Source organism: Balaenoptera acutorostrata, chromosome 6 (genome assembly GCF_949987535.1).
Source record: "Balaenoptera acutorostrata chromosome 6, mBalAcu1.1, whole genome shotgun sequence".
Lineage (NCBI taxonomy): Eukaryota > Metazoa > Chordata > Mammalia > Artiodactyla > Balaenopteridae > Balaenoptera > Balaenoptera acutorostrata.
In genome coordinates, this window is record NC_080069.1 from 30,462,989 (window position 1) to 30,535,077 (window position 72,089).

General features: G+C 42.5%; 1 protein-coding gene across 1 annotated transcript; it reads left to right on the plus strand.

Moving 5' to 3' along the window:
• Positions 1 to 29,056: 29,056 nt before the first annotated feature.
• On the plus strand, positions 29,057 to 35,999 carry LOC130708412 (NUT family member 2G-like; the record flags this gene model as incomplete). The annotated part of the gene is made up of 6 exons (XM_057548392.1): positions 29,057 to 29,129; positions 31,083 to 31,777; positions 32,728 to 32,879; positions 34,609 to 34,846; positions 35,246 to 35,362; positions 35,883 to 35,999. Coding segments are annotated over exons 1-6 (1,335 nt in total), but the record flags the coding sequence as incomplete, so codon positions are not given.
• Positions 36,000 to 72,089: the final 36,090 nt, after the last annotated feature.

Here is a 72,089-nt window from a genome sequence, read left to right on the forward strand (position 1 = left end):
AATCAAACAACAATGAAATAAAGCTACAGAGAAAGAGGACAAAACAGCGGCAAAACACACATAAGACAATTAACAAAATAGCAATAGTAAGTCCTTACTGATCGATAATTAGTTTAATATAAATGGATTAATCTTCCCAATCAAAAGGCATAGAGTGGCTGAATGGATAAAAAAACAATATCCAACCTTATGTTGTCTACAAGAGACTCATTTTAGATTAAAAGACACATACAGGCTCAAAGTGAAGGAATGGAAAAAGATACTCCATGCAAATGGCAACAAAAACAAAGTGAGAGTTCCTATATGCATAACAGACAAAATAGACACTAAGTCAAAAATTGTCTGTATAGACAAAGAAGGTTTCTATATGATAATAAAAGAGTCAACTCAACAGGAGGATATAACAATTATATATGCATCCAGCATCAGAGCACAAAAAGCTCTAAAGGAAATATCAAAATTAAATGGAGAACTTGATTGCAGTACACGAATAGTAAGGGACTTCAATAACCCAGTTACAATAATGGATAGAACACCCAGATGGAAAATCAATCAACAAACATGACTTGAACAACACTATGGACCATATGGTCCTTACAGACATATACAAAACATTTCATCTAACAGCAGTACATACACGATCATTTCAAGTACACACACACCATTCTCCAGAATAGATAATATGTTAGGCCACAATCAAGTCTTAACAAATTTAAAAAGTCTTAAATAATTTCAAGTATCTTTTCTGATCACAATGGTATGAAACTAGAAATCCCATCATAGTAACAAAACAGGAATATCTGGACGTCCCTGGTGGCACAGTGCTTAAGAATCTGCCTGCCAATGCAGGGGACATGGGTTCATTCCCTGGTAAGCAAAGATCTCACATTATGCAGAGCAACTAAGCCTATGCACCACAACTACTGAGCCTGCGCTCTAGGGCCCACGTGCCACAACTACTGAACCAGAGTGCTGCAACTACTGAAGCCTGCGCGCCTTAAAGCCTGTTCTCTGCAACAAGAAAAGCCACTGCAATCAGAAGCCCGTGCACCACAACAAAGAGTAGCCCCTGCTCACTGCAACTAGAGAAAGCCTGCATGCAGCGACAAAGACCCAACACAGCAAAAAATTAAAAACAAAATTTTTATAAAGAAAAGAAAACAAGAAAATTTACCAATATGTGGAAACTAAACAATATACTCTTTTCCCCGGTTCCACTTTTATTGAGATGTAACTGCCATAGAGCCCTGCATAAGTTTTAGGTGTGCAGCATAAAGATATGACTTAAGTACATCAAGAAATGATTACCACAGTAAATTTAGTGAACATCATCTCATATGGCCACAAAATAAAAGAAAAAGAAAAAAATGTTTTCCTTGTGATGAGAACTCTTAGGATTTACTCTCTTAACCTTCATGCATAACACACAGCAATGTTAATTATATTTATCATGTTGAATAATACAGTCTTGAGCAACCATTGGGTCAAAGAGAAAATCAAAAGGGAATTTTAAAAGAATCTTGACACAAACTAAAATGAAACACAACACACCAAGATTTATGGGATGCAGCAAAAGCAGTACTACAGGAGAAGTTTGTAGTGATAAATGCATGCATTAAAGGAGAAGTAAAACCTCAAGTAAACAATCTCACTTTATGCCTCAAGGAACTAGAAAAAGAAGAAAAAAGTAATCTCAAATTTGGCAGAAGGAAGGAAATAGTAAAGATTAGAGCAGAAATAAATCAAATAGAGAACAGAAAAACAATAGAAAATAGAAACAAAACTAAGTGGTGTTTTTTGGAAAGATAAATTTGAAAGACTCTTGACTACACGAATTAAGAAAAAAATACAAAAGACAACTCAATAAAATCAGAAATGAAAGAGGAGACAATACAAGTGATGCCTCAGAAATAAAGGAATCATAAGGGTCCATTATCAATTATGCCAACAAATGTGATAATCTAGAAGAAATAGATAAATTCCTACAAACATACAACCTACCAACACTGAATCAAGATAACACAGAAAGTCTGAACAGTCCAATAACAAATAAGGAGATCGAATCAATAATTTTAAAAAAAGCAAAATAGAAAATCCAGGACCAGATGGCTTCCCTGGTGAATTTTGCCAAATATTTGAAGAATTACTACCAATCCTTTTCAAACTCATCCAAAAAATTGGATAGGAGGGAACACTTCCAAACTAATTTTACAAGGCTAGCATTACCCCGATACCAAAGCCAGACACAGGCACTACAAGAAAAGAAAATTATAGTTAATATCTTTGATAGACATAGATGCAAAAATCCTCGACAAAGTATTAGCAAACCAATTTTAACAATAAATTTAACTTATCATACACCATGCTAAAGTCAGATTTATTCCTGGGATGCAAGGATGGTTCAACATACACAAATCAACCAATGTGATACACCACATTAACAAAATGAAGGAAAAATCATATGATCATCTCAATAGAGGCAGAAAAGGATTTGACAAAATTCAACATCCTTTCATGATAAAAACTCTAAACAAATTAGGTGTAGAAGGAAAGTACCTCAACACAATAAAGGCATATGAAAAAGAAAAGACCACAGCAAACATCTTACTCAACAGTGAAAAACTAAAAGCTGTCCCTCTAATATCAGGAAGAACGCAAGAATGTCCACACTTACCACTTCTATTCAACATAGCACTGGAAGATGGAGGAATTAGGCAAGAAAAAGAAATAAAATGCATCCAAATCAGAAAGGAAGAAGTAAAATTACCTGTTTGCAGATCACACGATCATACATGTAGAAAATCCTAAAGATTCAACAACAGCAATAAAAACTGTTAGAGGGGCTTCCCTGGTGGCGCAGTGGCCAATGCAGGGGACACGGGTTCGAGCCCTGGTCTGGGAAGATCACACATGCCACGGAGCAAATGGGACCGTGAGCCACAGCTACTGAGCCTGCACGTCTGGAGCCTGTGCTCCACAACAAGAGGCCGCGATAGTGAGAGGCCCGCGCACCGTGATGAAGAGTGGCCCCTGCTCGCCGCAACTAGAGAAAGCCCTCGCACAGAAACAAAGAGCCAACGCACCCAAAAGTAGTGAGTAAGTAAGTAAATAAATAAATAAAAACCAAAAAACTGTTAGAACTCATAAGTGAGTTTAGTAAAGTTGCAGGATATAAAATCAGCATATAGAAGTCATTATACAAAAGGAATGACCTACCCAAAAAAGGAAATTAAGAAAACAACCCCATTCTTAATTTCATTACAAAGAATAAAATACTTCGGAATAAATTTAGCCAAAGGGGTGAAAGATCTCTACATTGAAAAGTATAAAAAATGGATGAGGAAAATTAAAGATGACACTGATAATATGGAAAGACATCCCATGTTCATGAACTGGAGGATTTACTATCATTAAAATATCCATACTACCCAAAGTGATCCACAGATTCAATGCAATCCCTATTAAAATCCCAATGGGGGACTTCCCTGGTGGTGCAGTGGTTAAGAATCCGCCTGCCAATGCAGGGGACACGGGTTTGTGCCCTCGTCTGGGAAGATCCCACATGCCGTGGAGCAACTAAGTCCACACGCCACAACTCCTGAAGCCCGCACACCTAGAGATCGTGCTCTGCAATGAGAGAAGCAACTGCAATGAGAAGCCCGTGCACCACAACAGAGTAGCCCCCACTCGCCTCAACCAAAGAAAGCCCACGCTCAGCAACAAAGACCCAACGCAGCCAAAAATAAATTAATTAATTAAATTAATTTATTTTTAAAAATGGGCAAAGGACTTGAATAGACATTTCTCCAAAGGAGGCATATAAATGGCCAACAGATGTATGAAAAGGTGCTCAACATCACTAACTGTCAGAGAAATGCAAGTCAAACCACAATGAGATATCACCTATTACAATGGTGATTATCAAAAAGACAAAAGATAACAAGTGTTGATGAGGATGTGGAGAAAAGGGAACCCTCGTGCATTTTTGTTGGGTATGTAAATTGATACAGCCACTAAGGAAAACAGTATTGAAGTTCCTCAAAACATTAAAAATACAACTACCTTATGACTCAGCAATCCCACTTCTGGGTATACAGCAAAAGGAAATGAAATCGGTATCGTGAAGAGACATATGCATTTCCATGTTTACTTTTCACAGTAGCCAAGATATTGGATCAACTGAAGTGTCTGTAGATTCATGAATGGATAAATAGAGTATGGTATATAAACAGGCATATCTCGTTTTATTGTGCTTTGCAGATACTACGTTGTCTACAGGTTGAAGGTTTGTGGCAATCCTGCATTGAGTAAGGCCATTGGTGCCATTTTCCCAATTAGCATTACTTTAAAATTAAGGTAAGTACATTGGTTTTTTAGACACAATGCTATCGCACATTAACACACTATAATATAGTATACACATAAGTTTTATATGCACGGGTAAACCAAAAAATTCATGTGGCTTGTTTTGTTGCAATATTTGCTTTATTTTGGTGGTCTGGAACCAAACCTGCAGTATCTCCAAGGTATGCCTGTATACGATGGAATATTATTCAGCCTATAAAATGAAGGAAATGCTGCTATTTGTGACAACATGGATGAACCTGAAAGAGATTATGCTAAGTGAAATAAGCCAGATACAGAAAGACAGCTACAAACACTTCATGATGCTGCTTTTATGTGGAATCTGAAATAGTCATAGATGTGGGATGCAGAACAGTGGTTGAGAGTAGATGAGGGGATGGGAAAATTGGCAGGTACTGATCACGAGGTACAAAGTTTCAGTTATGCAAGGTGAATAATTTCTGGAAATCTAGTGTACAACAATGTGCATATAGTTAACAATGCTGTATTGTGTACTTGTAATTTGCTAAGAGGGTAGATCTGAAGTGTTCTCACCATAAAGAAAGAAAAAAGAAAATGGTAATTATATGAGGTGATGGATATGTGAATTGGCTTGATTGTGGCAATTATTTCAAAAATGTATATGTATATCAAAACATCAAGTTGTATATCTTAAATATATATTTTTATTTCTCTATTATACCTCATTAAAGATGGGAAGAAGAAAGAAATGAGGTAATGATACATACTACAATATGGGTGAACCTTGAAAATTATGCTATGTGAAAGAAGGCAGACATAAATGGTCACATACTGTATAATTTACACTTATATGAAATATCCAAATAGATGTCTCTATAGAGACAGAAAGCAGATTGGTGACTGCCCAGGGGTTAGGTAGAAGAAAGCATGGGTAGGTCTTCCCTTTAAAGCGATAAAAATATTTTTGAACCACATAGAAGTAAGGGTTGCACAACATGGTGACTGTACTAAATGCTATTGAATCGTGCGAGTTAAAACGGTTAATTTTATCTCAGTAAAAAGTAAAACTTCTCCCCAAGTTACGTTTAGTTAATTTACTGTGTCCTGACAAGTTTTAATATGAATCATATCGTTAAGAAGAAACAGCCTCAATTCACACCAAATAAACATTCAGTTTAGCGAGGTATCTGTTTTCTAATGGTTTTTTTAATGTCCTAACTTTAGCATACTACCCCATCCCTATTATTGTGGTAGAGAAAATGGCATGAACCAGAGGTGGAAACCTAAATCAGACCTTAGAACTCTAACTGAATTTTTGAGACCATGCAACGGCGGGGTTTACGTGTTTTTGCTTCAACATGTTTGTACCTACAATTTCTTATCTTGTTCTACCTGACTTTTTTAAATCTTTAATTCATTTACCTTAAAATATGTAAATGGTTTATAACAAGCAAGTAAATATCTATGTATTGCTAGAAAAGAGATAATTTAATGATGAGCTTTCTTTATTCGTCATATTTTATACTGTTAGAAGAATGAGGCTATCAACTGAATTCTGTCCCCCCAAAATTCATATATTCAAGCTCTAACAAAGTGATGGTATTTGGAGATGAGGCCTTTGGCAGGTAATTAGATTAAATGATGGCATGAGGATTAGGCTCTATTAGTGCCCCTGTAAGAGGAAACCAGAGAGTTTTTTCTGTCTCTCTCCACCATGTGAGGACACAGTGAAAAGACAGTTGTCTGCAAGCCAGGAAGAGAGCCCTCACCAGGCACTGAATTGGCCAGCACCGTGATCTTAGACTCCCAAGCCTCTAGAACTGTGAGTTGTTAAAGTCACCAAGCCTATAGTATTCTGTTATGGCAGCTTGAGCTATAAGAGTACTAAATGGAAAAGACATGGAGGAACCCTAAACACATATTGTTAAATGAAAGAGGCCAAACTGAAATGGATACATACTGTATGATTTCAGCTATATGACATCCTGGAAAAGGTAGGGCACTTAAACTATTCTGTATGATACTATAATGGTCAATGCTTGTCATACATTCATCAAAACCCATAGGATATGCAACAGAGTAAACTGTAATGTAAACTATGGATATTAGTTAATAGGAATGTATGAACTTTGGCTCATCAATTGTAAAAAATGCCCCACACTAATGCAAGACGTTAATAATAGGGGAAACTTTGGTTTGGGGAATAGATGTGAGGGGGTGTATGGGAACTCTATACTCTGCTCAAATTCTCTTTAAACTTAAAACTACTCTAAATATAGGCTACCAATTTATTTAAACAAAATAAATCTAAGTTGCCTCATCACATTGTGAGGTTATTACCATCTTACAGTTTTTCTATTTGACCTACTTCTTTAATGTTCATTTCTATCTTCTTTTATCCTTGTAAAAAATATATCAAATGTTTTGTACTATTTCACCTCCCAGCCTATTATCTTTTTAGTTATATGTCTTTCACAAACTTTCATTGGAAACTACATTAGATCTCCTTGACTTATTACACTCTATGCCCATTACTATTTTCACCACCTCCCTAGTAATGCTTGAACCTTGGCTATGACCCATTGTCACCTCTGGACAAATAGTGTCTGCTCTATTATCTGTCTTCTGTCCTTCTGGGCCACTTCTATCTACCATCATTACCCAAAGAACTGACTTTACAGATTCTATATGCCAGTGTGTAAGACTTGCAGTGTTTTAAGAAGTATCCCAACTTCATGATGATGTTTTGGGGTCATTACCAAAGCACTCGGGATCATACATACTATTTTAAGGTAGTTTTATAGGACAACGCACATTGGTATTTCCCTCCTATTAACAGAGTAGGAAACTGTGGGTTGATCTGCAGCTATTTTGATTAAGAAAGCAGGATATGAACTCTGCTTCTTTGCTGGGGTACTTGGCACTGCTCCTTCTCTTGCTGGGACATATTTTGCGCCTTTACAGCCTGGCATCTAGGCGTCCTGATCAGACTAATGTTTGGCTTTATTGGATACGTTGACCAGTCTGATTGATATTCTGGTACATACAGGGTACTTGGTCATGGTTGCTCACCTCTGAACCTCAGCTTCATCACCTGCAAAGTGCAACTAATAGCACATCCGCTTTGTGGGGTTTTTATGGATTTGGCAAGTGTCATAGTGCCTGGCACGTGCTAGAGACTCAGGTGATGCAGTAATTACTCAAATTTGCATTTTCAGTGGATCCTTCCCACCTGGAGAAGGTGACTCACGGCCTTGGGGGAGGAAGAGCAGGACAAACAGCAAGGGCAGCATGGGCCAAGGCAAGGAGGTGAGAACTGACATGCAAGGGGGCCTCATGCTGGTATCACCAGAGGGCCCAGAGTGAGCCAGGATGTGGGGAGAGACTGGCCGGTCAGTAAGACCAGGCCAAGAAGGGCCGTGTGAGGGGGCTTAGCTTTTACCTTATGGTAGAGGCCATCCAAAGGAGAAAGTGGAAGATGGGTAGGTATAGACTTCTCCCTTAGGAATTGTCCTCGGGGTCTGTTTATCTCCTGGCAGGGTCCGTTCAATGAGTTGGCCCCTCCAGCACATTCTAGAGAGGACTGGCCATGTCTGACCCTCTGGAGATACAGCCCTGACCTCCTGGCCACCTCACTGAGGAGAGGGCTCCTGGGGGAATCAGCCTCACTCTGCATCTATCCACCAGTCCTGCACCCTGGACTCCAGGACCACTCACTTGCAAGAGACACATCCAGCTGCCAGAGGAAGTGACATTTCCTGACTCATCTGGCTAAGAATGAGCAGAGTATTGCTGACCATTCCAGGGGAGTAGCTGCCACCGAAGATCAGGATGGGTACAAGCCATAGGAGGTCAGAAGGAACAAAGGTCAGTCCACGTGGGAGTTCACATGGGCGCCTCACAGTCACCAACATGCCCTCGAGTTTCCCTTCCAGCCCAACACACACTCCACCTGCCCACAGTCGCCTGTGCCACCATCACACAGCCCCACAGAGCTCCAAACATCCTCAAACACACACACTCCCTACCTATAAGCAGATGCCTGTGTGCCCAGAACCCGCCTGCTCCAATATACATGCACTACAAACCCCAATAAAATCACAGCCACAGTCTTGAATACAAAAACACACCCCCAACGGCCCCCGATAATCAAACACCTAAATCCTCATATCCCACAAAAATCCACCCAACCCCATATAACCCCCCAATGCAAACACACAAACCCTTCAACAATAGCCAAATACATTCAAACCAAACTCACATACTTCTTAATATAAGACACAACCCCCAAAATCCAAATATAACACATACAGTCCCCCCACAGCTGTGAACATCCACGTATGTACAATGCCTCAGAAGCTGAGAGTAAGACAAAATACCATCAGAGAGACACAATGTTTCCAACCTTCTCCTAAATACTCCCCCCACAACACATGATGAACTCACACCCCCAATACAAACATACACCCATCTCCCTCCTGAGATACTATAAACAGCCTCTGTCACATCCCCTGATTATACACACACAGCTAGCAACCCCAATTTACACTGACAACCCCAGTCTCTGCAAATTCCTCCACACCAAAAATACACTCCCTAAACTCTTACCCTACAGGATGAGCATATGTATAACCCCTATACTCTGAATACACACAGATCCAACACACAAAACATTAAAATGCATACCCCTACCTCTTCTCAAATGCCTGCACACAGAGCCTCAAAACACCCAGAACCAGCCCCACCACCCAGCCGCACCATGCTACACCAACCGTACACTCATTAAGGCACTCAGGCCCCTCATCTGTCCCCAGATCACACATACACAGTCTCTACACAGCTTTACTATTACCCCAAACCGTCTTATACCCCAAACATACATCCATGAGTTCCCCACACAGCCCTAACCCATGACAGAGGCAGCTCTACCAGGGGCATCATGGCACCCCGAGCGGGCAAATGCCGCTGAGGTAAGTGCCTCCTATGTTGCTGCAATTCTTGCTGCTGTTGCAAATCATCCCTTGATCCCACCGAGGCTGACTGGGACACCCTAAACAGGAAGTGGCAGCATATGAGTCAGGGAAGAGGAAAACTCCCTTCCAGGTATTCCCTGTCACCATCCACTGCACCAAAACATCGGATGACCAGCATGAACAAGAAACAGAGACATGTAACTATACCATGATAGAAGTGCAAATTTTTCTAGAAAAAATTTCTCCAAGGGAAGGGGGAGAACTGTGTTCCCCCTAATTATAAAGCCATGCTGTTACAATTCAAAGAAATGTCAGATACAGTACAACAGGCATTGGACTGCATCCATGTTGTAGCTAGATATGAGAAAGATAATTTTTCTGAAGCCCCAAATCTCGCTTGCCACTAAAGGCACATGGGCCCCACTGCCCCATCGGCCAGGAACCCAAAAGAGGACCCTTAAGGGATAGAGGGACTTCTGGGACCCTTATTGGTCTCCACCAAGGGGTGGTGCTTCACACAGCTGCATCCTTCATGGGATGACTAACAGACCTCCCTGTATTGGCAGCTCTGGAGATCGGGGTCCCTAATGACGTAACCTTGGGACAGCCCAAGAACAAGGTAGAAATTTTTGCTCAGGCATTACAGACTCTTCAGCAGACTGGAGTGATGGGCAGCTGTCACCTCTCCGAATCCTGTACCCTGACCTCTGCCAAAGCCTCTGCCTTAGGGACCTGGCAGATCCCTGGAGCGTGGCCCTCCTCTGGGACAACTGCCCATATACTTCTCTAATTATCCTTGGGACACACATAAACAACTTTTCTTATGGCTCTCATTGACAACTGGAGCTCAAATTACAGTGCTTCCTGGGAAACCCTTCAATTATAAGCAAGGGCCACACGTTAGATTACAACGCATAATAGTCAGGGGGAGTAGAAAGCATTCAGCTTCCATTGAATGTCACTACTGAAACAATCTTTATTAAAAATCTTTTAGTGGTGGTAGCCCCTTTGGCCCTACCCTTTCCCGTTACAGCTATGGATGCCTTGATGTACTGCAATGCCATTTGGAACAAACCCAAATCCCTGGTCTTCCTGGTGGAAGCCGAATACTGGGAGCCCATAAGACTGCCACCTAAGACAGCAAATATCCCCCAATAACATGTATGACAGGGGGCTGTGGGATTGCAGCCCAAAATTCAAAATTTATGACAAGAAGAAGTCATTAAACACACCATTTCTCCTTTTCAATTCCCCCATTTGGCTGCTATTAAAGCCTGCTATTAATGAGTGGCGCCTTAGAAGCAACTACTGAAATATCAATGCTGATCCCCACTAGTAAGGCTCCCATTTCCAACACTGTCCAGTTAATTAAGGATAACCAAAGGGCTCCAGGGAATTACTTTGCTGTGACAATCTAGCTATTATGTTCTATTCAGTACCAGTTATTGAGGAGTCCCAGCTGCAGTCTACTTTTACTGCAGAAGGCACCCAGTGTGTTTTAACCTGTCTGCCTACTGGCTATCTTAACAGCCCAGCTATTGCCCACAGTCTTTGCTGGCAAGACCTGGTGTCCCCTTGCACTGTCTGGCACTATACTGATGTTCTAATCCAGAACCCCTCAGGAGATTGGTGCACGAGGCCCTAACATGGTTGGTGACCCATCTATAACATCCAGGTGGGCTACTGCTCCACAGAAAATTCAAGGGCTGTCCACAACTATTACATTTCTGGGCATTAACTGATCCTCTAAAAGCCAGGAAATTCCTCTTGCAGCTAAACCTCAGCTGTTAACTATTCAGCCCCCCAACACACTATAGCAAGCCCAACTCGTCTTACTTAGGTCTCTTCACACTTTGGAGGCAACAAATACCACACTTGTCCATCATTCGTAGACCCATTTATGCAGCCACGTACAAACCCTCCATATTTTACTGGCGAAGAGCTAAACAATAAGCTTTATAGCAGGCACAAAGGTCAATTAGTCAAGCCCTCCCACTGGTTCCCCCTGGCTGCTCCTTCTGGGCTGAGAATGGACTATGTGTCCCGGAGCCTTTGCACTAACACAGCTCCTCCTAGCTGCCTGTGGGCTTCTGGACCAGACGGCTGCTCTCTACACCACTACACCCCCTCAGAACCGATTTGGGAACTGGTTCGTTGGTTTTGGTCTTGGTTTGGTGTGCACTGATGCCAGAGTTTGCTTGCGTCTTTTGAGTTTTGGTGTACACAATGGGAAATACTCCATCTACCCTGAAGGAGAGCCCTTTGGGGCCTATATTAGATAAATGGGTGAAACATAGCCCTGAGCCTATGACTAAGAAACACATGATATACTATTGTAATAGGGTGTGGACCCAAAATATAGGATCAGAAGGGCGGTAGCCCCTGAATGGCTCACTCAACTTTTATAGGATCTCGCAGTTACAAGTGTTTTGCAAAACAGCAAGCTGCACCGGCAGTTGTTCCAGCTGCCCACCCTCCCCCCATGCCGCCATCATATTCACCACCTCCTGTTTCCCCTACCCACGGGGGTCAAATAGAAGTTTCTGTGTTAACCCCCAGAGCACAGGAGCCGGATTTAGTACCACCATCTAAGACTCCACAGGCCACCCAATTTGGACCGGGAGCCACTTCCACAGCAGGGCAATTTCCCTTGTGCTGACAACCTATAAGAGGCCAGGCGACGCCCTTGGACTTGAGGCGCCCCATTCCAATTTCCCCACAGGAGCCCCAGGGAACTTTGACAGTGGGGAACGAGTTGATTGACTCTCCAATAGATACCACTCCCCAAACCCTCCCTGTTTATCTTAAGAGGCTTGTAAATATTAAACAAAGGGGAAACAAAGTCATCCTAGGAAAAACTTGCCTGTATCTTTGAGATGCAAACGTCCTTTCTGGTCTTCTCAGGAACCCTCATCTCTGCCATCTTTTTAAAATGCATCTTTTTAAAAGAGGGTAAAGTAATTTAGAAATTGACTTATCAAGGATAAATAAAAAACCTAAGTGTCTTTTCTGTAAAAATTCAGCCATCTAGACAAGTGAGTTAGATTTTTTCCATCTCTCAGAAACCTAATTTGAATCCAACCTCTTTTTGTAAACTGATGGGTTTCACGTGGCTGTACCTGACTCCCTGCTGAAATTTGGAAATGACAACTATGACGTCTCTGTATGTTTGTGTCCTCGTATGTGTCTTTGTCTTTGGATAACATTGCTGAGGTTGATTTGTGGATGAGCTGTATTGAATTGGCTTAAAGAAAAGTGAGCACTTACAAACCAAACTATTCTAAATACAAGAGAAATTGAGCTAAATGAGCTTCAGGCTCATGTGAACTGGGAAATAGTCAGTATTAATTAAGACCTGGTACTAACGTTCGTTTGTTGATCTAATTAATATAGACATGCTGTCAGAGTCATCAACATTAAGTATAATACTTTTATTGTGCCTAGGTTTCATATAAGCTAAATAAAATCTTGTTATATCTATTGCAAATTTGTCAGCAAGGAAATAACCTGATGTGAAGAAACTTTTAAGGAAAGAAAATGCAAATGAAATAAGAGCTTTAGGTGAACTTTTTAAAATACTTATCTTTTAGGAAGGTCTATCTAAAATTAGTCTCTCCAGATATTTGACCACTTGAAAGTCAGAATTGTGCTAAAATAAGTGACAGAAGGTTTATGGAAAGTGGACCCTGAAAAAAAGAGTTCTGTACGTGGTCAGGATTGACTAAGTTTAAAATAAGTTTAATTGAGTCAATAAATTTTAAAAGTAAGCTGGTGCAAAACTTGAATTTCACTTTTCTCTCTGTTAAGAAGACAAGGTTTCTTAAGATTTTGGACTGCCTTTGATACCAGATTTTAAGTTTTTCTACCTTTTAAGAGATCTGTTCTGTACTTGCCTTTGAAATCTTTTATTGTTACTTTGGCTAACTGAATAACTATTGTTTCACAGTGACATGTGATCCTATCTGACTGTTTGAAACCCTTTTCTTATTTTTCGGACAAAACTTCCCAAATCAAATTATAATGAAGTTCCTTTGAGCTCTAGCTAACTTTGGGGTGCTTCAAAGGGCCCCTGAAACATCCCAAAGAGAGATATTAACTAATTCGGTTGACTTGGTATGTTGAATTACACGGGAAGTGTTGTCAAATAAGCAATAAATCTTCTTAGGTTACATTGTATGCCAAATGATACAGGTATTCTACAGATTATATGGAGTTCCTAAAATTTGGTATGTCCTGGTAAAATGTTACCAGTCAGAATTCTCTTTATTATCGGAAAGTGTTGCATGTCACCGCAGTAACCACGTTACTTTGTCAATTGCATCGTAATCAGATTTAAACGTGCCTTCTCTTTGTTTCTTTTCAAGTAGCCAAATGTATGTCTCAGCCCACTCATCTTTGTAAAAATAGACATAGAAGTCTTTCAAATGCTGTTTTAGCAGGAAGTTACTGATGTGTATGTGCCGTTTACGGTGATTCTGTATATACTCCCCAGCTTCAAAAACACTTAGAACTGCTGCTGTGGTTTCTGGAAGAGTCAGTTGTTGGTTCCTCAATTACACCTGTGCAGCTCGGGTCTGAGTTTTTAAAGAATAGTTAACTTTTAAAGAAGTTTCTTTATCAAAAGAGCAGTTTGAGTTATAGCCATGGTTTTTGCTAGGTTAACATTGGCTTCAGTTAAATCGTTTCAATTATAAAGTAAGTATAACTATGGTGAAGAAGCTTGTCTCATTTTTAAATGCTGAATCACATTTTATTTCTTGAATTAATGCGATAGAAACGTCAAAATTCCGGACCACTGGAATATGCCAACTTTTTTGTTTTGGGGTTGTGTGTATAGATTTTGTTGTGCTGATTTGTTTGCTTGTTTTTTAAAGAAACTGAAACTGCTATGTCTGCTAGTGGAAGAAAATGCTTTATTTTGCTCTGAAGATTCTGAAATTATTCAGGCATATCGTGGTTCATAGATTACAAGGAATAATGCTAGTTAAATGCCAATGAACTATTTTTACTCTTTTTATACGAAATGTACAAATTTCGGGGGGGGGATGATGGTGGCAGCGGTGCCGCTTAACTACCTTATGTAAAACACTTGAACATTTTCATCAATATTGCCATCATCTGTTTAATACTCCCAGTATATTTTCTCAACGTGTTTACCTAAAGTTGTATGGAATGACATAATAAGCAATAAAATCTGAATTACACCCCCCCCCCAAAAAAAGTGCCTTTTAAGTCTTTCGTCATTGTACACAGTTATGGTTTCACTCTGATGCCTTTGCAAAAATGCTTCCTCTTCAAGAAGATTTATAGAAGGGACCTTCGGATAAATACAAGTTTCTGGCTTTCAGACCATAAAGGTGAACTGCGTAAGATCTTGAAGAATTCTAATGGGAAAACTGATGGCTTCATAAAGCTGTTAACAAAAACGATTAGTTGCACATAACTGGGTAAACTGGTGACTATGGTTATAATTTGTATAGTTTCTATCTGAAAAATGACTGTTTTAAATCTGTGTTTTCCAGGTGTAAGCAAAACCCTCCCCTTAAACTAATTATGACTTACAGTAATTTGTTAAATTATACCCTTGTAAGCAGAATTGAAACATTTATCTTTTTCTCTCTACCTGGTTGATCCTGCCAGTAGCGTATGCCTGTCTCAAAGATTAAGCCATGCATGTCTAAGTATGCACTGCTGGTACACTGAAACAGCGGATGGCTCACTAAATCAGTTATTGTACCTCTGGTCGCTCGCCATTGCAACTGGATTACAAGTAGTTATACTGATCATTGTTCTTTGTTTCCAGATTGTTTGCTCTTTGTGTCTCCCTGCTGCACTGTGTCTTTGTTAACGTTACTAGCTGCATTACTTATATCCTGTCTATTTTATAAGATTGGTGTCTCTTACCGTACCCAGTATGTAACCAGGCCTCCAACAATACTTCTATGGCTAAACATCTTGAGGAAATAGATCACATTTATAACATAAAATAATTGTAATAGTGTGATTCTAGGTATGGGAGGAAGCAACAAGGGAAAATGTCTCCTGGGTCATAATTAGATAGAGGATCCAGAGGATCTTTAATTATCAATAGGGCCTAGTCCAAAAACTAGCACCTGGAGTGGCATATCAAGCATTCTCCCCTGACCTGGGATGAGCCTCCCAGCACCGTGGGACAAAATTTGATCCTGAAATGTCTCCCAAATATTGGTCAAAATCCTGACCAAGAGGAGAGGATCTGAGAAATGGAATATTGCCTGACACATCAGTCATTAGCGATTGCAGCCCTCCAACGTGAGCCGGTGAGCCCTGACGAAACTCAGGATATGAGAATATAGGATACAGGCCCCGGGTAGCTGAGGTACATATCAAATGAATGATTTCAGTGAGCCCAGACTCTTGCATCTTCCCATACATAGAAAACTGCCAAATTCCTTAACTTGAGATGCTGCTTCCCAGGCTTGGAGCTCTCAAAATTCCCGTCAAATAGATCATAACTCTCAACTTTTAGGCTGAGAATATTTTTTTAAGGCTACAGGTGTAAAGGAGACACTTTCCAGAGAGGAACAAAAAAAAAAAAAAAAAACAACGTTTGGAACACTGGCACCGATGGTGGACACTCCCGGAAAGTTCCATCTGACGAAGCAATTAGAAGGGCCGTCACCCCTTTTTCCACAAGACTGTGGAATGGACATTGACAGTAGGGAATTGTAACAGGGAGGAGCCAAATCTGACTACACGTTGGATCTGTTTCTTTGACTTTAACCTTTGCCTTCTGCTGCTTTTGTTCACTAAAAGGATACTGTCTGTACATAATGGCCTGCCTCGGGGAACCCTGTTCCTCTGCCTGAATGTTAAACCAAAGTGCCTTTGTTCAGGGAAACATACGGACTCTGTCCACCTGTGGATGGCTGCAATTAAGAAGAAATTAACACATCCCCTCCCTGAGGCTGGCCATTCCAGGGGATATTCGCAAAACTTATGGCCCTTTTACTTTACCTCCTCATCTCCTCCCCATCTCTATGCTATAAAACAAACTGGCATCCAAACCCCGATAAGACGGTTATTTTGAGACTTTAGTCCGCCATCTTCTCGGTCTGCTGGCTTTCCGAATAAAGTCATATTCCTTGCCTCAACACCTCATCTCCGATTTATTGGCCTGTCGTGCGGCAAGCACAGCAAGCTTGGACTTGGTAACATCTTTACTCAGGACACGGTGTCACAAAATGGGACATTGTTTTCTGTTTGTTTGTTTTCTTTTTGTGTTTTGTGTTTGTTTTTGTTTTGGGCTGCGCCACGTGGCTTGTGGGATCTTAGTTCCTCGACCAGAGATCGAACCCGCGCTCCCTGCAGTGGAAGCTCGCAGTCCTAAGCAATGGCCTACCAGGGAATTCCCATGGGACACTGTTACCTTGCAGTCATGGTCCTCACCTTTGTGAGACAGAGGTAGTAGTGTAGCAGGATTGAGAACGTTGTAAAGTTTAAGATAAAGATTAGGTGGTGAAAGCAGGATTTCACAGGAAGTGAATCTAGTGACACTTGCAGTGAAACGTTGTCAATTCAGAGTTAAGAAGACTGTGGACAATCTGTGGAGTTTGCAAATAAACTTCATTTTCTAGAGTCAAATCTGCCAAGGCTTCCACTAAATTTGCAGTTGTGGCTATAACCTTAAGACAACTGAGATAGGCATAAGCAACTGACTCAAGTTGCATGCTATAAGAGGCAAAAGGCCTATGTTTACTACCATGCTCACATAGTTCCGCGGGGCCTGATTATGCCATTCATGCACAAATCAAGTAAAAGGTTTTGAATAACCTAAAGTTAATCTATTAGGTAGAGATCTCTTTGCTAACTTAAAAGGGCTAATATATTTTGCCTCCAGTGGAGATCTCACCTTAAAGTTTCCGGATCAACCTGAACCTGATCATTTGGGTAACCCTAAGGCAGGCAGCTCTTGCAGTGCTTGTTTTAGCCTTGTAAAAGCCTGCTTATGTTTATCTTCCCAAGCAAAGGATTCAGGGACTAAATCTTTAATAAGTTCATAGAGTGGAAGAGGTAACAGAGAAAAATTTGGAACCCAGAGCTTGCAATAACCAGCTAAACCTAGAAATCCACAATGCTAGCACTTAGTTGTGAGTCTAGGAAGTTCCTGTATCAGCCTAATTCTCTCTGGAGATAGCTGAATTCCTTCAGTGCTTAGATTATGTCCTAGGTAATGAACAGTGTCTAGAGATAATTGTAATTTTTCCTTTGTGTTCTTTCTCAGCTAACTGTTGCAGCAAATCAATGGAATCTTTTATGCATGCCTTATGGAATCTTTACAGTAGCTGAGTACAGCAGGAGGTTATCTCCATATGGTAAAAAGGTTGATTTCTCAGGGAACTAGAGGGTACTTAAATCTTGGTGAAGTACTTGGGAGAAAAAAGAAGGGGTCCCAGTGAACCCTTGAGGCATAAAAGTGCAGGTATATTGTTGATTGTTCCAAGTAAAGGCATATAGATATTGGCTGTTGGGTCTCCGGGATGCTGAAGAAAGGTGAACAAAGGTCTCCAACAGTAAACCATTCCAAGTCAGTTGAAACTTGTGGCAGAAGGGTGGCTAGGTTTGGAACAACAGGAAAACAGGGAAGAACTATTTTTATTAACAGCTCCCAAGTCCTGGACAAATCGCCATCCTGCCAGGTTTCCAACCAGGCAAGATTGGCATGCTGCAGGGACGAGTACAGGAATGACTACCTCCCGGGAAATTAAGTCTTCTACAATAGGTGTGAGACCTTGTATGACCACAGGCTTTAATAGTTGTTGAGGAAACCTAGGGAGAGGTTTAGCTACACCTATCTGAATCTTTATAGGTTTGCATTTTTTTATTCTTCTGATGTTAACACTGTCAGAAGTAGCCCCCAAATTTGCAGGCATCTCCACCAAATTAGAGAACTTGTGCTGAACTTCCTCTTTTATGTCCAGGACAGATTGTAAGGAACATAAATAATCAGGTTCAGGTTGATCAGGAAACTTTAAGGTGAGATCTCCACTGGAGGCAAAATGTACTGACCCTTTTAAGTTAGAAAAGAGATTTCTACCGAATAGATTAACTGGAGCTATATTGCATAGCAAAAAGGAATCTTGGTTGAGATAAAAATTCTCTCTGAACTTTATTAGGTACTCCCACTATGGAAACATCCTCTTGACTCAGAGGGACCTGTTGTTCTTTGAGGGTGGGATTTAGAGTAGAAAGCACAGCTCTGGTTAGGGCTAGGGCTAGGGTGTTAAAGGGTTAGGTAATTATGTTTACAGTTAGGGTTAGGGTTTAATGTAGATTTCAAAGTAAAACATGAGAGTGGGGTTTAAAGTAGAAAGCATAGCTCCAGTATCAACTAAAATTTGGCAGTTTTTCATCAATTTTTATTCTATTTTCCTCTGGGCTGTTTAAGGTAATTGCTGGTAATAGTTTACCAGAGAACCTCTGGAGTTCTGCCAACTAGGGGAGAGGGTCATGGGGGGGCCCTCCCTTTGAGACAGATATGAGAGCATTTGTGAAGAGTTTGCATAGCACCTTTGAGGACACCTTTTTGTCCAGTGTCCTCACTGATTACAAATGAAACATCAACTTTGGGTCATCGAATTGATCATGGACCCCTAGGAGGTTGTAATGGGGGAGGCCTAGGTGTTATTTTGTGTCTCTTGCCTTAGAGCTGTTGTAACTGTAAGGCTATGAGCTTGGTGGATTGCTGTTTGTGATCTTGCTCCAAGGTCCTTTCAAAATGCTCAGCTATAGTCAGGAGTTCAGTCAGGCCTACAGCCTCCCAGCCTATTTTCTGCCCTTTTATCAATCCACTAATCTCAGAAGATAATCCATTCACAAAGAGGGCAGTTAAAGTAGGCTGAGTGGCCTTTTTATTGCTTGCAACCCCAAATGCTGTAAAAAGAGAGCCTACAAACTGGCTCGAAAGTCTTCCACAGATTCACCCCTCTTTGGTTTGTATGAGTGAATAACAGGCCAATCATTATTAGGCCAATTAATAATAGACCAAGTGTGAGCAGGGAAGATTTTAGGAATAGCTTATAAAAGGTTAGTTGTTATTCTGCAAGCCTTTTGAGGTTGAGGATCTTGAATATCATCCTAGGGATTATGTCATTTTGCTTCCCGCGTCCATTCTGGGGCTTCCCCCAGTCCTACCAACATGTGTACAAGTGGATAAAGATCTAGCAGTTTGGGGACATAGGCCGTGACAGTGACTCTAAATTCTTCAAAAAATGTTGGGAGTTCCTCCCTAGGTTTAGAGAATTCTTTGACTATAGCTCTCAGTTCAGTCTTTGACCAAGGGGTAAAGGACACCTGAGGGGGCTCACCTGCAACCTCAGCTAGTTTTACTTTAAATGGCAATTGTTAAATATTCTCTTGGGAATAGAAAAGTATTTCAGACAGAAAATGAGTAAACAAGAGTACTCAGGTGAAAAAGGAAAGGGGGGGACAGTAGGAGTTAAATCTGCAGTCACATCCGTCCTATGGTCTTTTGTTTCAGGTACCTTTTGTCTCTTTAATTTTTCATTAGCTTTTTGTTCTAAGTCTCTAAACGAAGCTATTTTGGAATCTTGAAACCTTCTGTAAACTTTTACATACCAATTAAAGCAGGCATCTCATTCTCCCTGTCCAATTTGGGAACCCTTGCTCTCTAGTGTTTTCCTTAAATGAACAATCTTGTCTAACTGGAACATTCCCCACAATGACCACTGTAATTCTAGATCAATATTAGTATAATTTTGCCATCTTTCTAAATATCTACAGCCTCCAGGACCATAGTTCTCAAATATAAAATAAGCAGGTGTGCCAAAAGCTGGCATTCTCAACTCTTTGGTGATAAAGGATCTCATTTCCTTAGCTAGCCTTTGTCAACCCAAAAGAACACACAAAAGAACTGCGCCTTAATATATCAGCAGTAACAAAGAGATGTTACTATGTCCTGGCCAAAACAAGGCCTGGTATGCACCACCACCAATTCCCAGGGATCCCTGGACTGAGGAAAAAGATCCAACCAGCAAATCCTAAGGAGTGGGGACTGCAAACTGATGCCTAACAAAATGGAGAACTATAGCTGCCACCAACAGTTCCAAGCATGGAAACTGAGGGCTGATGCCAAACAGATGGGGACGTGCAGACTACACTGCCAGCAGTGCCCAATGTGGAATCGAGGGAACAAAATTAGGGGCTAGGGTTTACCACTCAAAAATATACTGGCAATAACCAAGAGATGTTACTGTGTCCTGGGAATTTCCCTCTGAAAGGCTAGGGGTTTGGCCTCAGGGAGAATCCTCTACCAGCCAAACTGACCTGCCCTGTAAAGGAAAGCCAGTTAGATTGCGAGCAGAAACTCAATCAAAGAGAATGGAGCTCAAACCAAGAGGAGCTTACCAACAACCTTCAGGAATGGCAAGAAAGACAGTGAACTCAAAGGAGTTGTGGGCACCACACCTGTTTCTCCTTGTCCCAAATGTTATCAGAAATTTGCTTCAGATCCCATCACTGCCACCAATATATTTATCTCTTTCTTTTTAAAAAGATAAGCAATTAATCATAAAATCATCCTGGTAGCAGGAGGAATCATAAGAGTGGATTTTAGAAAAGTGCACATACATATTTTTATACAGAACATTTCTGGAGGGATACATATTCAACTGTTAGTGGCCACCTCTGAATGCCACCAATGTATTAAAAAACAAGATTTAACTGAGTAAATTTGAAGATTTACTTTGAATTTTGAATAAATTGGCTTTATTAAATGATTCATGAATCAGGCAGCATCTCATCTGACAGAAAGGGAGATACTTCAACGGGTTACACAACATGGAAGGCTTTTTGTTTTTTGGCCACGCCACATGGCATGTGGAAATCTTAGTTCCCCGACCAGGGATCGAACCCATGCCCCGTGCATTGGAGGAGCAGAGTCTTAGCCCCTGGACCACCAGGGAAGTCCCAGAAGGCTTTTAAAGTAAAGAGGGTGGGACAAGGAAAGAAAGTCATCATCAAGGGAAAAAATGAAAGTTCACTGGAGGAAAGTGAAACTTCAGGTGACAATGGCTTCTCATTGGCTGAACTGTGGAATTTTCTATTAGCTCTTTCTATTTTCTATTTCTTGTTGCTGGCCAGGAAAGAAGTCTTCCCTCCTCCAGCTGGGGTAGTAAAGTGGTTGCACTTCCTGTTTGGGGTCAGTAAATAACCTCTTCCTCTTGGGGTAATTGATGATGAGTGACACGGCATGAGAGCTCCCTCTGCGGGCCTTCCAGACTCCAATTCTAGTTGAGGTTTCCTTTTGTTAACATTCACAGCATGTTTTATTGGCAGGAGGATTCACAATGAGGGAGAAAAGGCCACAAGACTCACCATAAAGAAGGCTCAGAAATTCCTGGGTGGGTCCAAGGGAGGCAGAAGGTGGCTGTGGGGTCAGCTGGCGGCCACAATGATCACATGGTTCCATCTGATGGGTTTGCAGCTCGATGTGGAATAGTGAATAAAAGGGTCAGTTCATCCTATCAGAGAAACATGAAACTGAGATAGGCTTCCCACTGCTGGAAGCATCATGAGCCTTCAGAAAAGAACAGAGAACATGTCTAAAGGGTTTGGGAACATCAGAGTCATATCTCCTCAGAGTGGGACTCCCCAGGCTCTCCAGGTCTCAGTCCCCAACTCTCCCTCAGGGACAAAGCCTCCCCACCTCTGTCCTTGTCAGCTCACTGATCCCTAGAGGTCCTGCCTATCCCTGAGGACTTAGATTTCCACGGAGACAGGTTGGTTGAGACCTAGTGATACAGTTGACCAGCCTGAAACGCAACAGTTCCCACCACCCTGGGGCAGTTGGGCTCAGGGACACGTGGCTCTGGACCCCATGTGGAGGGTGTCCTTGCACGTCAGCTGTGCCCCAGAAGAGCCAGTAACCCCTGTAGCTGTCCAACTGATTCTCAGGGTATTTTCCTGGGAGAGCCCTTGGTCATCTGACCTCCTATCCAGGAAGCCCCGTGACTTTCTGACTGCTGCCTGTCACGCCAACAACACACCTGTGAAGGTTCTGCTCTGCATGGCCATCTGTCCACCAGGCCCCCCCTTCTAGGGACCCAGATGCTAGGACCACACAAATGCTGAAGGAGTGTCCACCTGCCTAAGGTACAGACACCCTTGTATCCATCTGCATGATTTCTACTGGGAATCAACAACATTTATGGGGATTCTTTGGCCCTAAAGAACAGACCAACCTGATAGGAGCAATGCAATGATTCACAATTACCAGGGTCAATGCACATATACAGGGGCCCATAGCCCCAGATGCCCCACTCACAATTCACATGGGTGTCCCATACGTACCCACCGATGCCCAAATATTCTTGCTTCATACATACATACATCCAAACACGCACAACAGTGGTGTGCTGGTAAGTGCTAAAAAACTCTCTGAGAAAGGTGGGAAAGACTTCACTTATGCTATCTACATGGTATAAATATTCCCAGCATGACCAATTGCAAGCTACCCACTTGCCATCACTGAACACAGAGCTGGGAAGAGATATGCACCATTGACTATCCCAAGATAGTATGAACCAGTTCCAGCACATCCCATACCTTTTCCTATGAATTTGTGCACACAATCCACTTACACCCCAAGTAGAACCCTCAACCCCCACCACAGATATATAACCAAAAGGATACCACATATACATATGTGTTTGTACATATACATATATATATATATCCTGAACACACACGTACATTTCTACCCTCACCCTGAATAAATACACAAACAGACCACCTCTTACTACCTAAATTTTTACAGACAAAACCTTACTCACCCTGAATATTCACATTCCACTCTCACAACTATATATACACACACAACATGGGCCTGAAAACAAACATGTGCAACCAATATGCCATCCAGATGTACACACTGAGTACCTAAACACACAGGCTCACCAAGTACACAACTGTCTCATGGGCAACCCAAAAAAGACCCATATGCAGTTCCACAGCCCTAAAATACATATACTCCAGGATTCCTGCATACACACATAACCTACACCGTCTACTGGTTTCCAAACATACAAACCAAACTCTCACATCCCCCAGAATACATACCCCAGAAGCCCCAGGAACTCAAAAACACACACAGCCACAAATAACCTATACTTATTAAATACAGCTGACCCTTGAACAGCTTGGGGGTTAGGGCGCCAACCCTCCATGCAGTGGTTCTGCATCCATGGATCGTGTAGTAGTCCTGTAGTATGTACTGGAAAAAAAATCCACTGTAAGTGGACCCGTGTGGTTCAAACGTGTGTTGTTCAAGGGTCAACTGTACATGTAAGTCCACCTCACTAATACTGAGAACACACATACAAGCAACACCACTAAATTCTTCAGGCATTACATTTTGAAATAGACACATAGAGGACTCTAAGCCTCCTGATATACTCACAAATCAAAAACACACACACCCACAAACTACTCATGACTATACACCCCAAATGCTCAGACACACTCAAAACAGAAAAACACCGACAACCTCTGCAGTCTTACTAATATACATACACAATTCTCACACACCTATGGACACACACATGCAAATATTCCCAAGCCCTGAACATACAGATCCCCTCCCAAACACTATACATTATGCTACCTCTCCAGAATACAAGCTCCCCACCACTACCCCAACATATAAACTGTATATGTGTGTGGGGGGGTTTATATATATATATATTTCTACCCTCACCCGGAATATATAGACAGACCACCTCTTACTCCTACCAAACACATGTATAAACACCCTAGCATTCTCCAAAGAAATACACTTTGAATACTCCTAACAACTCCATACCTTATGAACAAACTTTGATAATGCATGAACCTGATGACGGACACACACACAGATTAGAATACACAAGTAAGATACATGCAAGTATCTCCAGCAAACCATTTATGAAACAACTTCCGTATATCAAATTATCCCTAGCTATTAGGAGCCAGCTCACACATATGCAAATACTAACAAATACCCGTATCACATATTTCTAATATATAGAAATGCAATTGTCCAACTTCCCTGTAGAAACATAGAACCCCACCTCTTTATCAGATACACATATACTCACTTCCCAAAATACATACGCTTAAGAGGCTCCTACTGAAAATTACAAATGCACAGCCTCAGCAAATATTCCTCCAAGTGGCCATGCCCCTTGAATACACACACAAACTCATTTAACACATAACTCTCCACAAGTCCCAAATAGAACCACAATTACCCAGAACACTACAAATATGCAATAATATCACCCTATATGCCCTTTGTTCCAAATACACATACAGTACCACACTACTGGCATATACATAACCCCACATTCCCAACCTCTCACACAGAATTAACTCTGCCATCTTGCAGAATACAGAATCATACAAACACAACATACCTACATATACAACATCCACCAGTCCCAGAAAATAGTCACAGACTTGCCCTCTACACATCCAAATATACATAGACAGCTCCTGAAAATGCACACACACAAACACCCCATAACCATACAACATGCCCTGAATACACAAATGATCATCCTACATTCCCCAAATATACAAAATAAACAGACTGGACACCCAAAGTAATATACACCACTACTTACCCCCCACCGTAGGCCCCGCAATCACTGAACCCTTCATGCAGCCGGCTCCCCAGTGGTGCCAATAACCCTGGGGTAAACCCCTCACGGGACTCCAGCTCTATGGGGGCGTGAATCCACATTGTGGGGAGTCTCCTTACATGGACAAGGGCACAAATAACCCACAGGGTGAACAACAGCGCAGAGCGGTGACATCTGAGGGGTGAAAAGTCCCCGTACCCCTTACCTCAGGGTTCCTGGAATTGACTCCAGAGGCGGCCATGACAGGCCCCGCCCCCGCCGGACGGCCGTTGGGGCCCCAACCTCCGCGCTCGCGCATGCGCTCCTGTCTTCTGGAGCCGAGCCAACTGCCCCAACAGCCGCCAGGAGCTGTTGGAGGACGGCGGTCCGCGTGCCTGAGAGCCCCGCCCCAGTGGGCGTGCGCAGGCGTGCGCAGGCGTGCAGGCGCTGGGCACGCGGGGATCTGTTCCAGGAGGTCTCTGCAGGAGAGGAGAGAAATGCAGGGTCGGGCATGCTACGCAGCATCTCTGGCGACGCTCCTCGCCGGGAACCTTCGTGACAGTGTCTTCTTAAAACCAGCTCTTGTGAGATGTGCACTCGTGATTTTTCTATTGCACACGTGAAACCCATGCACTTAGCTACAAAGAGTTCTGGAGAGCTCCGCTCTAAGCACAGTAGCCTCAAATTGGGGCAAGTGCTTTCATGCCCTTTGGACTGCAGTTCCTTGGTTCTTGTTTATGCCTTTCAAAAAACAGTAGGTTCTTTTTCCTAGCAAGCCTGAAGTTTCCGCTAAAGAACAATTCTAGCAAAGAATTCAGACCTGGGAAACACTCTTAAGATACTGTCTCCTGACTCCGTTCCTAGAGTTTTTCCAAACGCATTTACTCTACTAGAATATTTTTTCTCAGTGTATTTAATACATGGAGGTTTTTCAATAAATGTTGATTCACAGGTGTTTCCTTTGTATGTTTTTTTTTTTTTTTAAATAACTTTGAGAGAGAGTGGACAATCTGGGCCAATTTCAACACAGCAGGTAGTATGGGAACAATTTTCCTTTCCCTCCCTCCTTTTTTGTAATATCTTGCAGACTTTCAGTTGGCATTAAAAACAACAACAACAAAAATAGTAGCAGGATCAACTTACTGACCTGACTTTGTAATACTTCCCAAAGAAACTTCAATCATCAGATCCTCTTTCTGGTCAATTGCAAGATTAGAGCATTTCTCACTCAACAGGATGCCTCTGAAGACCCCTCACGTCTAACAGTACTAAGCGCCTCCAAGTGCACAGACTTGAAAACTCCACAAGACACAAACATGGTATCTCTTCGTTTCTTTAACGTTTCGTGATTGAGTGGAAGATGAAATGTCTTCTGAGGCTTGTGATGCATGTCCAGAATTATTTTTTCTCAGTAGTCAATGCCTGCCCGCAGCCTCTGTGCAGGAATAGTCAGAGATCATGATCCAAAGGACTTTTAGATACTCCCTTCTGTGACTGGTCTTCCCAATTACATTTGGGCTAATTTGATTATCTCTGTCTCTGGGGTGTAGGATTTTGAAGTATTACAAAAGTGATTGCAGAATTGGGACTGGCTAATTTTTGCACAGTGCAATTTTTGGATCAGTGGCCTTGAGAAGAGTCCTTCAAATACTGTATCAGAATTATGAGTGAGAATCTTGTAAATAATTGGTTGAATGACTGAACCAAGGGAGGAAGCAACAAGGAAGCCTGCCTTTCTCGAGTGCCTGGGTACAATATTTTGCCTCACCGTCCCTCTAGTATGAAGTTATTGGTTGAAAATCTTATGAGTTTTCCTTCATTGTAAAAGCTCCAGTACTGAGCGATATTCCCAAACTGTTTATTTTTTTTTCAGTCCCCGACAGGAGTTTCTTTAGATATAAAGTTCACCATGCTGTTGCTTGAAATATTCTCACCTTATCTTCTCATCTTCTTCTGAGTCAATTATTCCTGACAAGGGGCAAGGAGCTTCTTAAGCACCAACAGGAGTCTTTTTCACACTGTGGAACAGTCCTTCTAAACCTCTGTTTCCTTCCCCAACACCCCACAATCAGTTGGAGTTCTACTGCAGCTACAGCAGTGAGAGAATCTCGTCTCGCAAGAGATTTGGTTGCCATCCTCTGAGGTTTTCAGCCTTCATCTCCCTTGACAAGTTTCCTAACAGTCCTCTCTTCTCACAACACAAACCACGAATACTCTTTCATATCCTTTTGATAGTGGTAAACTGACTGACATGGATTCTCAATATGAAAATAATAATCAGACAAGTTTTGTAAAAGGAATGCTACCATCATTCCCATGCAGATGGGGCCATATGCAATGATGAGCCTAGATTCTAAAGAGCAAGTGTATGTAATGCAGACAGGAAATTAACAAACTTGTAAGCAGGGCTTGCAGGCTAGGATTTAGATGGAAGTGGGCTTGTCTGAATGGGGATTGGACACTGGTGGATAAACTCTTGGCATTGTGTCAAGGTGCACATCCATCTCATGGGTAGTGGACTTTTAACACCTAGAAGAACCAGGGCTCTAGGATGTTTAGTCCCTTTCACATAAGGAAAGAGAAGAAGATTTTCTGCCTTCTTGTTCCTTACTTCTGTCCTTACCCCAACTAAGCCAAGATGTTCAGTGCTATATGATGGCTCTTCCAAATCCATTTCATCCAAAGAGCCTGCAGATTTTGTGTATGTTTACAGTTGTGTTTTCTGTTGGAGCCAAGGTGCACACTTGAGTCTCGTCACTCCAAGTTCTCTTTCTCATAAGGATGAGTAACTGATAATAGCTTAGTATGTTCTAATTTTTTGGTAGTGTTGCCAGATAAAATACAGATTTCGAGTTAAACATAAATTTCAGATAAACAGGGAAAGAATTTGCAGTAAAACTATGTCCAAAATGTTGCATGGGACAAAGTTGTACTAAAAATGAATTCATTGTTTATGTGAAATTCAAAAGTCAAATTCAGTTAGGCATTTGTTACTTTTCTTTACTAGATCGAGCCACCCTATTCTTTCAGGTGCTTTGAAATGTAAGAGACTAGAAATTGTTGTTCTAGGAATCTAGTGCAGAAACAGAGGAGCCACGATACCCGTACAAAGACAATCATTGGAAATATCCTCAGATATATAGGAACATATATGAATTTTCAACTAGAAAAAAAAGGAAGGCATTTTAAAAAATGAAAGCAGATTGCCTTCGTTTTTAGTTGCATGACGTATCTCTGGGAAGATTTTAATGAAAGAGATAACACTGGTTTCCTCCGGGAAAGAGGATTGGGTTGACAGGGGAAAGAGGTGGGAGGAGGACTCGCCACTGCATATTCCATTTTGCACAATTTAATTTTGAACCATGAGAAGGTGTTACTCGCTTAAACTATTACACTAAAATCATTTAAAAGGTAAAAAACTAAATCTTTTACAACCATGGAATACTATGAGAAAGACACTTAGTGAATTCTGGTCTTGGACATGGGGGCTGCATGACGGTTTTTTGATGGACGGGGGCTTTCCAGCACAAAGGATCATTAGTAAGGCTGGTCCTGCTGGATGTTGGTTGGAGCACAAGGACCACTCCCTTAGGAGTGATGTACATACAGCAGTCAAAGACACTGGATCTGCTGAGACAATCCTAATTTCAAATACTCAGTTCCATGTGGCCATAAATACCCAAGTGTTTTTCAGACTAACAGTTCTGAATTTTGTTCAGAAAGTCTAGTCTCTGTTGAAGTAAGTCAAGAGCCAGGTAGGAAGCAGAGTGTGTTGAGGGACACAAAACTAGGTTGATGGAAAAAGAAGTGAAAGGAAGGGACCGTCAAGTCCAACCTCGGTGCCGTGAATCAAAAAAACAGTTTATAAACTGCGTAAAGAGGCACACGCCAATTGTGTTGCCACTGTGTGAGGTGGAAGGAACTTCCGGTTCTTGCCTACCTGCCAGAGCCCTCGTGGAATGTCTCCCCACCCCCACCCTACGCAGACCCACGTGCCCTCTGCCCCTCCCCTACTGCAGAATGTTTAGATTCAAACCTGTCCCTCCTTCACTTGGATCCTGAGCGTCTGTTGAAGCAGGTCCCTCTCTGGGTCCTGGTCTTGACTTTTCTCATTGAGGCTACCAGGCAGCAGTAGTCCGTGCCCAAGCCTGCAGGATGGCTTCAGAAGGAGGTAAGCCTATAGGCTGGGGGTGTGTTCTCAGAGACCCTGCCATCCCTCACATCTTTCGGGTTCAGACGTGACACTTCAGTGTGGGCACATAGTTGGACTGAAGTAGAGGGAGAAGAGAGCACTGGACACACGAAGACATTTCACTTGGGGAGGCTGGGGAGCCTGAAGAAACCTGAGACTGCACTGGGGAGGAGGGGTCATTGGAGGTGGATCAAGAGGAATTGCCCTGGCTATGGAGAAAGGATGGCAGCAGGCAGGTTGATTCTTTCTAGAAGGGAGACAAGCCACTTTGAAACGTGTGTGTTAGGATGTGTGTGATGTCCTGGTGGTGACACAGGGAGGGTCATGAGGAAAGCCTAGACCTGTCTTGTGTTCCTGAGGCACCTGAAGCTTGCCTCACCATATCTTTCTAAGGGATTTGAACAGGAGCATACTGTATCTAAGGGGACCGTGGGGAGAGATGGTCTTGGTGAGAAAACTATTCAGTGGGGCTGTGTGTGGCCACACCTGCAGTGAAGTGTCCTCTCCGAGAGCTAGGCAGGAGGTTACTCTAACTGCCGCAGCCCACACCTCGTCCACTCCTCCCAGCCCAGAGCTCACTTCTCAGTTCAGGTAACTGTTGCTTTGGATTCAACAGGGGATGGGCAACCGTGTAACTTCAGCCAAGAGAGGGCTCAGGTTCCTGAGTTGCTCTGAATTGTTCTTCCTTTTGTGGAATCGCAGTACTTCAGACCTACTTCATCTCGTCCAGTATCTCATGGTGGACTTTCAGGCTGCCTTGAGAGGAAGAGTTTGTTCATATTTCATGTCACTCCTTCATGGACAGGGAACAGATGTGGAGTGGGGTTGCTTCGGGTGGATTGTCTGTGAAGGCTGCTTCCTCTTTTAAAGGGGGAAGGAGTGTAGCCCAGGAGCAGGAAGACGATCTTCTGTGTTATTATTAAACGTCCTATGACACCTGTTCTGATTAATTAGGTGCACCGTGGTGTGTACCTTGTTCTCCTGAACAGGGATGTGTTCCAGACAACTTGATCGCCGTGGCACCTGGCTTATGCCTGCTTCTTAGATTGTCTTTTCATTATTGGGAGCTGGAAGGGGAAGGACCACAGGCGGTCTGTACTCCCACGACCAATGTAACATGACAATTCTTTGGCCCTTGTTTAATCCTCTGCAGCCATCACTGGCTGTGAAATGACAGAAGCTAAGGGACACGCACCTACTTCTCAGACCCCCCCAACCCGCGCCGCCTCCTAGGAACAGAACTCCTGAGTGATGACAGTGACTCTGGGCACTGGGGAGGGGGTGGCAGGACCTGGCCCATGTTACATGTCTGCTGTGGGTTGTTCTGAGATGCAGGTGCATTCTGGGCCAGTGTTATGGGTTTGTATCAAGATTCCATTAGAGAGATATTTTCCAGCATTTTGTTTTGTATTCTGAGGCTAGGAAAGAAAGAGGGGATTTCTACTGAGCATCAGGAAAAGGAGGACTGAGGAGGAGGTGGGGCCCCAATATTTTACACAGTGCCTGTCCACAAAGGGCCTTTGGGGGCCTAGAGCTTACCTTGGAGAAGGTCCCTACCTGCTAGTACGTCGGCTGAGGGGCATTTCTCACAGAGCGGATGTCCACCCAGTTCCAGGTCTTGGGAGACAGCCTGTGAGGCTTAGGTGCCAGGGGGTGCCTTAGGGAGGCTCTCCAAGTCAGTGCTTGCTGAGGAGATTTCTTCTCGGCAGACAGGGGTCAGGGACCTTGGTGGATGGGCACGGGGTCACCAGTGGAATAGTTCTCAACTGGAGGTCAGGGCATGAAAATCACTTGAAGACATTTGCACGCTGCACAGTTTCCCTTGTCCAAGTGTCCCTCACCTGTGGAGATTTACACTCCGATGCCACAGAAAGCCTCAGTCCCACTTGCCCATTCTCCTCCTCCATTCACTCCTTTCCTTTGCCTCAACAGCATCTCCAGTGCTGGGAACGGATGTGACCATGAACCCCGGTGCCTCCTTGTCTACTTTCACGGCAGTGCCCTTCCCTCCACCCATTCCTGGCGCCCAGCACCGGCCACCCTGGCAGCAGCACTTGCCACCTCCCATCACCCCAGCATTCCCTCCTGGCAGCAGCCTGCTGCTGCCAGCTTTCCCCAGGACGCCTTTGGTGGCTAATGGTGGCCATGGCCCCAGTGCCCCTGGGGCTTGCAACCTCACTGTCCAAGTCAGGTCACAAGGGAGGCCAGTGGAGGCCCCCCAGACTCAGACCTTTGTCGTTGCTCAGGCCCCCCTCAACTGGAGCGCTCCAGGGGCCCTCAGCAGGAGTGCTGCATGTCCTGCACCCGTATTCATAGCAACCCCTGTGATGGGGACTGTTGCGACTGCTCCAGCTGTTGGAGTTAGTCAGGCTGGCAAGGGAGGCTGGACCCCAGGCTTTCCTCCTCAAGCTCCACCACCAGCTGCCCAGCTGGCCCCTATCATTCGCCCAGTGAACCCTGGGCCATGGCCACATGGCACTTCCAGGGAGGGCCGCCTGGCCACCAACCAGTCCAACGCCTCGCAGGACGGCTCCTCTAACACCCAGAGCGTGTACAGTAACTTCCGACGTTGGCAGCACCTCAAGCCCCTGGCCCGGAGACACTTTCACCGGAGTCCTGATGCAGAAGCTTTTTCCTGCTTTCTCATGTGAGTGAACGCTCAGGGGGTCCTGCGCTTCTGGGAGCTTTTAGATAAAGAGGAACTAGGGATGGACTCGCACGTTAGGTTTCTAGGGATACTGGAAGGAAGGTGTGAGGGCGATGTCCATGCTATGAGAAGGCACACTGTCGGTCACATGGGTGGGCCTGCCAGTCCGTGACATCATGACCGAAATGTGCCCCATCTCAACTGGCCCCACCACCCTGTGAGTCTGGCCAGCTTGCTCTTCCATGATTCTCATGGTAATATGGACTGAAGACTTGCAGTCAGAGAGGGTCGTGGTGTAAGGTGAGGAGCCAAGGAGTGGATGCCGCCCTCTCCTGTGGTGCCGTGTCCTTCATACAGGGCGTGAGCGCACATGGCCAGGGGAGGTCACTTCAGAGGAGGCGGAGGAGCGCGGGGCCCAGGAGAGCGCTTTATGCATGCCTCCACTTCGTTGTGGAGAATTCCACTAGGAACAGGGTGATGGTAGAGCTCTCCTAAGGGCGTGGGCTCTCTCCCACTAGAGTTGTGAGCCTGGCAGGCATTTCCATCCTAAACCTCCGGTCCCTCGTAAAAAGGGGACAGTTACACTTCACTCAGAGGACTGTGCAGAAGACGCCTTGGGCTAATCTATGAAGTGTTAGCAGATTGCTTGGCACATGCCATGCCTCATTGATGATGATGATTTTTATTATGAAAATGCAGCCTTGAGGAGGAAAAGAGCTCCCCACGGCACAATGTCCCAGCTCTAGCCTGGGAGTGGGTGGTCATCCTTGAGTGAGTGTGAGGCGGTGACAGCAGTGGCCGGGAAGGCTTGTCTTTGCCCTCCCAGACACCCGCCTCTCACCCTCCTGTCGCTCAGTCATGCTGTGTTGAGTGATGTGTGGTCCACATTGTCGGGTGGGGTCAGGCAGGTGGGGGCTGGGCTGTGCCCAGATACTGACCCCGAGGGCTTACAGCCCAGTGCTTCGATCCCTGGCCCGCCTGAATCCCAACATGCCGCTGGAGGAGGGACTGCGGAGGGCCGTGCAGGAATGGCGGCGCATAAGCAACCTTGACCGGATGATCTACTACAAGATGGCGGAAAAGTGAGTCAGCGTCCTGGGCCCAGGGGCTGCGTGGAGGGTGAGGCGAGTGGGTGAGGGCAGGGTCTGGCCGTGTGGGTGCTCATCAGAGAGGACAGAGGAGAAGGGCTGTCACCCAGCACAGGGTCCCCGCAGCCCAGGGGCCTACTGTCCCCCAGAAACCCCTCCCTCACCTTGAGAGTTTGAGACTTCTGTCCTTCCTCCACCAGGAGCTCTGCCTTCCCCTGATTTTGACCTACCCTTGCCTTGATATGAAGGTCTCAGGACGGGGCAGGGTGAAGCTGTGAGTCCAGTAGGGGTCCAACTCTGGCCATATGGGCTGGGCCGGGAAGAGAGCTCCACCCGCCAGCCTGCTGCTTCCTTAGTGGTGGGTGGCTGGCGGCCACTGACATAGATTTGGGACCCCCTCTCCTTATGAAAAGTGGCCTAAGTGGGTACCCTGGAATCCCTGAAGAAGCTGGGGAAGCCAGCTGTCGTCGGCCCAAGGGTCTCCGGCCCTTCCAGTGTTTGCTCCATGGTAATCCCCTTGGTTTAAGAAACAAAACCAAACAAACGAGCGCCTCTCAGAGGAAAGGAAGGCCTCTCCTCTAAGCTCAGCATCCACATCGTCCAGCCTCTCCTGGGCCCTGTCTCCAGGTCTATGTTCCAGGAGGCTCAGTCCTAGCCCAGGGTCCTGAATTCGGGCAAGGACCCCTGTGCGGAACACATGCCTGTTCCAGCCTCTGGCTGTCAGCCCTTCATGTGGTTCTGGATGGGGACGGGGGCATGAGGAGGGTGCCCCCTGGGTCAGCCATGTGTCCCGTTGACCTGGTTCAATTCAGCGACCTGGGTCTATGCTGTTGAATGCCCTCCAGTGCTGGTGAGGCAGGAAGGGTCCCAGATCTTGTTATCGCTTCCAGGAGCAGCTCTCTGCTGTGGACAGCACCTCACAGGGCCTTGACGGCCCCAAGGCACGTCCTCTCCCACTGCCTCAGTCTTGGCTGCCTTTGTGGGGCTCCAGAACCCAGGCCTTTTTCTCAGGGTGGCCTGTGCCTCCGTCACCCCCCAGGTTCATGGAATTTGCGGCCGAGGAGGAGATGCACATTCAGCATTTGCAGTGGATGCAGTGCGCGCAGGACCTGGCTCCTCCAGCCCCACTGAAGCTGGATCCTCGGGGGCCCCCAGCCCCGAAAGTGGGCCTTCAGCCAGGCACCCAGGTTCCCACTGGAGCTGAAGGCACAGGTAACAGGGACCTAGGGTTGGCCACTGTCCCCATGTGGATCCTTTTCCTTCAAGACAGGGGCATTGGTCTTTCAACCAAAACAGCCACCGAGGCGGGGGGTGGGGGGGTGGGGTCTCAGCTGCCCCTTGTCACTACGGGGTATTGACTTGGTCAGTTTTGTAACTCCTCTCACACCTCCCTGTCAAAGGACCCCACACGAAGTCTGCCTAAGTAGTGGGCTTGAAGGGGAGACCCCTAGAAAATTGGAGGTTCCCCACTTCCTTACTTGTGACTCTCTTAGATGACCCCCTTACCTCCCCTCTCCAACTGTGCATGAGGCTTCAGATGGTCCTGACCCCTCCCACACCCACATCAATGTCCCCCAAACAATGCCCTCACCAACGTGCGCTCGGTGGTCAGGAGGTGGACTGGGAATCCCTCACCTTCCTTCCCTTCCTCCTGCTCTGCCTCAGCCTGTGCTCCCAGGATGTGCGGCCCCAGGGCCCAGCCCTCGCACCCGAAGCCACACAGATCCCAGCGGACCCCGGAGCCCAAGGCACCCAAGGAGATTCCCCCTGAGGCTGTGAGGGAGTATGTGGACATCATGGAGGCGCTGGTGGGGCCCGTCCACTCAGCCACTGGCGAGTCAGTTGCAGAATGTGGAGAGGATGGAAATGAGCTGAAGCAGGAAGAGGACAGCACCTACTTGGACCCGGGTCTCTTGAGCTACATTGACAAGCTGTGTTCCCAGGAAGACTTTGTCACCATGGTAGGCAGGCTGGGCTTGGAACCTGGGGTCTACAAGATGCCAGGGCATGGAACTCTCAGCACCCAAGATCTGGGTTCTGCTCAGGCCGATGGGACTTAAGCTCAGCTCCTTGTTCCTGAGCCTGGTGTTAGGGGAGGTTTACGCAGGTGTATGTGTGTATATGTTTGTGTCTGTGTGTATGCCTTTGTGTGTCTGTGTATGTGCATCTGTATATGTGCTCTTTTGTGTGTGACTGTGTATGTGCATGTGTGTGTGTGTGTGTGTGTGTGTGTGCTGACCATCCCCGCCTTGTGGAGGAGAGTGGGGGTGGGTCTCTGCTTTTCACTTTCCCTCCTGGTCTTCTTGTGTCACAGGCCACTCCTGGCCAAGGATGCTCACAGCCTCTTCTTTCTGTCCAAGGTGGAGGCAGTCATTCACCCTCGATTCCTGGCAGAATTGCTTTCCCCAGACCCACAGCTGGATCTCTTGGCCCTTGCTGAAGAGCTGGAGCAGGAGGAAGGACTCACCCCTGAAGAAGTGAGCCAGGGGAGGGAGAGGGACACTTCGGGAGCCAGGGGACTCCAGGGGAGGGGGGACCCCAGGTGATCCAGGGGACAGGGGAAACCAGGTGGCCCAGGGGAGCCAGAGGAGGGAGGGATCGCAGGTAGAACAGGGGAGACAAGGGACACCCAGGAAGACCAAGGCACGGAGGGACCCCAGTGAGCAGGGGAGAGGTAGGGCCCCAGAGCAGGAGGCCCACATGGCTCTGTCCGTCCCTTCCCTACCTCGGAGACCTGGCATGGGGAAGGGCCCTCTCTGGGGTGGGTGCAGCGCAGGGTGATAGGAAGGAGAGGATGGGGAGCCGGGAGCGGAGGGAAGGACACACAGCTGGGAATAAGGTGCAGGAGGATGGCAGGAATGCCACCGTGTCTGTATTTGGAGTCTAGTCCTGGGGTCACCGTCCCCTCCTCCCCCCCAGGGCCATTGTCCCACTGCCCAGTGCTCCTCCTCTCACACGTGCGTGTGGAGCCGTCACTGTCCTCCTCCCTCCTACCAGCTGGTGCAGAAACGACTCCTGGACTTGAAAGAGGACGAGGGTGGGCCGGCAGCCCCGAGCCACAGTGCACCCGGAATGGGCTCAAGTCCATCTGAGTCCCACGCCGGCCAAGGTGCCCAGAGGCACGACCAAGACCGCCATCGAGGGGTCAGTGATGAAGCCTGCCCACCAGAGATTGATTTTGAGGCTCTTCATAGGCCCATCCAAACAGACACTGGCCCGTTCGGGCCCAAAGTCTTTGTTTCCTCTCGAGGACGTCAGGAGGTCTCTCCATTCCGGGCCGGACGGCCCTCCCCTCCCCAGGGTCAAAGGCGCACTGGCCCTCTACTGGGACCCAGGGATGCGTCTGTTCTCAGAGAAGCGTCTCCTGTTCGGGAGGCCCGAGGGCCCAGGGACACGTCCAGTGAGGACGAGGAGGAGCTCCCCAGCCTGGCCTTCCTCTTGGCCTCTCCGCAGAGCCTGCTGCCTTGCTGGCTGTCCCAGAGTCCTGCCCCTGCCTCAGGCCTGGCCTCCCCTGGAGGTTGGGGGGCCCAGAGTGCTCCCCAGGCCCCCTCCCCTCGGAGAAGAGGCCCCAGCCCAGCTCCACCAGCCGCTCCCAAGTCGAGGAAGCGGGCTCTGTGTGGGCGCCCAGCCGCTGCTGAGAAGCTGCCCATCCCCGGGCCTGGCCACGGGGTCTCTGCGAGGCCAGCCTTGGCTCTGGGCCTGGCTCGCCCCTCACAGCCGAGAAAGAGAAAGCGTGACCCTTTTGTCACAGGGAAAAGGAGGAAGAAGCAGAGGAAGCACTGTAGCCAGTAGGGAACAGCCAGGCCGGCCCTCCAGGGCGAGCGCCCCAGGGCGGCCCCCAGGGGAGCCTAGGGGCTCCTCCTCACCCCAGTGCTGATCCTGGAGGATGTGGGGGGAAGGGAGAGAGGGCAGGACCAGCAGGGCGGGGAGGGGAAGTGCGATTGTGGGGGGTTAGGGAGGTGGGGGAGGTGGGTGTGGGCAGGACCTTTGGAGTGATGTATGAAAATTGTGAATAAAGATAGTTTTGGTGGGAAATGCTCTCAGGCCACTGTCATCTTCTTCGTGTGGAGCTGCTCCACAGAGAGCGATCCTGAGAGGAAGGAAGGGTGAGGGAGGTCACAGGAGCTATGGATCTACAGGTGGCCAAACCTTTCCTCCACATAGACAAGGACTCCTCAGGCTGCCCCTGGGAACGCACAGCTCTCACTTTCCCCAGGGACCCCCTCATCATCCGCTTCTCTAAAGCCTGCTTGGCTAGGGGCCTTCTGGGGCATCTGTAGCATCTTCTGCATCCCTGAACCGTCTGGGGAGGGAGAGCTGCTTTTGTGCCTCTCAGCCCTCTGGACACTAACCAGTTTCTAGGACGGAGCCTGGAGACGGCCCTTGTCTTTATGGAGCTGCTCTCTGCTTCCCTGAAGTGGCCAGGCGATGGCGCTGGGGTGACCCTCCGCTCATCCAGGGTTTCCTGTGTGGGTGGCCTGACCAGACAGGAAAAGTCTTGGCCATGGGGACAGGACTGTCTGCCTCGTCATAGCGGGAGCGTTCTCTAGTCCCACTGGGATTATTGCAATGTGGAGAGTGGTTGAGGCAGCTACCTCTTAATCCCAGTGAGGATGCAACGAGGGGAATGGGCGCGGGGAAATTCATGGGGCACCTGTTACAGGTGTGTCTAAGGGAAACGACAGTTGGGCCCCTTTGTGGAACTTGTGGGATTTCTGTGCAGCAGCATCTCGTTCAACTGAGGGAGGAGGACCCATCTGGCTGTGGCTGTGGGGACTGGCCTTAGGGGCCTAGGGGTGTGCAAAGACACCCCAGAACTACTGTCCCTTCCCTTTCCACCCATGGCTGGACGTGTGTGTGTATTGGTATCAACACTGATTTGTATTCCCATAGAAAACAGTTCCTCCTGACAAACTATGACCGTGTTTCACAAGAACAGCTTGCTCACAGGGGCAGCAGGGGTGGGGGAGAGGTGTCTGTGGCCCCAGATCTGGGTGGGAGCTGGGATCCATGCTGAGGAGTGTGGAGGCCTCAGTCACCGTCCTGTGGGTGCCGGCAGAGACTTCGAATCATCAGAGCAGGGGAAATGACCCGTTCATAAGGGTGAGACGCGCAAACAATGAGGGCAGGGAGCAGACCCCTGCTATCTCCCCGAACTGCCCCCCCCTCCCAGTCTGCTTAGCTTCCGTCACAGCCTGTGCTGGCCCACCTCTGAAGCCCCTTCCTCCTAAAGCACTCAGATGCTCTGATCTTTAGTAGACCTGCCCCGGGCCTCACCCCCCTTCCCTGCTGGCCAAAGGCTCTTCTCCAGGTTCTGAGTTCTGATTCCTTCCCCAGGACCCAGGCAGGGGTTAGGACAACAGGGACTCCCTGAACATGACCCCTACACCATCAGCATGCAAAACTGGGGCCGCAGGCTTCCGCAGGTGGCATGGCTCTCTGCTGGACCCTGCAAAGAGCTTGGAGAAGAAAGGGGCTCATGTCTCTCCACCTCCACTAATCTGTAGGTCAGCCTCACAGGTCCTCCTCTGTCCAGGTGGGCAGCACATATGTGCTCCCAGCCCTCCTTGACCCTTTGTGAAAGAAAGTTTTTGCAGCTCAGTAGTCTATTAGTCAAGGTGTCTCCGGGCTTGTTCCTTTTGAAGCCCTACAGGAGAATCTGTTTCCTTTCCCTTTCTGTCTTCTAGAGGCTGCCTGCATTCCTTGGAATTAGTCCCTTCTTCCATCTTCAAAGTGCATCACTTTAATCTCCGCTTCCCTCATCACATGGTCTCTCCAACTCTGACTCTTCCTGTGTCCCTCCTATACAAATCTTTGTGTTTATATATAGCCCACCCAGAACATTTATGATAATCTCTTCATCTCAAGATTTTTTACTTGGTCACAGCTGCAAAGTCCTTTTTTCCATACAAGGTGACATTCACATATTGTCAGAGGAGGGGTTAAACACGGACCTTTTTGGGGAACCGTAATTTACCCTACTAGAAGAAATCCACAAGAATACCTACCATCAGAATCCACATGAATAACAGACTATGACCAAGTGGAATTTATTCCAGGGATGCAAGCCTGGTTCAATGGTAAAAAATCATCAATGTAATCTACCATATTGAGTCTAAAGGAACACATACTGTCACACCAATTAATACAGAAAAGGCATTTAACGAAATTCAACACCCATTCATATTAAAAATGCTCAGAAAACTAGGAATAGAAGGTCACTACCTCAACCTAATAAAGAACATCTACAAAAAACCTACTTCTAACATCACATGAAATGGTGAAAGAATGAATGTTTTTCCCTGAGTTCAAAAACAAGGTTAGAATGTCCACTCTCATCTCTTAGTTTTCAATGTAGTACTTTAGATTCTAGTTAGTGTAGTACAGCAAGAAAAGGAAAAAAGAGGCATACATATTAGAAAAGAAGAAATATAATTGTCATTATTTACAGATGACATAATTGTCTACATAGAAAACTCCAAGGAATGTATAAGAAAACTCATAATAAATTATAATAAATTGCTTTAGCAGGATCTCAGAATATAAGATCTATACGTAAACATTAATACACAACATTGATCATATTTCCATATACTAGTAACAAACTGAACAATTGAAAACCAAAATTTAAAACATAGTAAATAGGTTCCAGTTCAAGGTGGCAACATAGGAAGATCCTGAACCCACCTCCTCCCACAAACGCACCAAATCTACAGCTACATATGGAAAACTTTCCTCTGAAAAAAACTAAAAGATGGTGGAGCAACCCCTTCACATCAGGAAAACCAGAGGGAAACCACATCAAAACAGGTAGGAAAGGCTGAGACACAATTTTTCCATAAATCCCATCCCTGGTGTGGAGACACACAATCAGGAAGGAGCTCAAAACCTGGAGCTTCTCCCTGAGAGGTGAAGGGTTTGGACCCCACTTTGGGCACTCCAACTTTCAAGGCTGGCACCTGAGAGATAGACCCCCAGAACATCTGACTTTGAAGACCAACAAGGCACATCCCATGAGACCCACAGGGCTGTGGTGGACTGAGGAACAGCTCTTAAAGGGCCTGTGCACAGACTCACCTGCCCCAGGGCCAAGTGCAGAAGCAGCCCTTTGAAAAGCACTCGGACTTTTTGTGAAAGAGACTCACTTCCCAATTTTAAAGCATTAATCTGAGGAACAGGGGCCTGCTGCAATACTCCCCAGGGACAGAGGCTGGCGGGGGCCATCTTCCTGCTCTCTCTCTCTGCCTTGATAAAGCTGAAAGGTGCCATCTTCTCCCCCCTTTTTCCTTTCCTGCAGGTGACAACTTTGTGCTCCAGCCAGCTGGCTCCTTCTTCCCTGCTCTTCCTCTGTCTTGCTATATATATATTTTTTCTTCTTCTTCTTCTTTTTCTTTTTTTCTTTTCCCTTTTCCCCTTTATTCAGATGGTGTCATCTTTGCACTCTTCCCACCGCCTCACTCCAGCCAGTAAGCATCATCTTCACACTTTCCTTCTGATGTGCTCCAGAGAGCCAGAATCTCCAAGACGGGAGATCCCACTTTTCTGGCCTCCACTCAGGGGATGCTCCTTGATCACCTGGCTCTGGAGGCCAGGAGGGATCTCTTTTCTGCATCCCATGGGACTGTAACAATTGGAGAGACAGTTCTTGGCAGGATACCACCCCCAGGATGTACCACTACACATCAGACTGAGACACAGTCCCAGCCTTTACATGAAAAAGGCCTAGTTGCTAGTAGGGACAAGACTTAAGAGCAGGCTTCAGGTTCAGCACACATCTAGAGGCTACGGATGTGCTCTCAAGGAAGGTAGGCTGGGGGTACCATCTTTCCACCCTCACTCTGCCTTACTACAGTTCACTGGTATCTCCCAGAATGGAGCTTGTACACTTATCTGAAGCCCTGTTTTCTTGTGACTGCTCCCCAGGGAATATCTTCAGATTGCTTGCTTCTGGGGCCCAGCAAGGCTTACACTTGCAATCTCACAGGACTGAATATATTTGCATTCTTTAAAAGCTGTTACCAAATTGTCTGGCTTCCTATCAACCTGAATCTAGGTGCTGACTGAGATCCTCCAGTTTGGGATGCTCACTGGTCTTGGCACACCCTCAACTGCTGGGAGGGTGTGCCAAGTCTATTAAAAATAAACTGCTTAGACAATCACAAAGGTTTGAGAGGCAACCAAGGGTCGACAGCGTTAAATGACAAGGTTCATCTGTCATACAGCTCTTCAAGACTGGGAGATGTGACTATTTCACTTAATGCGTAGAAACCAACACAGAGAGTCAAGCAAAATGAAGAAAGAGAGGACTATACTCCAAAAAAAGAACAAGATAAAACCTCAGGAAAAAATCTTAATGAAATGAACATAAGTAATTTACTTGATAAAGAGTTCAAAGTTATGGTCATAAAAGTGCTCACTGAACTCAGAAGGAAAATGGATGAAAACAGTGAGAACTTCAACAAAGAAATAGAAGATATAAGAAAGTTCCCAATAGAAGTCACAGAACTGGAGAACACAATAATTGAACTTAGAAATACAGTAGATGAAGCACAAGAAAGAATAGGTGAACTCAAAGACAGGTCAGAGGAACTCATCCAATCAGAGAATAAGGAAGAAAAAAGAATGAAAATAATTAATATAGCTTCAGGGATTGATGGCACATCCAATGGAATAACATGCACCTTATAGGAACTCCAGAAGGAGACGAGAAAAAGGGGCAGAAAACATTGGTAGAAATAATATCTGAAAACTTTTCCTAACCTGGGGAAAGAAACAGACATCCAGATACAGGAAGCCCAGAGAGCTCCAAAGCAGATCAATCTAAAGAGACCCATACCAGGAAATATTAAAATTAAAATGTCAAAGTTAAAGATAACAAGGGAATCTTAAAATCACCAAGAGAAATACAACTTGTTACATACAAAAGAACTTCCATAAGACTATCATCAGATTTTTTAGCAGATATGTTACAACTCAGAAGGGAGTGGCACAATATATTCAAAGTGCTGAAAGAAAAATCTTTCCAACCAAGAATACTTCACCCAGCAAATACTTCACCCAGTTATATTCAGAACTGAAGGAGAGAGAAAAGAGTTTTCCAGATGACTAAACGTTAAAGGAGTTCATCACCACTAACTCAGCCTTACAAGAATTGCTAAAAGAACTTCTTTAAGCTGAAAAGAAAGGGCGCTAATTAGTAACAAGAAAGCACATGAAAGCATAAATCTCACCAGTAAAGGTAAGTGTGTATAGTAAAGGTAGTGGATTAATGAATTATAAAGCTGTATGAAGGTTAAAAGACAAAACTCGTAAAAAGCCTTATAATTAAAATAATTAGTTAAGGGATATACAACATAAAAACATGTAAGATATGTCATCAAAAACATAAAATGTGAGGAGGGAGGAGTAAAAACTTTGACCTATAGAATGCATTCAAACTTAAGTTGTTTTCAACTTAAAATAGACTGTTAAAAATATAAGTTGTTATATGTGAGCTTCATGGTAACCACCAAGCAAAAACCTAGAGTAGGTGCACAAAAGATAACAAGAAAGGAATCTAAACATACAACTAAAGAAAGTCATTAAGCCGCTAAGGAAGAGAGCAAGAGAAGAAAGGAACAGAGAAATCACAAAATAGCCAGGAAACAATTAACAAGATGGCAATAAATACATACTTATCAATAATTATTTTAAATGTAAATGGACTAAAGGCTTCAATCAAAAGACATAGGGTGGCTGAATGGATGAAAAAAGAAGACCCATCTATATGTGGCCTATAAGAAACTCACTTCAGAGCTAAAGACACACACAGACTGAAACTGAAGGGATGGAAAAAGATATTCCATGCAAATGGAAACCAAAAGAAAGCTGGGGTAGCTATCTATAATTATATCAGAAAAAATAGACTTTAAAACAAAGACTGTAACAAGAGACAAAGAAGGACATTACATATGGATAAAAGGGTCAATCCAATAAGAGTATATAACACATTTGTAAATATTTATGCATCCAACATAGGAGCACCTAAATAAATAAAGCAAATATGAATAGGCCTCAAAGGAAAACTAGCAATACCATAATAGTACGGGACTTGAGTATCGTACTTACATCAACAGATATATCATCCACACAGAAAATCAATAAAGAAAGATTGGCTTTAAATGACATGTTAGATCAGATGGATTTAACATATATATATAACATTGCATCCAAAAGCAACAGAATATACATTCTTCTCAAGTACACATGGAACATTCTCCAGGATAGATCATATGTAAAGCTAAAGCCAAATCTTAACAAATTGAAGAAGATTTAAATTATATCAAGCTCCTTTTCTGACTACAATGGTATGAAACTAGAAATTGATTACAAAAAGAAAACTGGAAAGTTCACAAACATGTGGAGAGTAAACAACAAATTCCACAATACAGTAAAATGGTCATATAACATGATCCAGTGAGATTTATTCCTAGGATGCAAGGATGGTTCAATATCTGCAAATCAATCAATGTGATATACCACATTAACAACTTGAAGAATGAAAATCATATGCTCCTCTCAATAGATGCAGAAAGACTTTTGAGAAAACTCAACATCAATTTATTATAAAAACTCTCAATGAAGTGGGTATAGAGGGAGCATACCTCAACATAATAAAGACCATATATGACAAGCCCACAAATAACATCATATTCAACAGTGAAAAGCTGAAAGCTTTTCCTCTAAGATCAGAAACAAGACAAAGACGACCACTAAAGTCCTAGCCAGGGCAATTATGCAAGGAAAAGAAATAAAAGGCATCCAAACTGGGAAGAAAGAAGTAAAACGGTTACTATTTGCAGATGACATGACACAATATATAGAAAATCCTAAAGACTCCATCGAAAAACTGTCAGAACTAATAAATGAATTGAGTAAATTTGCAGGATATAAAATCATTATACAGAAGTATGTCACATTTCTACACACTAATAACAAACTAACCAAAAGAGAAGTTGAGAAAACAATCCCATTTACAATTGTATCATAAAGAATAAAATAAGAATAAATTTAACCAAGGAAGGGAAAGACCTGTACACTGAAACTATAAGACATTGATGAAATAAATTGAAGAAGACACAAAGATACCCCATGCTCATGTATTGGAAGAATTGATATTATTAAGATCTCCATACTCCCCAAACAATCTACAGATTCAATAAAACTCAATCAAAATTCCAGTGACATTTTTCACAGAAACAGAACAAACAATTCTAAAATTTGTATGGAACCACAAAAGGCCCTGAAAATCTTGAGAAAGAAGAAGAAAGCTGGAAAATGCATGCTCCCTGATTTCAAACTATATTACAAAGCTATAGTAATCAAAACAGTATAGTATTGGTATAAAGGGAGACCCATATCAATGAAAAAGATAGAGAGCCCAGAAATAAACCCATTCATATATGGTCAATGAATTTACAACAAAGGAGCCAAGAGTATACAATAGATAAAGGACAATCTCTTCAATAAATGGTGTTAGGAAAACTGGACAGCCACATACAAAAAATGAAACTGGACCAGTATCTTACACCATACACAGATTCAACTCAAAATGGATTAAAGACTTGAATGTAAGACCTGAAACCATAAAAACTCCTAGAATAAAACATAGGCAGGGGCTTCCCTGGTGGCGCAGTGGTTGAGAACCCGCCTGCCAATGCAGAGGACACGGGTTCGAGCCCTGGTCTGGGAAGATCCCACATGCCGCAGAGCGGCTGGGCCCGTGAGCCACAATTACTGAGCCTGCGCGTCTGGAACCTGTGCTCCACAACAAGAGAGGCCGCAATAGTGAGAGGCCTGCGCACCGCGATGAAGAGTGGCCCCCGCTTGCCACAACTAGAGAAAGCCCTCGCACAGAAACGAAGACCCAACACAGCCATAAATAAATAAAAATTAAAAAACAAAAAACAAAAAACATAGGCAGTAAGCTCCTTAACATCAATCTTGTCAATGATTTTTTTTTTTCTTTTTGGGATTTGACACCAAAAGCAAAGGCAACTAAAGCAAAAATAAACAAGTGGAAGTACATCAAACTAACTAGCTTCTGCACAGCAAAGGAAACCATCAATAGAGTGAAAAGGCAACCTAGTGAATAGGAGAAAATATTTGCAAATCATCTATCCAATAAGGGGTTAATATCCAAAGCATGTAAAGAATTCATACAACTCAAAAACAAACAAAAAAATTCCAATTAAAAAATAAGCAGAGGATCTGAAAAGACATTGTCCAGAGACGATATACAACTGGCTAACAGGTACACAAAAAGATGCTCAACATCATTAGTCATCAAGAAATTGCAAATCAAAACCACAGTGAGGTATCACCTTATACCTGTTAGAATGGCTATTATCAAAAGCGAAGAAATAATAAGTGTTAGCAAGGATAGGGAGAAAAGGGAAACTTTGTGCACTGCTTGTGGGAATGTAAATTTGTGTAGCCATTATGGAAAACAGCATGGAGTTTCCTCAAAAATTAAAAATAGAACTACCATATAATTCAGCAATTCCACTTCTGGATATTTAGCCAAAGAAAATAAAAACGCTAACTTGAAAAGATATATGCAACCCTATGTTCATTGCAGCATTATTTACAATAGTCGAACTATGGAAACAACCAAAATGTCCAGTGATGAATAAATGGATAAAGAAAATGTGAGATATATATGTGTGTGTGTGTGTGTGTGTGTGTGTGTGTGTGTGTGTGTGTGTGTGTGTGTGTATATATAATGGAATATTATTCAGTCATAAAGAAGAATAAAATCTTGCCACTTGTGACAGCATGGATAGACCTTGAGGGTGTTATGCTAAGCAAAATAAGTCACACACAGAAAAACAAATACTGTATGATCTCACATATATGGAATAACGAAAAACAAACAAAACAGACTCACAGATACAGGGAACAGTTTGGTGGTTGCTGGAAGTGGGGCGTGAGGAAGGTGGGCAAAAAGCCTGAAGGTAGTCAAAATATACAAACTTCCAGTTATAAAATAAATATTATAAATCACGTGGATGTAATGTAAAACACGGCAACTCTAGTTAAAAATACTGTACTGCATATTTGAAAGTTTCTAAGAGAATAGATCTTAAAAGTTCTTATCACAAGAAAAAAATTGTAACAGTATATGATGGTGGATGTTAACTAGACTTATTGTGGTCGTAATTTTGCAACATATAGAAATATTGAATCATTATGTTGTCCACTTGAAACTAATATAATGTTGTATGTCAGTTATACCTCAGTTTAAGAAAAATAAAAAGTGCTACAAGTAAATATAAATAAATAAATGTATACAATAACTGCCTTCAAAATGAGATGTTTAATATAAATGTTTAAAAAATGTAGATCTGTATAATGAAACCTACAAAACTCTGATGAAAACAATTAAACAAGTGGTAAAAAGAAAAGTACAGAGGCATATTATTTTCATGGATTGGAAGACTCAATATGGTAAAATATTAATTCTTCCCAAATTGATCTGTAGGTTTAAATGCAATTCCTATCAACTCCCAACAGGTTTTTTTTTTTGTCACAATAGACAAGCTTATTCTAAAACTTATATCAAAAGTTAAAGGAAGAAAGATGGCAGCAAAATGATGGTCTAGGAAGTTTCAAACTCTCGTTTCCCTACAGAAACATTCAAAACAAAAACCGATCAGAAGCTTCTAAACCAACTCTGTAAGAGCTCTGGAAAATCATCAGAGGTTTCCACAACCAAGCAAATGCCCAATTGGAGAAAATCATCGCCAAAGAGATAGGAAAGTTTTGTGACCATTTACCTACTCTTGTTCCACTCCTCCCAAAATAACAGTGGTCTTAGTCTTGAGCCAGCAGCAGCCTGGTTTCCAGTTCTCCAATTCCAACTGGTTGGAGCAGAGTAGACCTTATTTACAAATTATTGTTGTGTACCACTATTCCAACCTGTCAGGGGGAAAACTGAAAGCCTGAAAGCCTGAAGCAAGATGCTCTTGTCTGTTTTGCATAACACAGAACACAGAAAAATGGCAGGTGCTACTTGTAAAGCTACAAGGCAACTGTAAATGAACAGATGCCTGGGTCAAGAGATTCTGGGTGGAGAAATATAATAGACCATTTAAAGCCCAAGGTAGAAGCTGGAAGTGAGACTATTTGGGCAATTAGGACTTTCAAAGCAGCCTGTATGCAGGGGAATGTAGAAAGCCACATGCAGGGCCAGGCATGACATGCTCAGAAAAGTCCTGAGAAGACCTCAAGCTTTCACCTCAGGCTAATCCCTAGGCTCAGAGCAAGCCTAGCTAAGTGGTGAACAAGGACCCCAGCACAGAGCCAATCTGCCGTAATTGGTGGTGGCTGTTCCCTCTTTTTACATGTTTTTATTTATTATTTCAGCTCCTAGACTTCAAGGAAATCTCCATCAGAAAAAAAGCTGGGGGGCTGGAGTCAAGGTGGCAGAGTAGGAGGATGCAGAGTTGGCGTCTCCTCACAACTAGGACACCTACCAGGTGTTGGTGGGGGACCTCGGACACCTAAGAGGACTGGAGGAACCCCCGAGTGACCCAGTAGGACATGGGGGGAGGGAAGGGGAAGGAGAAGTGGAGGCCAGATGGGACTGGCGCCCCTGAGGGGCAGCTGGAGGAGGGGAGGGATTCCCATGCACAGAGGGGCCCATTCACAACGAGGGGAACAACAGGGACAGGGAGAGACCCTCAGGGGATTGGAGGACCAGAAGGAAATGCGGCCTGCATTTCCCCCCACCCAGTGGGCCTCGGGGAGCCTGCAGATCCCAGGCCTGATGCTCCACACGACAAGGCCCCTTCTGGTCGCACTGAGCCTAGGCCCAGCACCTCCCCCCCGACCCAGGGCCTTTTCCTTTCCCATGTTAGGGAAGTTTTCAACTATAATCTCTGCAATATTTTCTCAGACCCTTTCCTTTTCTCGTCTTCTGGGACCAGTATAATTAGAATGTTGGTACATTTAGTGTTGTCCCAGATGTCTCTAAGATTGTCTTTAATTCTGTTCATCCTTTTTTCTTTATTCTGCTCCTCAGGAGTTATTTCCACCATTTTGTCTTCCAGATCACTTATTCGTTCTTCTGCCTCAGTTATTCTGTTACTGATTCCTTCTAGTGTATTTTTCATTTCAGTTATTGTGTTATTCATCTCTGTTTGTTTGTTCTTTAGTTCTTCTAGATCTTTGTTAAACATTTCTTGTATCTTCTCAATCCATACCTCTAGTCTATTTCCACGATTCTGGATCATCTTTACTATCATTACTCTGAATTCTTTTTCAGGTAGATTGCCTATTTCCTCTTCATTTATTTGGTCTTGTAAGTTTTTACCTTGCTCCTTCTTCTGTGACATATTTTGTTGCTGTCACTTTTTTTTTTTTTTTTTAATGAGTGGGATTTTGTTCCTCTGTTATTGATTGTTTGGCCTGAGGCTTCCAACACTGGAGTTTGTAAGCTGCTGGGTAGAGCTGGGTCTTGGTGCTGAGATGAGGACCTCTGTGAGACCGCACTCTGATGAATATTCCACGGGGTCTGAGCTTCTCTGTTAGTCCAGTGGTTTGGACTCAGAGCTCCCACTGCAGGAGCTTTGGCCTGACCCCCGGCTCGTGAACAAAGATCCCACCTTTGTGGTTCTTTTGTGAATAAGGACACTCCAAACCTAAAAGGTCATTGTTTTCTGCTGGGTTCTGCCTCCACTGGGTTCCACCTCTGCTGGGTTCTGCTGGAGCAAACTATCTTTTAACAGTTTTGGTGAATTTAGCATATGACTTCAATTTTGGCGAATTTAGCATATGACTTCAATTCCTCTCCATTCCCCAAACACAGACTCACTCCCTCTGCTCATCTCTAGAGAAGTCTGCAGACCTTTTGTGCTGCCCATCAGGTCTGGCCCCACCCCCTGTCCCTTTGGACTCACCACACCACACATGCGGGCTCGGAGTTCGGACGCTTTTCTCAGCCCGAAGCCCCAAGCCAGGGGAGGTTGGGCGGCGTCGCGGCCTGAGTCCGGGGACGCCTGATGCGGGGCTGGGGCCTGGGTCCCTTGGGGATGAGGATACACTGACCCTTCGCCTCCGCTCGAGGGGCTCTGGCTGTCTGAAAGCCTGTCCTTTTCCGTGTCAGCCAGCCGAATTCATCACTGCTAGGCTTTCCTAGCGCTGCTCATCGCTAGACAAAAATTTAGGCGACTTGGTTATTGTTTCAAAAGACGCCCAACGTGGGACCGTGAATATAAGTAATTTGGTTCTTTCAGAGCTCTCCATACAGGTGACAGTGGATACTGTTTTCATTGGTGCACTTTCTGGCTTGAGCCTACTTAGAAGATGTGTGGAGAACCTTTAGAACCGGCATTGGGCCCTGGACCGGGAAGTTGGCGGTGGAGGCTGGGCAGCGCCTTCCTGTTCCTTCGTGGTTCTCTAGGCGGTCACAGAAGCGGTTGGTGAGCAGGATTTCAGAGGAAGCTGCCTATCCCAGGGCCCAACTGAGGAGCGTATTCAGGCTAGTCTCTTAACAGTTTCACGTGAGAGTCAGGTGGCTTCCGAAGCACTGGTTTAATTGGCCTGGATTCGGCAGAGCAGGCTGTCAGTGGCGCTTAGGTGTCTGACGTTGGAACTCTAAGCATAGAGTGTCATTTCTCAAAGACATATTTTTTTCTTTTTTCTTTTTTGCTCTATTTAGGACAGGAAATATAGAAACGGTACAATGAATAGAAACTAATGCCAAGGAGACTTTTTCCAAAGAAAATAGAAATTTTAGGAAAATTAAATTATATGCAATCGGCTTCAGATTTAATTTGCTTTTAAAGAATGCTAAATGATGTTGAGGGCCCCTTCCTGCCCAAGTGACTTCTTATTTTTGAGAAAAAAAATTAGGAGTTCCTCATTTCAAAGATAAGATTTCTGGAAAGTGGGGAAGTGTTTTTGGTAGGAGGAGGGAAATTCTATAGAATTGGTTTTTCTCGTTTTGTTTTTGATTACATAAAAGGTAGACTTATCTTCCTGCCGACTAAGGGAAACGAAACTGCCAGCTCCTCCTCCTGTCTTTGAATTGATAGACCATAATTACTGACCAGTGGCCAAGCTAGTAACCTGAGAGGTAGACTCCATCCTTTCCCATCCCTTCATCCAATATATTAATAAGTCTAGCTAAGTTTACCAGGTAAAGATTTTAGGTTTTTTATCCTTTCTGCGTTCCTGTGGTTCAGTTCCTTAGCATTTTTGACCTAGATTTTGACTATCTCTTGAGACCCTTGCTTGCTTCATCATCAGGCTGCTCTCCACCGTATTGATTAGTGTAATCTAACATGTAAATATGATCATTACTGCTGTCCTTAAATATTTTCATTAGCTCTCTTTGGCTTATAGGATAAAAAAATAACCTGGCAGGTTGAAGCATTAAAGCATAGTGATTAGGTGAGCATGCTTGGAATCCCAGTTCCCACTTTTTATTACCTGTATAACTTTGGGCAAGTTATATAACCTCTCCAAATTAATGATAGTGTTTACCTCAGAGAATTGTGAGGGTTACTACAACCTGGCACCTAGTAAGTCCTCAATAAATATTAGCTGTTATTGTTATTATTTCTCTATTTTAAGCATGAATGATTGGTCAGAATGTATAGGTGATCCTTGTCTGATAAAAAACATTCAGTTCTCTCCCATTTACTAATCTATACAGGAACTAGACCCCAACCTAAAAATTAAAGTCGCTGATTTTATGTGCTTAGAACAGGAATTTTTGAGGAATGTGTATTCAAAGAAACTGAGACAGTTTATTCCCTGATTGCTTTCCCTGTGAGTCTTGATGCTAATTTAGGCACAGATAGATTCCTGTCCAGTCTTTCCTTACCTCTTAGGGTGTGTCTAGTCAGTACTGATAAATTGCAGTGAATTCTGACAGTGAGTTTTGGTGCTTGCTCTACTTAGATGACTAGCATGGGTCGGTAGCAGGGTTCAGCCACTGGTGCTTTTTGTAATGTGTGTTGCCTGGGAAAGCAGTGAATGTCTTTAATCATATATGTTCATGTCATATGCCAGTACCCCCAAAGTATGCATCTTTCCTGTTTGCAGTTTCTTTCTAGTATTGCTTCCAGGTGCTACATTCTTTGTCCTCCAAAACTTGACTTCATTTTAATGTGTTGGAATTTCCTTATAGCTTGATTCTAGTGTATTCATGGTTTCAAGTTCTTAGATGTTACTAATAATCACAAGCAAGACTGCCCACATACAGGGAATCGGCTGAAACTTTTTTCTACCTTGTTTGGCAAAGAGATGTATTGACCTGAATAATAGAAGGGAATCACATATTTATTCTAAGAGACCATTGCAATCTAGAAAAGGGAATTGTGTGTAGTAAATAAGTTCTTGTTTTATTGTCCTTTCTTTGCTCTATCCCTCCCTAATTGTGTGTGTTCATACACCTTGAAATGTTGTGTCAGAATTATTTGCATTATCATTGAATGCATATCCTTTTGGAATCATTTACCTTTGAGCATCTGAAGAGAATTAAGGATTTTCTGCAAAGAAAACACAACTGAGTTTAGCATACTGTGTATTTCAGAATGTTCATTGACTCCAAAAAGCCAGTACTTAGATACCAGTTAAGATCTCTGATGTAGGGCCTCTCGGGATCAATGCCATTCTGGTGACATTTGATGTGTTTTTAGTTGATTTTCCTCAGACCGTTTTAGAGGGGCTCCTGTAAAGACTAATTTTGATTTATAAGGACAAGAATGTTATATATTATATAGGCAAAATGGAAACAGTACTGAAGAGCAGCTTGTTACCCCAAAAAAAGGCTAGAAGGACTAGATATGTTTTGTTTGTAAAAAGGTGAAAGAGGGGACTTCCCTGGCGGTCCAGTGGTTAAGACTCCACGCTTCCACTGCAGCGGGGCACGGGTTCCATCCCTGGTCAGGGAACCAAGATCCCACATCCCACGGGTGGCACGGCCAAAAAAAAAAAAAAAAAAAAAAAAAAAGTGAAAGAGGACCTAGGGACATTTTAGGGGAATTTTTTTTTTTTAATTAGCTTTCAATTCTTAACACTGTTAGGAATCAGTATGATCATTTTAGTAATAAAATAGTACTGGGACATTAGCACAACCAAACTCTGTTAAGTAAATTATAAGCAGATAAAAGGAGAAATGGAAAGCATTTGTGAGCAGTTGATCTATCACAATTTATAAAAGTAAATGCATTGTGCTTTCATAGCAGAAACATTTATATTTCATATTAAGAAGTATGCAGATCTCTAGTCAACTTTCAAGCCTTTATCAGAACACAGACTTGTTGCTGCTGTTGTATTGTTCTTAGGCCTAGTATAGGCAGGATTTTGTAAAACTTGCTTCTTATGATATCTGAGCATCCTTTCCCACTGGTTTTCTTACTAGATTAAGTCTTTGAAGACAGGGACTACACCTGTGTATCTTTTAATCTAAAATAGTCCTTTAATCTAAAATAGTCTAAAATAAATGTATGTTAGAGAAGTAAATTAGTCTAGTTTAAACCAGTAATTATGCTTATCAATGAAATTAGCTTGTTACTTTTATATAAGTTTTGGTCGGCCTTATAAAACAAATTGGAGAGTTCTGTTTTCTTTTATTCTCTGAAGAGTTTGTGTAAGATGGTAATACAGTTGTAGAACTTTATGGGTCTTCAGTTTTTTGGGCTAATGTAGTTCTAGAACAATGTAGATTTTCCGTTTGATTTTCTATTTTTTTCTGTCAATTTTAGTAAGTTGTATTTTGCTAGGAATTTGTCCATTTCATCTAAAATTTCAAATTAATTGGCATAAAGTTGTTCCTGACAGCCTCTTAGGCTCTTTTTAATTACTGTAGGATCTTTAGTCTATTTTTTTTTATTGCTGACATTGGTAATTTTTACCTTATCTTTAAAAAATATTCTTTAGGGTCTTCTGGATAAATATTCACAAATTTTTCAAGTGGCAGTAATTTCATGTCTTGTTTCTGTATTATATGAACTATATCCAGGAAAATGTTCAGTAGTAATTGTAAAAGTGCACAGCCTTCTCTGCGTAACAGGAATATATATATTTTTTCCAATGTCAAGGATGATGTTAGCTATACAGATGCGATAAACATGCTTTATTACACTATGGAAGCGTCTTTTTATTCCTCATTCTCCTTCTTGCTGGTGTTTTCTCTCTCCTTTCCCCCTTCTTTCTCTTTCCTTCCTTCCCTCTCTCCCTCCTTCTAGTTTAGTGTCTCATAGAACCTTCACAAGTGGTTTATGAAATCTGAGATGTGCCCTGGGGAAAGAGGTTGTAGCATACATAGCAAGGGCATTGTTGTATGAAAATTGGAAGAGAAATTTGTCCTTAATATCTGTAATCAATTATAACAAATAAGAGTTTCTAACCCTGCAAAAACATATCATATTTGTGAAGTTTGGTTAATTTCCTATCTAGATGCCTGACTTTTTTATATGTAGCTTTGTATTTGCTTCTCTTTTAAAAACAGCTTTATTGAAATATAATTATAAAAACTATATATGTTTAGAGTGTACAGATTTGTGTTTTGACACTTGTGAAATCATTACTGCAATCAAGATAGTGAACATATCCATCACCCCTAAAAGTTTCCTTGTGCCCATTTGTACATCCTCTATCCACCTCCACCTTCCCAGGCGAGCATTTATCTACTTTCTGTTGCTATATATTAGTTTTAATTTTCTAAAGTTTTATATAAATGGACTTATACAGAATATATTCTTTTTGGTCTGGCTTTTTTCAACTCAGATAAATTATTTTGAGATTTATTCATGTTGTTGTATAAATGAGTAGTGCATTCCTTTTTGTTACTGAGTAGTGTTCAGTTGTATGGATGTATCAGTTTGTTTATCCATTCATCCCTCGGTGAACATTTGGTTTATCACCAGTTTTTGGCGGTTACAAATAAAGCGGCGATGAGCATTCATGAACCAGTCTTTGTATGGAGTATACTTTATTTTCTTTTAAGTAAATACTTAGAAGTGGAATGGTTGGATCATATGGTAGGTGTATTGTTTAACTTCTTAAGAAACTGCCCAACTGTTTTTTTAAATTTAAAAGTTTTAATTTTACATTGGCACTAGCACTCTGAGAGTTCATCTACATCCTCATCAACACTTGGTCAGTCAATTTTAGCCCTTCTAGTAGGTCTGTAGTGGTATCTTACTGTGCTTTTATTTTGCATCTCCCCATGCCTAATTATGTTTAACATCGTTCCATAAGCGCTTACTTGCCATTTGTATATCCTCTTGGTGAAGTGTCTGTTCACATCTTTTGCCTATTTATTTGTTGTTGTTGGGTCGTTTATTATCTTATAATTGAGTTTTAAGAGTTCTTTATATATTGGGGTTGCAAGTCTTTTATCAGATATATGTTTGCAAATATTTTCTTCTGAGCAGAAGTTTTAATGAAATTTAATTTTATCAATATGCTCTTTTAGGGATTGTGTTTTTGGTTTCATATCCAAGAAATCCTAACTCAGTATCACAATAATTTCCTTTTTTATTTTTAGAATTTTTAAAAATTTTACAATTAGGTTTATGACCCATTTTGAATTAATTTTTTATATGGTGCACAGTATCAAAGGCAGTTCTTTTTTTGCATATGGTAACGAATTGTTGTCTCATCTGTTGAAAAGACTTATTCACTGAATTGCCTTTGCACCTTTGTCAAAATTCAGTTGTCCATATATGTGTCGGTCTATTCTGGATTCTTTATTTTGTTTCATTGATCTGTTTATCTTTACATCAGTACCATTCAGTCGCTATTACTGGAGATTCATAGTAAGATTTGAAACGAATAGAGTTTGTCCTACAACTTTGTTCTTCTCTTTTAAAACTGTTTTGGCTATTCTGGGTCCTTTGCATTTTAGAATTATAGAATGAGCTTGTCAGTTTCTACAAAAAAGCCTGCTGTTATTTTTGTTGGGATTTTGTTGATCCAGAAGATCCGTTTAGGAAGAATTGAAAACAATATAGTCTTCTGATCCATAAATGAGGTATTTCTCCATTTATTTTAGATCTTTAATTTCTTTCAACTGTGCTTTATAATTTTCAACAGGTCTTTTGTGTCATTTGTCACATTTTCCCTATATCATACGTTTTAGGTGCTATTGAACATGTAATGTAAATGTAATATAAATGTAAATTATTAAGAAATTTTAAATTCACAACTGTTTGTTGCCAATATATAGAAATACAGTTGATTTAAGAAAAAATTTTAATTGTGATATAATATACAAAATTGTAAATTGTAACAAAATTTACAATTTAATTATTTGTATGTGTATAGTTCAGTAGTGTTAAGTATATTCACATTGTTGTGCAACCAATCTCCAGAACTTTTTCATCTTCTAAAACTGAAACTCTATATCCATTAAACAGCAACTTCCCATTTACTCCAGCTCCAGGTAACCATCATTCTGCCTTCAGTTTCTGAGTATTGACTACTCTAGATACCTCATATAAGTGGAGTCATATACACAATTTGTCATTTTCTGACTGGCTTATTTCACTTAGCATAATGTCCTCAAGACATGTTGTCTTCAAGATTGTTGAAGGCACGTGTGGCATGTGTCAGGATTTCCATTTTTAAAAAAAATAGTAATAATAATAATTTATTTATTTTTGGCTGCGTCGGGTCCTCGTTGCTCCGCGCTTTTGGCTGCGTTGGGTCCTCATTGCTGTGCAGGGGCTTTCTTTAGTTGCGGCAAGCGGGGGCTACTCTTCTTTGTGGCGCATGGCTTCTCATTACTGTGACTTCTCTTGTTGTGGAGCACGGGCTCTAGGCACGCGGTATTCAGTAGTTGTGACACACAGGCTCTAGAGCGCAGACTCAGTAGTTGTGGCGCACGGGCTTAGTTGCTCCGCGACATGTGGGATCTTCTTGGACCAGGGCTTGAACCCATGTCCCCTGTGTCGGCAGGTGGATTCTTAACCACTGCGCCACCAGGGAAGCCCTTTCCTTCCTTTAAGGCTGAATAATATTCCATTTTCTGTATATGCCACATTTTCTCTATTTATCTTTTGATGAGCACTTGGGTTGTTTCTGTCTTTTGGCTATTGTGAATAATGCCACTGAACATGAGTGTACAAATATTGGGTTGACCAAAATGTTAGCATCTTATGGAAAAACCCGAACGAACTTTTTGGCTAACCCAATATTTCTTTGAGATCCAACTTTCAGTTCTTTTGCATATCTACCCAGAAGTGGAATTGCTAGATTATTGGATAATACTATTTTTAATTTTTTAAGGAACCATTATACTGTTTCCCATAGTGACTGCACCATTTTACATTCCCACCAACAGTGCACAAGGGTTCTAGTTTCTCCACCTCCTCATCAACACTTGTCATTTTCTTTCTTTCTTTCTTTTTTTTTTTTTTTACAATACAGAATACAGTTAACTTATTTTTTTTAATAGATTTATTTATCTAATTTATTTATTTTTGACTGCGTTGGGTCTTCATTGCTGCACACGGGCCTTCTCCAGTTGTGGCGAGCAGGGGCTACTCTTCACTGCAGTGTGCAGGCCTCTCACTGTGGTGGCCTCTCCTGTTGCGGAGCATGGGCTCTAGGCACGTGGGCTTCAGTAGTTGTGGCGCACGGGCTTAGTTGCTCCGCGGCATGTGGGATCTTCCTGGACCAGCACTCGAACCCGTGTCCCCTGCATTGGCAGGAGGATTCTTAACCACTGCGCCACCAGGGAAGTTCAACACTTGTCATTTTTTGTTTTGTGTTGTTTTTGTTTTTGTTGTGGATAGTAGCCATCCTGATGTGTGTGAAGTGATATCTCATTTTGATTTTGCATTTTCCTAATGATTAGCATGTTGAACATCTTCTCATATGCTTGTTTGGCCATTTGTATATTTTCATTAGAGAAATGTATATTCAAGTCCTTTGCCCATTTTGAATTGGGTTATTTGGATTAACTCTTTATCAGATACATGCTTTGCAGATATTTTCTCCATAGGTTGCCTTTTCACTCTGTTGATTCTGTCCGTTGATGCACAAGTTTTAAATTTTTATAAAGTCCAGTTTATCTATTTTTACTTTTGTTGCCTGTGTGTTTTGGTGTCATAGCCAAGAAATCATTGTCAAATCTAATGTTGTGAAGCTTTTCCCCTATGTTGTCATCTAAGAGTTTTAGAGTTTTAGGTCTTACATTTAGGTCTATTTTTTTTCCCTGCTAATCCCAAACTCCTAATTTATCCCTCCCCATAGGTCTTTGGTTCATTTTAAAAGTTTGTAATTTCGTTGAAGCCCGATATCTGTTGTTTCTTTTGTTGCTCGTTTTGGAGTCGTGTCTAAGAATCCATTGCTAAATCTAAGATTTACCTCTGTGTTCTCTTCTAGGAGTTTTATGGCTTTTAGCTTAGTTCATTCATCTGTTTTGAGTTAATTTTTGTGTGTGGTGTGAGGTAGGGTTCCACCTTCATTCTTTATATGTGGAAATTGAGTTGTCTTAGCACCATTTGTTGGAGAGACAGTTCTTTGCTCATTGATTGAATGGGTTTGGCACTGTTGGCAAAAATCAATTGGACATAGATATGGATCCATAGATATATTGATTTCTTTGTGGGCTTTCAATTTTATTCAGTTGGTATATATGGTAGACTCTCTCTCGCTTCTCTGTCGACAAGTCGCTGGTGTCTACTGGGTACTGTGATCCTTGAGTTGGGGGTTATGTGGGGGACAAAGGGAGTAGCTTTCAACCTTATCTTTTTCCAGTTGGCAACAGATGACCTGATTGACAAAAGCCAGATGTCCTAGTTCATCTGAACTTTTCAGGTCATGTTGAGAAAGCAGGTGAAGGGGTTGGTGAAGATTGCCCTTTGCCCAGACACACACTATCCAGGCCAGACTTCTTAGTGTGGGTAAGGGATAGGTGGGTAAGTACAGGTCTGTGCTTTACTTTGCCTGGGACTCCTATTACCACTTAACTCAGGTTGCTGCAGTCCAGGCTACCTACCATATGTATGTGCTGATTCTACTTGTGGAGAAATTCGGGCTCTCTAAGAAAGGCATTGTAAGTAATACAAGTGGCTAGGCTAGTAGCACATACTCTGGAGGTATGTGACTCCCTGGATGTAATACCAGCTTTGCCACTTACTAATCACGTGAATCGGGCAAGTACTTAAGCTCTGTGCCTCTGAGTTTTGTCATCTATAAAATGGGGGTAATAATAGTTCCTATGTCAAAAGATTGTAGGGAGGATAAAATGATAGTAATGTGCTTTGATCAGGGCTTGGCATGGTGTCTATTGCTGCTGCTGTAAAAGGATAATTTTTGCCTATGTGTATCTCAGAATCCTTTGTAATAGACTGTCCCTGACCTGTGTCCTTGTCCTTCAGAGTGTTTATTTCCATTTTAAATTGTACATTTCATGAGGTGGGAGCCAGGATAGTTTCTTCTATTGCTGCCATTGTTCCCAGCATCTAGCTGACGTATAGTAGAGCTCCACAAATATGTGTTGAATGAATTGATCACTTGGAGTTGAATTTTTTTTTTTTTTTTTTGGGCTGCGCCACATAGCTTGCGGGATCTTAGTTCCCAGATCAGGGATTGAACCCCGGCCACGGCAGTGAAAGCGCCAAGTCCTAACCACAGGACCACCAGGGAATGCCCTGGAGTTGAATATTTTTATTGTTAAAGAATGTTGATAGAAATAGGAATATTTACAAAAACAGTTCTTGGGATCTTAGTTTGCTGTAAGTTGGTTGGTAGTTGATAAATTAAGTTTGAAAACTTGAGTGAGGGAAAAGCAGTTCTTTTACAAATATTTAATGAATGCTTGGTCTATACAACATGATAGCCATGTCATTTATTCAACTATTTAACGTGAGGCTGACAAATTTTTTATAATTTTTGCAGAAAAGTTATTTCATCTGGAGAAATAAGCAGTAAAATTGTTTTTCTGACTTGCATTCCAATATTATTAGGTAGGAGGAAGAAAAGCAAAGCCTTTAGGTATAGTCATTTGTTTGTTTTTTAAAACCATTTGTGTTCTCCTTGTGTTTACATTTAAAAGCTTTCTAATAAAAAATTTATTTTTGATGGAGCATTTTACTAACCAGGTATATATGATATAAGCAGAAAGTACCATAAGTGTGAATTATTAAAATATTGAGGGCTAATAGTGAAACATACTTTTCATACATGTCTTTTATAGTAATGCAGAGATGACTGACTGAACCTTGTGGCAGTACGTTCCAACTACGGAGTACCAATCTTCAATTACAATATATTTTAAAATAATTTTTTTTTCTGTCCAGAAGTATGATGGAGCCAACAGTTTACATAGTTATAGACTTGGTTCCTTAAAATATCAAACTCAAATATTACATTTTAACATTGTGCATGACATAATAATGTATTTGATAAAGAGGTTTATTATTGTACATAAGAAGTCCAGGAATAGTGTGCTGTGCTTAGCAGTTTAATATCACCAAGGACCTGGTGGGCTCATTACATTCATAAGCTTCACTCTTCCCAATGTGTTGGCTTTTGGTCTTTAGGGTTGATCCCTTGTGGTCTCTTAAGTTCAAGTGCATTTTAACAACCCTTCATTTTTAGTCCTGCCACCCCACATTTACTGTTTTTGACATTGTATTTTACATCTTTTTGTTTTGCGTATCCCTTAACTGCTTATTGCAGATATAGATGATTTTGCTACTTCTTTCTTTAAACTTTCCCTACTAGCTTTATACATGGCTGATTTATTACCTTTACTGTATATTTGCCTTTACCAATGAGATTTTTCCTTTTATAATTTCCATGTTTCTAGTTGTGGTCCTTTTTTTTTTTCCGCTTAGAGAAGTTCCTTTGAACATTTCTTGTAAAGTTGGTTTGATGGTGCTGAACTCTTAGCTTGCTTGTCTGTGAAACTTCTGATCTCTCCATCAAATCTGAATGAAATTCTTTGTTGTAGGTTTACCCCTTTCATCACTTTAAATATCGTGTCCCTCCCTTCTGGTCTGCTGAGTTTATGCTGAAAAGTCAGCTGATAGTCATGGGAGTTCCCTTGAATGCAACTTGTTGCTTTTAATATTCTCTCTTTACCTTTTATTTTTGCCATTTTAATTACTGTTTATCTTGGTGTGGTTCTCTTTGGGTTGATCCTGTTTGGGATGTCTGTGATTCCTGGACCTGGAGGTCTGTGTTTCCTTTCCCCAGTTAAGGAAATTTTCGGCTATTATGTCTTAAAATATGTTTTCTCTCTCTTCTCCTTCTGGGACCCCTATAATGCAAATGTAGTATGCTTGATGTTGTTCTAAAGGTCTCTTAGGCTGTCCTCCTTTCTTTTTACTTTTGTCTGTTCTGCTACAGTGATTTCTACTCTGTCTTCCAGCTTGCTGATCCATTCCCTTGTATCATTCAGTCTATTGTTGATTCCTTCTAGTGTATTTTTCATTTCACTTATTGTATTCTTCGTCTCTGTTTGGTTCGTCTTTATATTTGCTTGTTATACGTATTATATACACACAAAAGTTTAACTCTTTGTTAAACACGAGTTTTTAACTTTAATGGAGTCCAACATAACAACTTTTTCTTGCATGGATGGTGACAATAGTGTTGTGTATACAAACTCATGAAACTATGGGACCTAATTTTGGGGTCTATGATCTATTTTGAGTTACATTTTTTTTAGTGTAGCAATATGTGCATAACATAAAATTTATCATCTTAGACATTTTTAAGTGCATAGTTGAATGGAGCTGGGTCTTGGCGTTGAGATGGAGCCTCGGGCTGGTGAAACGTCATGTCAGCCTCTGCCGCCGCAGGCTCGCCCTGAACTCTGTACCCCTCACTCCCCCCAGCCAGAGTGAGCCAGAGCCCCCGAATCAGCTGCTCCTTTAACCTCGTTCTGTCTGAGCAAAGAACAGATGCCCTCTGGCAACCTACATGCAGAGGCAGGGCCAAATCCAAAGCTGAACCCCAGGAGCTGTGCAAACAAAGAAGAGAAAGGGAAATTTCTCCCAGCAGCCTCAGGAGCAGCAGATTAAATCTCCACAGACAACTTGATGTACCCTGCATCTGTGGAATACCTGAATAGACAACGAATCATCCCAAATTGAGGAGGTGGACTTTGGGAGCAATGATATATACATATCGTTTCCCTTTTTCTCTGTTTGTGAGTGTGTATATGTATGCTTCTGTGTTATTTTGTCTGTATAGATTTGCTTTTACCATTTGTCCTAGGGTTCTGTCTATACATTTTATTTTTTATTTTTTTAGTATAATTTTTAGCACTTGTTATCATTGGTGGATTTGTTTTTTGGTTTGGTGGCTCTCTTCTTTCTTTTTTTCTTTTTTTTTTTAATTACTTAAAATTTTTCTTTTAATAATTATTTTTTATTTTAATAACTTTGTTTCATTTTATTTTACTTTATTTTATTTTATCTTCTTTCTTTCTCTCTCTCTCTCTCTCTCTCTCTTTCTTTCTTTCTTTCCTTCCTTTTATTGTGACCATGTGGATGACACGCTCTTGGTACTCCAGCCAGGCATCAGGGCTGTGCCTCTGAGGTGGGAGAGCCAAGTTCAAGACACTGGTCCACAAGAGACCTCCCAGCTCCACATAATATCAAATGGCAAAAATCTTCCAGAGATCTCCATCTCAACGCCAAGACCCAGCTCCATTCAACGACCAGAAAGCTACAGTACTGGACACCCTATGACAAACAACTAGCAAGACAGGAACACAACCCGATCCATTAGCAGAGAGGCTGCCTGAAATCATAATAAGGCCACAGACACCCCAAAACCCACCACAAGACGTGGACCTATCCACTGGAAAGACAAGATCCAGCCTCATCCACCAGAACACAGGCACTAGTCCACTCCACCAGGAAGCCTACATAACCCACTAAACCAACCTTAGCGACTGGGGACAGACACCAAAAACAATGGGAACTACGAACCTGCAGCCTGTGAAAAGGAGACCCCAAACACAGTAAGTTAAGCAAAATGAGATGACAGAGAAACACATAGCAGATGAAGGAGCAAGGCAAAAACCCACCAGACCTAACAAATGAAGAGGGAATAGGCAGTCCATCTGAAAAAGAATTCAGAATAATGATAGTAAAGATGATCCAAAATCTTGGAAATAGAATGGAGAAAATACAAGAAACGTTTAACAAGGACCGAGGAGAATGAAAGAGCAAACAAACAGTGATGAACAACACAATAAATGAAATTTAAAATTCTCTAGAAGGGATCAATAGCAGAATAACTGAGGCAGAAGAACGGGTAAGTGATCTGGAAGATAAAATAGTGGAAATAACTTCCTCAGAGCAGAATAAAGAAAAAAGAATGAAAAGAATTGAGGACAGTCTCAGAGACCTCTGGGACAACATTAAACACACCAACATTCGCATTATAGGGGTCCCAGAAGAAGAAGAGGAAAAGAAAGGGACTGAGAAAATATTTGAAGAGATTATATTTGAAAACTTCCCTAATATGGGAAAGGAAATAGTTAATCAAGTCCAGGAAGCACAGAGAGTCCCATACAGGATAAATCCAAGGAGAAACATGCCAAGATACATATTAATCAAACTATCAAAAATTAAGTACAAAGAAAAAATATTAAAAGCAGCAAGGGAAAAAAACCAAATAACACACCAGGGAATCCCCATAAAGTTAACAGCTGATCTTTCAGCAGAAACTCTGCAAGCCAGAAGGGAATGGCAGGACATATTTAAAGTGATGAAGGAGAAAAGCCTACAACGAAGATTCCTCTACCCAGCAAGGATCTCATTCAGATTTGACGAAGAAATTAAAACCTTTACAGACAAGCAAAAGCTAAGAGAATTCAGCACCACCAAACCAACTTAACAACAAATGCTAAAGAAACTGCTCTAGCCAGGAAACACAAGAGAAGGAAAAGACCTACAATAACAAACACAAAACAATTAAGAAAATGGCAATAGGAACATACATATTGATAATTACCTTAAATGTAAATGGATTAAATGCTCCAACCAAAAGACGTAGACTGGCTGAATGGGTACAAAAATAATACCTGTATATATGCTGTCCACAGGAGACCCACTTCAGACCTAGGGACACACACAGACTAAAAGTGAGGGGATGTAAAAAGATATTCCATGCAAATGGGAATCAAAAGAAAGCTGGAGTAGCAATTCTCATATCAGACAAAATAGACTTTAAAACAAAGAGAATTACAAGAAACAAAGAAGGACACTACACAATGATTAAGGGATCAATCCAAGAAAAAGATATAACAATTGTAAATATTTATGCACCCAAGAAAGGATCACCTCAATACATAAGGCAAATACTAACACCCATAAAAGGGGAAATCGACAGTAACACAATCATACTAGGGGACTTTAACACCCCACTTTCACCAATGGACAGATCATCCAAAATGAAAATAAATAAGGAAACACAAGCTTTAAATTGTACATTAAACAGGATGGACTTAATTGATATTTACAGGACACTGCATCCAAAAACAAGAGAGTACACATTCTTCTCAAGTGCTCATGCAACATTCTCCAGGATTGATCATATCTTGGGTCACAAATCAAGAATTGGTAAATTTAACGAAATTGAAATTGTATCAAGTATCTTTTCCAACCACAATGGTATGAGACTAGATATCAATTACAGGAAAAAATCTGTAAAAAATACAAACACATGGAGGCTAAAGAATACATTACTTAATAACCAAGAGATCACTGAAGAAATCAAAGAGGAAATCAAAAAATACATAAAAACAAATGACAATGAAAACACGATGACCCAAAACCTATGGGATGCAGAAAAAGCAGTTCTAAGAGGGAAGTTTATAGCAATACAATCCTACCTTAAGAAACAAGAAACATCTCAAATGAACTACCTAACCTTACACCCAAAGCAATTAGAGAAAGCAGAACAAAAAAACCCCAAAGTTAGCAGAAGGAAAGAAATCATAAAGATCAGATCAGAAATAAATGAAAAAGATATTAAGGAAACGATAGCAAAGATCAATAAAACTAAAAGCTGGTTCTTTGAGAAGATAAACAAAATTGATAAAACATTAACCAGACTCATCAAGAAAAAAAGGGAGAAGACTCAAATCAATAGAATTAGAAATGAAAAAGGAGAAGTAACAACTGACACTGCAGAAATATAAAGGATCATGAGAGATTACTACAAGCAACTCTATGCCAATAAAATTGACAATCTGGAAGAAATGGGCAAATTCTTAGAAAAGCACAACCTCCAGTGACTCAACCAAGAAGAAATAGAAAATATGAACAGACCAATCACAAGCACTGAAATTGAAACTGTGATTAAAAATCTTCCTACAAAGAAAAGCCCAGGACCAAATGGCTTCACAGGCGAATTCTATCAAACATTTAGAGAAGAGCTGACACCTATCCTTCTCAAACTCTTCCAAAATATAGCAGAGGGAGGAACACTCCCAAACTTATTCTATGAGGCCACCATCACCCTGATACCAAATCCAGACAAAGATGTCACAAAAAAAGAAAACTATAGGCCCGTATCACTGATGAACATAGATGCAAATATCGTCAACAAAATACTAGCAATCAGAATCCAACAGCACATTAAAAGGATCATACACCATGATCACGTGGGGTGTATCCCAGGAATGCAAGGATTCTTCAATATACGCAAATCAATCAATGTGATACACCCTGTTAACAAATTGAAGGAGAAAAACCATATGATCATCTCAATAGATGTAGAAAAAGCTTTCGACAAAATTCAACATGCATTTATGTTAAAAACCCTCCAGACAGTAGGCATAGAGGGAACCTCGCTCAACATAATAAAGGCCGTATATGACAAACCCACAGTCAACATCGTCCTCAGTGGTGAAAAACTGAAACCATTTCCACTAAGATCAGGAACAAGACAAGGTTGCCCACTCTCACCACTATTATTCAACATAGTTTTGGAAGTTTTAGCCACAGCAATCAGAGATGAAAAAGAAATAAAAGGAATCCAAATTGGAAAAGAAGAAGTAAAACTGTCACTGTTTGCAGATGACAAGATTCTATACATAGAGAATCCTAAAGATGCTACCAGAAAACTACAAGAGCTAATCAATGAATTTGGTAAAGTAGCAGGATACAAAATTAATGCACAGAAATCTCTAGCATTGCTATACAGTAATGATGAAAAATCTGAAAGTGAAATTAAGGAAAGACTCCCATTTACCTTTGCAACAAAAAGAATACAATACCTAGGAATAAACCTACGTAAGGAGACAAAAGACTTGTATGCAGAAAACTATAAGACATTGATGAAAGAAATTAAAGATGATACAAATAGATGGAGAGATATACCATGTTCTTGGATTGGAAGAATCAACATTGTGAAAATGACTATACTACCCAGTGCAATCTGCAGATTCAATGCAATACCTATCAAACTACCACTGGCGTATGTCACAGAATTAGAACAAAAAATTTCATAATTTTTATGGAAACATAAAAGACCCCGAATAGCCAAAGCAATCTTGAGAAGGAAAAACGGAGCTGGAGGAATCAGGCTCCCTGACTTCCGACTACACTACAAAGCTACAGTAATCAAGACAGTATGGTAGTGGCACAAAAACAGAAATATAGATCAATGGAACAGGAATGAAAGCCCAGAGATAAACCCACGCACATATGGTCACCTTATCATTGATAAAGGAGGCAAGAATATACAGTGGACAAAAGACAGCCTCTTCAATACGTGGTGCTGGGAAAACTGGACAGCTACATGTAAAAGAATGAAATAAGAACACTCCCTAACACCATACACAAAAAGAACCTCAAAATGGATTAAAGACCTAAATGTAAGGCCAGACACTATCAAACTCTTAGAGAAAAACAGAGGCAGAACACTCCATGACATAAATCACAGCAAGATCCTTTTTGCCCCACCTCCTAAAGAAATGGAAATAAAAACAAAAATAAACAAATGGGACCTAATGAAACTTAAAAGCTTTGCACAGCAAAGGAAACAATAAAGAAGACAAAAAGATAACCCTCAGAATGGGAGAAAATATTTGCAAATGAAGCAACTGACCAATGATTAATTTCCCAAATTTACAAGCAGCTCATGCAGCTCAATATCAAAAAAACAAACAACCCAATCCAAAAATGGGCAGAAGACCTACATAGACATTTCTCCAAAGAAGATATACAGATTGCCAACAAACACATGAAAGAATGCTCAACATCAATAATCATTAGAGAAATGCAAATCAAAACTACAATGAGATATCATCTCACACCAGTCAGAATGGCCATCATCAAAAATGCTGGAGAGGGTGTGGAGAAAAGGGAACCCTCTTGCACTGTTGGTGGGAATGTACATTGATATAGCCACTGTGCAGGACAGTATGGAGGTTCCTTAAAAACCTAAAAATAGAGCTACCATACGACTCACCAGTCCCACTACTGGGCATATACCCTGAGAAAACCAGAATTCAAAAAGAGTCATGTACCACAATGTTCATTGCAGCTCTATTTACAATAGCCAGGACATGGAAGCAACCTAAGTGTCCATCGACAGATGAACGGATACAGAAGATGTGGCACATATATACAATGGAATATTACTCAGCCATAAAAAGAAACGAAATTGAGTTATTTGTAATGATGTGGATGGACCTAGAGTTTGTCATACAGAGTGAAGTAAGTTCGAAAGAGAAAAACAAATATTGTACGCTAACAGATTTGTATGGAATCTAAAAAAAAAAAAAAGGTCATGAAGAACCTAGGGGCAGGACGGGAATAAAGACACAGACCTACTAGAGAATGGACTTGAGGACACGGGGAGAGGGAAGGTTAAGCTGAGACAAAGTGAGAGAGTGGGATGGACATAGATACACTACCAAATGTAAAACCAATAGCTAGTGGGAAGTAGCCTCATAGTACAGGGAGTTCAGCTCGGTGCTTTGTGACCACCTAGAGGGGTGGGAGGGTGGGGGGAGGGAGATGCAAGAGGGAAGAGATATGGGGATATATGTATATGCATAGCTGATTCACTTTGTTATAAGGCAGAAACTAACACAGCCTTGTAAAGCAATTATACTCCAATAAAGATGAAAAAAAACCCCAAAAAACAAAGTTTTGGCCCGTGACTGTCTTTTGGGAGATAACCTCTAAGCCCTTGGAATATCCCTATAAGCCTGATAATAATGGCTTTGTTTACCTGGGGCCTTGGGGTATGCTAGGAAGCTTATGCTAACAATGTGACTTATGATGGGGTCTTTGGGCCACTTGGTATCAATATCATCTCTGGAGGGGCTGAGGACTGAGTACCTAAGGTCAGTCACTTGGTGCTCCATGCTATGTGACTGACCCCCAATAAAAACCTTGGATACCAAGACTTAGGTAAGCTTCCTGGGTTTCATGCGTATTGTCACACATCATTGCTGGGGTAATTAAACGATGTCCATAGCCTCCACTCAGAGAATACAACTGGAAACTTGTTGCATGGTTTCTCCTGGACTCTGGCCTATGTGCCCTTTACCTTTTCTGATTTCAATCTGCATCCTTTCACTGTAATAAACCATACCATGAGTTTAACAGCTTTTCCTTTTCTGAATTAAAATGTTTATTAAATTTTTTTATTAATTATTGCTCCAGCTTTATTGAGGTATAATGAATAAAAGTTGAAAAAATTTATGGTGTTCAATTGATGTTTTGATATTCATATAGATTATGAAATAGTCACTCCAACCAAGCTATTAACATATCTATCACTTCACAGTTGCCATTTTCTTTCGTTTTTCTTTTTGTAATGAGAACACTTAGGATCAACCCTCTTAGCAAATTTCAAGAATACAATACGGTACTGATAATGATAGTCACACTGCTGTACATTAGGTCTTCAGAACTTATTTTGCATAACTGAAATTATATACTCATTGACAAACATCTCCCATTTCTCTCTCCCTCAAACCCCTGGAAACCACCATTCTACTCCACTGCTTCTAGGAGTTTGGCTATTTTCGATTCCACATGTAAGTGACATCACGCAATACTTGTCTTTCTGTGTTTGGCTTATTTCACTTAGCATAATGTCCTCCAGGCTCATCCATGTTGTCACAATGGCCATATTTACATCGTTTAAAATGATGAATGATATAATATTGCATATACATATATATATATATATATATATCACATTTTCTTTAAACAATCATCTGAAGATAAATATTTATGTTGTTTCCATGTCTCACCAACTGTGAATAATGCTGCAATAAACCTGGGAGTGCAGTTATCTCTTTGTGATTCTGATTTTATTTCTTCCGGATATATACCCAGAAGTGGGACTGCTGGATCATATGGTAATTTTGTTTTTTTACTTTTGGGGGGAAACTCTATACTGTTTTCCACACTGTACCAATTTACATTCCCACCAGCAGTGTACACATGTTCACTTTTATCAAAATTCTTGCAACACTTGTTATTTTTTGTCTTTTTTATAACAGCCATTCTAACAGATTTGAGGTGGTATCTCATTGTGGTTTTGATTTGCATTTCCTTGATGATTAGTGAAGTTGAGCATCTTTTCATATACCTGTTGGTCATTTGAATGTCTTCTTTTGAGAAATGTCTATTTAGGTCTTTTGCCCATGTTTTAATCAGGCTATTTATTTATCTATTTGCTATTAAGTTGCATGAGTTCCATATATATTTTAGATATTAACCCCTTATTGGATATATAATTTGAAAATATTTTCTCCCATTCAGTAGGTTGCTTTTTCATTTTGTTGATTATTTCCTTTGCTGTACAAAAGCTTTATATGCAATCTCACTTGTCTGATTTTGCTTTGTGGCCTGTGCTTTTGGTGTCATATCAAAAAAAAATTTGTCGAGTCAGATTATTTCCCTGTTTTCTTTCAGTAGTTTTAGAGTTTCAGGTCTTATGTTTGAGAATTTCATCCACTTTGAGTGATGTCTGGTGTAAGACAAGGGTCCAATTTCATGGTCTGCATACAGATATCCTATTTTCTAAATACCATAACACACGTATCCTTCAGTGAGTGCCATTATTTTCCTAGAGCCTAGGATGTTGAATTAAATTATGTGGAATCCCAGGTCTTTGACATTGATTAGTGCAGAACTCATTAGAAGGTAAGAATAAGGGTCTATTTAATTCCTATGGTATAACTATCAACATAATGCAATAAATAATTCATCTCCTAAAATGTACTTTTATGATAATTTACTTTTATGCAAATCAAGGGACCAGACCTCACAGTGCCATCATTAAATATTACTTCCAGTGTTGCATTTTTGGCAATGCATTTTAGTTGGGATTTTCACAAACTGGTATGTATTTAGAAGATAATCAAGAAAGATGACAAGTGCATCTTGGAATTTCAAACAAATGGAATTAGACATTTTTGTACAGATATAGAAGGCAGAACCAGAATCAAAGTATGGCTGAAATAGGCAGGCAGTTTTTGGCTTAATAAAAGGACATAATTCCAAAATATGACAGCTATCCATAAATGGATTGGGCCTATTTAACATATCCTCTTCTCTGGCTATATTTAAGAACAGGATAGGGGACAACTGGTCTGAGGTATTGTTGGGGGAATTTCCTACTCACAATTCAAGGCTGGTGGCTTCTAAAATCCTGTCAGTTTCCTAGTGCCGACTAAAAAGCCTTCAGTCGAGGACAAGTAGCAGTAAAGTCCCTGATAGAAGGGGCAGTCTAGGTAGAAGACCTGAGCTCAATAAAAGAATTTCTAGGTTCTTTCAGGAAAAACTGATTTTGGACATCAATATGCTTTGGGAAGCAATGTGTGATCAGTGAGTGTAAATGAAGCTATAACTCAGTACACCAAGTGCTATGGACTGAAGCCCTGGAAGGGACCTAAGCCAATGGATACACTATAACAAATCAAACAAAAATCTTTAGGATTGTACAAGACCCATTTGAAACAACAGCAATAATACAAGATGCAAATCAATAGTGAAATGACTGGACTTACTCCATTCTTCAATTAGGTCCACCTGGGTCTCTTTAATAAGGAGGAAGACATAAGTTCTTCAGAGTTTCAGTGTTTGTCTTCTTTCAAAGAGGCATCGAATGCTCAAACACCGAATAAAAAATATTCTCACTATATTTGTTCCCCAAATTCGTGGAGCAGGTCCTATCTGTCACATTAACTCTTCAACTAGCCAAGCCACTTTACTTTTGGAGCTTGGGTTGGCATCTGCAAAGTAGGATGTAATATCTCACAAGGTCCTTTCCAGCCAGTAATCATAACATTTATAGAGCCACAATTAGTGTTAGCTGATTTCTGCACTTTAGCACATCAGCACTTTACCCAAACATGATCTGAGGCTTTGAGTAATCAGTTCATATACACCGTGTTGGTACCATCAAGTAGTTCTGGATTGGAACAGGGACCTGTATGTTTCCTAAGACTGTCCTTCCCATGAATCCCACAGCCCAGGTAAGCTCTCTGTCAGCTTCTGTATAGATTTTGAAGAGGAACAGAATATCGTAGTTATAGCATACGGCACTTCCCCAGTTCGGGATTCCAGATCCCGGGGCTCTGTATCCGTGTCAGAACGTGCCCATCCATATACTTGTTGGGGGCACCAAACCAAGACCAGAAGTGCAGTCACTAACAAAACCCCCAGCACCTGACACCCTCAGTTCGCCAGATCCGGTTCTGTCTCAGGAAAAAGAAACTACTCCTGGGGTCCTTGGGAGATGACGCATTTCCAGCGTGCCGCGGAGTCCTGACGTCAAGGAGGCCCCGGAAACGTGGAGGCGGGGCCTGAGGTGGGCGGGCACTGCTGAGGCTTTGAGCGCAGGCGCAGAGCTTGTGGCGGGAGCTGAGATCCGGGGCGGGGCCTCCTGCCCCTAGCCGGCCTGTGGGGAAGCGGAGCGGGGCTACCTCGGCCGCTGGAGCCGCTGTTGGCAGCTCTCTGAGTTTGGTTCTGTTGGTGGCTGTGGCTTGTGCCCGCTTTTAGCTGCTCTCCTCGCCTCGTTTCTTTTGCGGCTCCGGCCTGGGCAGCGCTCAAAGCACTCGGCGTTGCCACTGGCGCAGCCGCCTGACCTGCAGGCCGGTTTGGGCCGCGGAGCCCATGAGAGCGCGGGCCCCGCCGCCGCATTTGCGGCGTAGCTGTAGCCCCGTAACCCCCCCAGCCGGCGCGGGCATGGCAGCGGCATGAACGCGGAATCTCCACTGGAGAGGGAGGAGAAGGCGGCGTCGGAGCCCGAGGCGGGAGCCATGCTGGAGAAGCGCGCGGGCGCGCGGGCCGCGAGCGGCAGCTCGGTGAGTGCGGGCTCGGAGTTCGGACGCTTTTCTCAGCCCGAAGCCCCAAGCCAGGGGAGGTTGGGCGGCGTCGCGGCCTGAGTCCGGGGACGCCTGATGCGGGGCTGGGGCCTGGGTCCCTTGGGGATGAGGATACACTGACCCTTCGCCTCCGCTCGAGGGGCTCTGGCTGTCTGAAAGCCTGTCCTTTTCCGTGTCAGCCAGCCGAATTCATCACTGCTAGGCTTTCCTAGCGCTGCTCATCGCTAGACAAAAATTTAGGCGACTTGGTTATTGTTTCAAAAGACGCCCAACGTGGGACCGTGAATATAAGTAATTTGGTTCTTTCAGAGCTCTCCATACAGGTGACAGTGGATACTGTTTTCATTGGTGCACTTTCTGGCTTGAGCCTACTTAGAAGATGTGTGGAGAACCTTTAGAACCGGCATTGGGCCCTGGACCGGGAAGTTGGCGGTGGAGGCTGGGCAGCGCCTTCCTGTTCCTTCGTGGTTCTCTAGGCGGTCACAGAAGCGGTTGGTGAGCAGGATTTCAGAGGAAGCTGCCTATCCCAGGGCCCAACTGAGGAGCGTATTCAGGCTAGTCTCTTAACAGTTTCACGTGAGAGTCAGGTGGCTTCCGAAGCACTGGTTTAATTGGCCTGGATTCGGCAGAGCAGGCTGTCAGTGGCGCTTAGGTGTCTGACGTTGGAACTCTAAGCATAGAGTGTCATTTTCTCAAAGACATATTTTTTTCTTTTTTCTTTTTTGCTCTATTTAGGACAGGAAATATAGAAACGGTACAATGAATAGAAACTAATGCCAAGGAGACTTTTTCCAAAGAAAATAGAAATTTTAGGAAAATTAAATTATATGCAATCGGCTTCAGATTTAATTTGCTTTTAAAGAATGCTAAAT